This window comes from Aulonocara stuartgranti, assembly GCF_965226115.1.
Source record: "Aulonocara stuartgranti genome assembly, chromosome: 7".
In the NCBI taxonomy this organism is placed as follows: Eukaryota; Metazoa; Chordata; class Actinopteri; order Cichliformes; family Cichlidae; genus Aulonocara; species Aulonocara stuartgranti.
The window spans coordinates 31814744-31886832 of record NC_138945.1 but is presented as its reverse complement, the minus strand read 5'-3'; the positions used below and the strand labels follow the sequence as shown (position 1 = coordinate 31886832).

General features: G+C 37.5%; 1 long non-coding RNA gene across 3 annotated transcripts; it reads right to left on the bottom strand.

Moving 5' to 3' along the window:
* Nucleotides 1–34314: 34314 nt before the first annotated feature.
* On the bottom strand, nucleotides 34315–37071 carry LOC309709466. 3 transcript variants are annotated; one of them, XR_014277523.1, is made up of 5 exons: nucleotides 37033–37071; nucleotides 36302–36911; nucleotides 35791–35943; nucleotides 35336–35426; nucleotides 34315–34750 (listed from the first exon to the last, which is right to left on the bottom strand). It is a non-coding gene; the product is annotated as an uncharacterized lncRNA (long non-coding RNA). The 3 variants fall into 3 exon arrangements; XR_014277525.1 differs by lacking the exon at nucleotides 37033–37071 and having other exon boundaries at nucleotides 36302–36365; nucleotides 36780–36939; XR_014277524.1 differs by lacking the exon at nucleotides 37033–37071 and having other exon boundaries at nucleotides 36302–36939.
* Nucleotides 37072–72089: the final 35018 nt, after the last annotated feature.

Below are 72089 nucleotides of genomic sequence, written 5' to 3'. Positions count from 1 at the left end.
GCGAATTTCCCTCCAGTATTATATGTCACCCTGGGTTCCTCCCTTTGCTTGAAGTATGTATTCACCACAGCCATTTCCATCCTTTTTGCAAAATCCACTACCCTTTGCCCTTCTGCATATCTCTCCTTAACACTATACCTACACAACATCTCCTCACCATTTCTGGTCCTTTCAATTGTGTGTCCATTGTATCAAAATGTATCACACACTCCAGCTTCTCCTTCTCTCTTGCTGCCTCTGAACACACCTTCCCCGTTTCCTCTTCCTTCATCTTTGGTCAACAGTAGCACATCTTCCACTGGCGCCTTGTTTACCAACAGCACTAAAGGCAGTTCTTGTTAACCAAGGCCCTGACTGATCTGGTATGGAAGTCTCCTTCTTGGCATGCTGTATGCTTGATTTGACATCAGATGCCCTTCCTTACATAACCCTCCTCATTTACTAATTCTTGGGACTGACAGTAGGCATTCACTCGCTTCTTTATAACATAAAACGTTTGCTTGCCCAAATCTTTAGCAGTAAATAAATATTTTAAATTCTTTAAAATAACCTGCTTTTATTCATAACAGCTTTCTTAGAAGTGACCATCTTCTTGATGTAGTTAGCTGGAATAGTTTCAGCATCCTTGAAGAAGTTCCTGCATATTGTAAGTAGTTTTAGCTCTAGTTTTCTTTTATCTCATCTTAACTCACTGGCTGTCACACTGCTAATTGCCCTGCTAGGATAAAAAAAAAAAAAAAGAAGAAATCCCCACTAAAAAACAAACCATATCGATAGCATGACACTGGAAAGTGTTCAAGTCACACTAGTTAAGTGAATTCTGCAAAAATTCCCCAGAGCACTCCAACACAATTCTCACACCTACTCCTCCATGCTAAGATGAGTGAAAACCACACGTTGATTCCATTTGTTCACCCGCAGAGTCTCACAAAGAAACAACAGTTTGAAGTCAAAATTTTTAAGTTTCACCCAGCAATTCTCATCTCTTCTTTTCCTGCTCTCTCTCAGTAGTGATTTCTTTACAGCAATTCAACCACGAAGGCCTGATTTGCACAGTCCCCTTCAAACATTTAATGTTTAGACGTGTCTGTACTTGAACCATGGAAAGCACTTATGCGGGTTCTAATTTGAGCTGACATTCTTTGGTGAATTCTGAACTTATCATCTGCAGCAGAAGTAACTTTCAGTCATGGTCACAATACGCATGATAGTCAGTTTTGTGATAAAAGTTGATAGTTTTGAAACGATATATGAATACTTAATTTGAGTTGGAATCATATGCAAGGATATCTTAAAATCTTATATATATTTATTTTTTATTGACTGACTAAATTACAGCAGGATTATTACAGCTTTTAAGTAGGAATATTTGCCAAGACAACGTGACTTGCCACAAAAACTCACAAAAATCACAAAAACTTATCAAACATGCAAAAATGTGGGATAGAATGAGTGCATGAGTCCAGTGAGACCTCATGGGACTTAAAGGATCTGCTGCCAACAACTCAGAGTCACCACAATGTGTCTTTTTTTCCTTGTCAAGAGATAAATAAATAAAAAATAAATAAATAAAACTTTTAAAGTCACATTGATATTTGTGTATGATTGGATTGTTTTATTTTTAATTTATGTAAACACAGCAATTTCTTTATTTTTCACTGAATACTTTCCAATCAGTGCTGACGGATAAGCTGCTTTGACCCAGTATATCTACGTGTCCCTGTAGTCGATGGAGATGATGATCAATGTTTCAAGTGACATTTCTCAGCTAATAACCTCTTATCCTATTGATTCTCTACCCAGATATCCTGCTCTGCTCTCTTTCAACAAATGGATTTTATCCTCAGCTGTCCTTCTTCTCACTCTTCTTTTCTCATGTTTCTGTTTCAGAGAATATCTAAAACATAAATCCAAAAAAGTTTCCTCTTTATAACCTGTATAGTGCAACCCCTATCCTAATTTCTATGACAAATTATGACCAAATAGTACAGGTTTTAGAGAGCATGACACTTCAAAGTTGCCCTGTAGTTTGCCTGCCAGAGTAGTCACTGCAGTTATAGTATAGAGAAGACAGAAAAGAGAAGTTATTGAAAAAGAAACCCTGACAAAATCCAGTCAAGAGTTACCGAAGTCTTTGAGGTGCTTCTCAAAGGAAATGATGTTTCTGCACACCCATATCACAAAGGCAATCACTTCATATTCACTCAAATCTTAATTAAAAAGTGTGGGCCTAAAGAGACTGCTGCACGTGCTGCCTACTTTCATTTGGTTGTCATAAAAACTTGCAGCTTTTTAATAGTGTCTCATAGTGTCTTCTATTTACTTGACAATGTTCATTTTCTGTATCCATATATTTATACAAATAAATACATAAATATTATGCATCTCTGTAGTATATTTAAGCAAGAGTCGCTGGGAAAAATAAAAGGTACTTGTTTACTAATGAAAGAGACAACTACTCGAGTACTGTCTTGTTTTTTAAATGTCTTCATCAATCCAGTTTGCATCTGACATAAGACTAAACAAAGAGTAGTTTAATTATCTGTCCATTGGTCTCTGTGCAAATGTTGATTCCATCTATCCAGACAAAACACGTCTGAAGCCTGATAGACTATCGTTTAGTCATTCCAATTACTTCCGTGATTAATTATCCTTTGGACCCTTAATGCTGAACAAGAATATATATAAACCACCTATCCAAATGACCACTTCAGGCACTTGCATTTCACATGACAGTTCATACATGGCCATAAAGTGTAGATATACCTATATAGGTTATTGATATTTATGTTGTATTTATACATTATTTTGACAAATGTGATTACATATGCTCCTTTATATACAGAAATATTTAGAATATTTGAAGCATTGAGATTAAATAAACATAGATTTATATATGAATTAGTTTATAATAAATTAATAGGTACATCCAGTTATATTAAATAACACATTTTTAATCATGTTAAAAAGTAAGGATTTTCAGTTTTTGGTAAGCTTCACCAGCTCACTGAAGCAAAGCTGAGTCGCCTTTTAGCACTAATCAACTGAAATTATAAAGTCTCACACATAGCAAGAGCACTACAGTATACACACAACTGCATTAAAGATGTGAGACAGACACTTATTTAATTATATTATTCATTAGAAAGTAATGCCAATCATACAAATTTGGCTTTAATCGAGATGGGTGTAATTGAGGATTAAAATAAAATAATAACATATTGGCATTGCTCATGTCGAACATTTTTTGCTTCTGTGTTTGTCTCATGGGGGAGTGAAGGGTAGTTTATACCTTTTAGATGCATCTTTAGAATTTTTTCATAATCTTTATTTATTTAAATGTTTAATAGTTTTCATCCTTCAGAGATGAGCACCAGAAAGAAACCAGGACCCACTAGCAGCCGAGATGCGGTTGCCTAGTCTACAAAGGTCTGTGCGTCTCTCCATACATGTGGCTGACCAGACCATCCCACCAAACTGGTTACAGGCAGCATAAAATTCTTTATGTTTTTCTAGAACAATAGCAAATGCAAACAGAGCTTTGTGGCAGTGAGCATTGTGAAGCCCGATTGGAATTAAGCAGGCTGTCTTGATGTGGGGCCCTCTGGAGGACATCATGCCCTCAGGCCACCCTCATGAAGTCTGTGTCTGATTGTTTTATCACAGACATTCACACCAGTGGACTGCAGGAGGTCCCTTTTTAGGGCTCTGGCAGTGCTCATCAGATACCAGTCCTACTGACCTTCTATGGCCATGTCCAGTTCTCGTAGAATAGCTGCCTCTCTCCTGGAATCTCCTCCATGAGACTGTGCTGGGAGACACAGAAAGAAAGCCATCCACCCATCCATCCATCCATCCATGCTTTAAGGCAATAAAAAAATCAAAAATAACATGCACACATGCACACACACACACACACACACACACACACACACACACACACACACACACACACACACACACACACACACAGTTATTACCTTTAAGTCTGTGAAGATAAAAAGGTTTCATGTTTGTTCTGTCGTAATTGACCTCAGGTCTGCAGGTAGCTGACCATAGTGACTGAAAGTACCTTCAACCTTTATCTAAAGGTATATAAGCACTATATGTATGTGGTGGCTAAGTTATTATTATTATTATTATTATTGATCAGATGAATAGACTTGCATCATTGTAGTGTTCTTAAACATTTTTCAAAAAACAATTTTCAAGGATTTTCAGGATACAGGTACAACATAAAAAAGAAAACTTTTTTGAAGCACTGAATCTGCATATGTCATATAGGTACAATAAGCTTTTTGGATGATACAATTATCTCTTCTATTGTCTAATCCATTTTTTTGGTTCATCGAGTAGCATCTATTATGTGTTTATTATTTGTTTGTTATTCAAGCAAGTGCAAAATGAATGAATCATTTACTGTTTATCCTGCAAATAGCATTGATAGGATAAGACAAACAATTAAGTAGAGCTTACAGTAAAACCAAATTAAATAACTAACTAATAAATGTAATCTGAGGTTAACTCAAGAAAAATATTCAACAGCTTTGGAAATTGCTCTTTTGATAGTCTCTCACAAACGGTAAGAAAATAAAAACCAAAAACAAACTGAGTGACAGTCAGGAGTAGCACTCAGTGTTCTGTTTTTGTCTTTGCTGTTGAGCTGTGAATCTTCATTTAGTACATTTCCCAATCCAGAAAACTGGCAGACCATTTCCTTGCCACTGTCAATCAATAACATTGTGTACTGTTGAAAAAGAATGGTCACTTCACTTTCAGTGAAATCTTTGGGTTTTCCCCTGAAATTGATTAAAGACAGCACATATTTTCAGTTCTTTCATTCTATATATTTTTGAGAAAAAATAAATGTAGCTGCAAATGCATGATATGAAGTCTTTTGAGTGATTATATGCTGTGCTGTCATCCAAAGACCCAGCAAACCTGCTGCGTCCTACCTCTTTTGATGACATGTTATGCTACATGGGTTTAGACTGTACCATTTTTATCTCTCATGCATTTTCTGTTTTAATGTTGCTTGTGGATGCACTCACATGCTCTGCCTCCTGGCCCTGTTAAAGACAGTAATGGGCCATTTTCCCCATCAGCCCAACAGACAGATAGAGAAGACAAAGACAGACAAAAATTGAAAAAGTGACATTAAAAAGCTACACACAGAACTTGAGCTTAGACGTGAATAATTTTGTCAGCTGGAAATTTCAGGTTTCTGCTAATGTAAGTCCAGATTGGTAGTCTTTTTGAGGGACCTTTCTGATACTTGTGATTTGTGATAACTAACATGGAATATGCCTAAAAACTTCAGGTCAGACCAGGTATGTATGCTTTATTAGAATCCTTTTCTCGTATTTTAAGCTAACATTAGAATGCCAAATAGACAACAATAATCTTTTTTTTTTGTCATCTCATGGGGCTTCTGTTCAAAACCTGTGATTTGGCATGTCTGAAATGTGTAAACTTGTCATTATCCAGTAAGGGTCCTAAGGCTAGACCCCCTATGCTAAGCAAGCCTACCGCAGACATGAGCGAGACAGATAAATATGAAGGCATGCCAGCTCGGACGTCGCCCGGATCAACAAGGTCCGCGTCAGGTGTTGAGGAACCAGGGCACCCTGACGAAAAGTGGGCTACTGGAACAAGAAGGCATCGGTGGGCAAGAGACGAAAACAGGGCGTTGTTGGAATGCTACTACGCAAGTAACCCCGGCGGAAGGGGCTACATGAATAGGATGAGGGACCTATGGATTCTTCGATACCCAACATCCACAATGACGGCGAAACAACTAGTAGCTCAGTGTTCCAACATTCGAAAGAAGGGACTGCTCTCACAGCTACCAAGGAGATGCTCTGTCCCCACTGCTGTTCTGCATAGGCCTGAACCCCCTCAGTGAGATCATTAACAAGACTGGCTACCGATACCGACTACGGAACGGAGCAGTTGTCAGCCACCTCCTGTACATGGATGACATCAAGCTGTATGCCAAGAGTGAACGAGACATCGATTCACTGATCCACACTACCAGGCTATACAGCAATGACATTGGAATGTCGTTCGGACTGGAGAAGTGTAGTCGGATGGTAACAAAGAGAGGGAAGGTAGTCAGAACTGAGGGGATTGAACTACCAGAAGGCAACATTGCAGACATAGAGGACAGTTACAAGTACTTGGGGATCCCACAGGCGAATGGGAACCATGAAGAGGCCGCTAGAAAAGCTGCAACCACCAAGTACCTGCAGAGGGTCAGGCAAGTCCTGAGGAGTCAGCTGAATGGTAAGAACAAGATCCGGGCCATCAACACGTACGCCCTACCCGTGATCAGGTACCCTGCTGGGGTAATAGGCTGGCCAAAGGAGGAGATAGAAGCCACTGACATAAAGACAAGAAAGCTCCTTACCATGCATGGAGGGTTTCACCCCAAGTCCAGCACCCTGAGGCTGTACGCTAAGCGGAAGGAAGGGGGCCGGGGACTGGTGAGTGTCAGCACCACAGTCCAGGATGAGACAACGAACATCCAAGAATACATTGGGAAGATGGCCCCAACTGACCGAGTGCTCCGTGAATACCTCAGGCAGCAGAAACCCAAGAAAGAGGAGGGAGACGAGGAACCATCATGGAAGGACAGGCCCCTGCACGGTATGTACCACCGGCAGATAGAGGAGGTGGCTGATATCCAGAAATCCTACCAGTGGCTGGACAAAGCTGGACTGAAAGACAGCACAGAGGCACTAATCATGGCAGCACAAGAACAAGCTCTGAGCACAAGATCCATAGAGGCTGGGGTCTATCACACCAGGCAAGACCCCAGGTGCAGGCTGTGTAAAGATGCCCCAGAGACAATCCAGCACATAACAGCAGGGTGCAAGATGCTAGCAGGCAAGGCATACATGGAACGCCATAACCAAGTGGCCGGCATAGTGTACAGGAACATCTGTGCCGAGTATAACCTGGAAGTCCCGAGGTCAAAATGGGAGATGCCCCCAAGGGTGGTGGAGAATGACCGAGCTAAGATCCTGTGGGACTTCCAGATACAGACGGACAAAATGGTGGTGGCTAACCAACCAGACATAGTGGTGGTAGACAAACAGAAGAAGACGGCCGTAGTGATCGATGTAGCGGTTCCGAATGACAGCAATATCAGGAAGAAGGAACACGAGAAGCTGGAGAAATACCAAGGGCTCAGAGAAGAGCTCGAGAGGATGTGGAGAGTGAAGGTAACGGTGGTCCCCGTGGTAATCGGAGCACTAGGTGCGGTGACTCCCAAGCTAGGCGAGTGGCTCCAGCAGATCCCGGGAACAACATCGGAGATCTCTGTCCAGAAGAGCGCAGTCCTGGGAACAGCTAAGATACTGCGCAGGACCCTCAAGCTCCCAGGCCTCTGGTAGAGGACCCGAGCTTGAAGGATGAACCGCCCGCAGGGGCGTGCTGGGTGTTATTTATATACATATATATATATTAGGGGTGCAACGATACACAAAATTCACGGTTCGGTTCGATACTTTGGTGTCACGGTTCGATATTTTTTCGATACAAAATAAAATGTTCATGCCTTTTTAATTTGTCATTTATTAAAATTATAAATATATATTTTAACTCAAAAGTACAGTTTTTAAATTTAACCCTAACCCTTGTGCGTGTTTTTTATTTTGACAGCGAATGCGCACCTGCGGACCACTTATGTGCAGCCCTGGTTATTTAGCTCATCATATCGCAGCCACAGAAATTATTTTGTCCATGAAACCATAAAGCTGCACTTTCTTTTTGCCTTATAGTCTGATTTGTCATAACTTTTCTGTTTTGCGGTAAGCTTTTCTTTGGCTGTCACTTCTTCACCCTGACCTGTCTTATTTGGCTCAGCAGAACTAAAATATATATCCTGCTGCTTTTACACACGCACTCACATAAGCTCAGCAATTCTCTGCGCGATCAACCTCTCACATGTTTAAGCTTGCTGCAGGAGATTTCACTTGTCATGTTTGCGTAGTAAGCTAACGATTGATAAGACGATGTCAGAGGAATTGGTGCACAAATTATCATCACTCACAGATCAGTGCTGTCGCTCTCTATACACAGTTCGCACAATTGCAAAGTGAAAGCAAAAAACAAGCGCAAATTCAAACGCGATTTCAATATGTCACATATTGACAGTGGCTCACCGATGCCAATGACATAATTACCCAGCTACATTTCTGAAAGAATGCAAAAGCATTGACATATATTTTTCCTTTCTACAATAGCCCGACGGGCAGGGCAGAGATAGATTTTGGTAGCCCGACAGGCAAAATCTCTAGCCCCAGGACATTGGGCTAGCGATTTTGCGAGCCCTGTATCTGATTGAGGAATCACTCATCTTTGGAAAAGAGAGTTTATTACAGAGAAATGGCTCTTTCCAAAATAAAAGCTATACTATCCGCTTCTTCTGGGCTATATTCTCAGCAGCATATTAAACATATCAGGTCCCCATAAGGAGAATCATCTGCTAACGGCTGTCTAAATGACTCGGGTAAAGTTTGTAGCATGCATGCTTGTTGTTTTTGTCTTTGCACTAGGATGATGTCGGCGTAAATGTGCAGCCATATTCGTTGTGTTCCCACTAGTGCTTTCAGGTTAACCTCGTTAAAATGACCTTAACGCCACAACACGGCAAATCTCCGTTAACGAGCTACCCCTGATCGCCCGTGCATGGGGCTAGACAGCCAACACGTTAATGAGCTAACTGCGCTAACACGCTAGCTCCCACCCATGTAATTGAGCATTGCGTGGCACATCCAACATACTGTTTTACTTTAGTCCATGCGTGCTTACCTTCAGGGTCATACGTCACATGAAAACCAAAATAATTCCAAACGCCAGATCTGAATGAGGGTGGGGGAGGTTCAATTTGCCATGTTGCAAGGAGAGCTTAACTTCTGTCACGCTAGCTTGCCCTGCGCTCTTCCTTCTGACTATGCTGTCTGTGTGGAGCGCTCAGTGGATCTGCGCTCGACAGTGCAGCCCAGGCGGAGTAGTCGAACGCAGATTCACTGAGCGCTCAACACAGACAGCATCGTCAGAAGGAAAGTTGATAAAATAAATTACAAATGTTGTATTGTTCGATACATATGCGTACCGAACCGAAAGCACTGTATCGAACAGTTCAATATCGATACGAATATCGTTGCACCCCTAATGTATGTATATGTATGTGTGTATATATATATATATATATATATATATATATATATATATATATATATATATATATATATGTATGTGTATATAAAAGCAGCTGGATAGCGTAGTGGTTAGACTACAGGTGTTGAGGAACCAGGGCACCCTGACGAAAAGTGGGCTACTGGAACAAGAAGGCATCGGTGGGCAAGAGACGAAAACAGGGCGTTGTTGGAATGCTACTACGCAAGTAACCCCGGCGGAAGGGGCTACATGAATAGGATGAGGGACCTATGGATTCTTCGATACCCAACATCCACAATGACGGCGAAACAACTAGTAGCTCAGTGTTCCAACATTCGAAAGAAGGGACTGCTCTCACAGCTACCAAGGAGATGCTCTGTCCCCACTGCTGTTCTGCATAGGCCTGAACCCCCTCAGTGAGATCATTAACAAGACTGGCTACCGATACCGACTACGGAACGGAGCAGTTGTCAGCCACCTCCTGTACATGGATGACATCAAGCTGTATGCCAAGAGTGAACGAGACATCGATTCACTGATCCACACTACCAGGCTATACAGCAATGACATTGGAATGTCGTTCGGACTGGAGAAGTGTAGTCGGATGGTAACAAAGAGAGGGAAGGTAGTCAGAACTGAGGGGATTGAACTACCAGAAGGCAACATTGCAGACATAGAGGACAGTTACAAGTACTTGGGGATCCCACAGGCGAATGGGAACCATGAAGAGGCCGCTAGAAAAGCTGCAACCACCAAGTACCTGCAGAGGGTCAGGCAAGTCCTGAGGAGTCAGCTGAATGGTAAGAACAAGATCCGGGCCATCAACACGTACGCCCTACCCGTGATCAGGTACCCTGCTGGGGTAATAGGCTGGCCAAAGGAGGAGATAGAAGCCACTGACATAAAGACAAGAAAGCTCCTTACCATGCATGGAGGGTTTCACCCCAAGTCCAGCACCCTGAGGCTGTACGCTAAGCGGAAGGAAGGGGGCCGGGGACTGGTGAGTGTCAGCACCACAGTCCAGGATGAGACAACGAACATCCAAGAATACATTGGGAAGATGGCCCCAACTGACCGAGTGCTCAGTGAATACCTCAGGCAGCAGAAACCCAAGAAAGAGGAGGGAAACGAGGAACCATCATGGAAGGACAGGCCCCTGCACGGTATGTACCACCGGCAGATAGAGGAGGTGGCTGATATCCAGAAATCCTACCAGTGGCTGGACAAAGCTGGACTGAAAGACAGCACAGAGGCACTAATCATGGCAGCACAAGAACAAGCTCTGAGCACAAGATCCATAGAGGCTGGGGTCTATCACACCAGGCAAGACCCCAGGTGCAGGCTGTGTAAAGATGCCCCAGAGACAATCCAGCACATAACAGCAGGGTGCAAGATGCTAGCAGGCAAGGCATACATGGAACGCCATAACCAAGTGGCCGGCATAGTGTACAGGAACATCTGTGCCGAGTATAACCTGGAAGTCCCGAGGTCAAAATGGGAGATGCCCCCAAGGGTGGTGGAGAATGACCGAGCTAAGATCCTGTGGGACTTCCAGATACAGACGGACAAAATGGTGGTGGCTAACCAACCAGACATAGTGGTGGTAGACAAACAGAAGAAGACGGCCGTAGTGATCGATGTAGCGGTTCCGAATGACAGCAATATCAGGAAGAAGGAACACGAGAAGCTGGAGAAATACCAAGGGCTCAGAGAAGAGCTCGAGAGGATGTGGAGAGTGAAGGTAACGGTGGTCCCCGTGGTAATCGGAGCACTAGGTGCGGTGACTCCCAAGCTAGGCGAGTGGCTCCAGCAGATCCCGGGAACAACATCGGAGATCTCTGTCCAGAAGAGCGCAGTCCTGGGAACAGCTAAGATACTGCGCAGGACCCTCAAGCTCCCAGGCCTCTGGTAGAGGACCCGAGCTTGAAGGATAAACCGCCCGCAGGGGCGTGCTGGGTGTTTTTTTTATATATATATATACTAACATATAATAGAGAGAGAGAGAGAGAGAGAGAGAGAGAGAGAGATTGTAGGGTAAAGAGATAATCCAGAAATATGAGCAAACTAAATTATATTTGAAGCTGTCACACTTGAAGTGTTACATTCTATATGTTTTTCCTTAATTTAAGATTAACTTGTTGATTTGCAGAAACTAAAGAAGGTTAATTTTTAATTAATCTTTGCAAACTTCTCACTGCTGAGCGATAAAAAGCACTAAAAACATGCTTTCTCGGTTTGTGCATGTAAATTGAACTGATTGTGACATATTTCTCTATGGCATAATTTGTTTAAATAACTCTCACACATTTCACTTCAGAAACATTACAATTTCATATTCTACACTTTTGCACAGAACATCAAAGTAGCTCTTCCATCATTTATCTTGTGTTTAGAACAAAATACATTTCATTGTCCAATCAAAAATTCATTGTTTGCTCTGTTGTTGTTCTGTTAGCAGGAGAAAGACAAGAGAAAGGTAGAGGCATGAAAAAAATGTAAATCCAGGAGTCAGACAGGGAAAACTAAAAAGAGAAAACAAAGAAAATGGGCAGTGAAAAAGGGAGGCAGAGGAGATGACAGAGGAAAGGAGAGCTTGCACAAAGTGAAACCAAATATTTCGTCTTCTGTTTTCTCAAGCGGCTCATGCCTCTCCTTCCATTAACCTCCACGATGACAAGAAGAAAACAAACGGATACTTCCCCCCTCCCTCCATTGCACCCAGTGGTGCATGTGCTGCCGAGGTGGGGAACGGATCACAGGCGACACAGATTAGGAGTCAACAGGGTTCCCTTCATCTGGCTGGATGCAGCTGGAGGGCAGATTAGACAACCCAAGCATGGGTGAGGAAGGGGGCGCTCGATGGTATCGCAGCCTTTCAAACTTAACTTCCTCGCTGGGAACTCTGCAGACTACCGTGAAATTGATCAAACTCCCCTAAAAGATGTTGCAGTATGTGTGAGTGATATGTCAAAGGATAACTACTGTATGTAGCTGCCTGCAGGTCATGACAAACCTTTGAATGCCTGTCATCACTGCATTTTGTTAACAGGGTAAAATCAGTTAAGTTGGTCCTTTTAACCCCCATTATTCCATATGTATTTTTTGGCTCTACAACTTAGTTTTACTGCTAAAAACTTACAAATAGATTCACTTTTGTACATTCACATTTTTCAAAATACATAATTATTTAAAAATAGAACTTCATTTTTATGAATTGACGCAACTGATGATGGATTACATATATACTTTCAGGTTAAGCCACAAAAAAGTCATCTTATCAGAAGTCACCAGTTGATTACCACACCACATTAAACACTGCATGGTGTGATACTAACGGGATCTACTAGACCCATTAAAATTGCAACAGCTTTATAAGCAGCATAAACAAAAGTAAAAATGGAAGCAGTAAAACAAAAATCAACTTTAATCAAAGTAAATTTAGTGAAATGAAACTATAAAAACAACCTGCCTGATTCCAAAGGAAATTAACAAAAGCAACAGGATCAATAATGGGTAGTATTCGCTTCCATTACTGGACAGCCAAACCTGCCATGGTGATGAAATATAACTTGTTACCATTCAGCTGCAGCTTTGGCAAGCAAGGTCACTGTGACTATGTCTTTTCTATTGAAATATATCAAATCTCTGGCTAGGCGAGCATTAAGGCATAAACACTGGATGTGTGCATAATACATAAGTCTAGTATAGAAACCTACAAATGCAATTCACCACAAAACAATCTCTAAACAATCCTTTCAACTGAATAAAACAATGATCCAAAAAATTGTGCAGTAGGATCACATCCAATTGTTTAGATGTTTATAGTGCTAATACTTTCATAACTTTCTGTGCCTTCTCAAGCTTTATTACTGGCTTTGGGCAATTATTACTTTCTGGCTTTGGGCTACAAGTGTTGCTGTGATAAGATCGATTATAATTTTCATGATATAATTAGAATACCAATAAAATATAAAGAAAAAAATAAAAACACAAATTAAAGACCTCAATTAAACAGTAAATTAAAAAAGTGGAAGGTCATTCAGTGAACTGAAATCTAAATCTGACACAATATCAACCTTACATTTAAAATAAATGCCTGTATTGTTGCATGAGGGGGTAAAGTTTACTGTAAATATACTTCTCGCAGCGAAACTGAAAGAGATGTTAGACAACGTGTTCATATGCATGTACAGTAAGTGATGCAGCGTGTGGTCGGGATTACATTAATAATCCATGGCCATTCACCATTTGGATGGACTCATCAGCTGATGGAGGAATTCAAATAACACCAATGATGGATTCACTTGGCACCTAATATATACACACTACAGTAGCTACCAATTAGATATTCAGACCACAGAAATGTTGCATTGAAATGGCATGTCTTGAATTACAGCACTTTTCAATCACAACTAATGCAGTCGCTCCACATTTCTTCCTAGCTCTCAGAGTAATATTCTTGCGCACGAAAAAAATCCTAAAGCCAGCTACGGTCACACTGTGGTCAGGTAAGTATGAGCGTGTCAACATTGCCGCTATATGAGCTACACTTCCTGTGATCCCTCTAGGTTTAAGTAGCTTTCATATTATTGTCCAAACACATTGCATTCCCTATGATGACCCCTGGAACAGTTCCAGCACTGCAACTGTCATCACCACCCTAGCGCCTTCTGGATTACAGGCTTTGCTCTAAGCAGTAAAACTGTCAGGGTGATCAACTGGGGAAGATTCGCCATTGCCAAGACTGTAATGCAAAAAACCCCCAAAAAACACTAATAGACAAAACAAAAAAAAATGATCAATTTCCCTTTCATTATTCACAGTGATGGAGAAAAAAAACTTTATAAAGGTAAAAGAGTTAACAACTTGATAACAACAACAACTTGCCATCACCACCAGTCTGTTCCTGGAGTGGTATTACCCAGGCTGCAGACAAAATCAGTCTTTTTGAGAGGAGTAACATAATAAGTAATCATTTCCTCTGACTTTTTGTAAACATTATGTGGAACAGATAGCATTCCTCAAGATATTCTCATACAGAAATGCTCCAGTTAAAAGAAAAGTAGGTCATCACTATTCCAAAACAAAGTTATTTGGATTTGTGCTCATGTCTTGGTCTGGGATTGCTCCTTGATTGTTTTAATGGAGAAACAGGAGTTCCTGGTCTTTTGCTGTAGTTCTGCTCCAACTATTTTATTTTACTTGACTTTACTGACTGTGACCTCCACTTCTTCCAGTCACGCATCCACTATCTTTATCAGGCTGACTTTTTAATGAACACATATCTAAAGTGGCCTGACAAGCAAGAGCACGCTTTGTGTTGACTGGCACTTTGACTTTGAAATGTAAGATACAATTGCTTGCTGTAAATTTATGATTTACACCTTTTTTTAGCCATTTATCATTTTTAACTGCAAAAGGTATCATACTGAAATACTGCCCTTGCAGCTGAAAGATGCATCATTAATTCATTTCAGGCCCATTTGCAAAGAAAGACATGATCTGAGGCCTGCAAAAATAAATAAATAGATAGATAAATACATTTTGACCTTAACCTTAGCAGACATAAAACAGCTAAAAGGCAACAACAAGCACCCTTATTATTATTTTTTGAACTTGGCAAAAAAAAAGAAAAGAAAATACCCATATATATTAAACATATGTAAAACAAAAAATTTGTGCATTCAACAACCTCTAGAGAATACTGTATCTTTACAAAGGATTATAAGAAAAGGAGTTGTGTAGGTAAGGACTGAAATTAGTGTGTTAGCTGTACCACCTATTGTGCATTTGTTTCTAAAGCAAATGCATCTGTATATTGACACTACTGGTACTTGACACAATTAGGTTATTTTGTTTGAAATCACAGACACAAAGAAAGTATGGGATTCATAGTTAGAAAACGTTCATGAAATTGTTCTAACCTGTTTAAACCTAACACTCAAATACTGCTTGTTGTTGATATTTTCTTGGTTATGGCAATACTAGGTCATCACATTATAAACAACTGAAAAGGACATCTCAATGCCACATTCAAATTCACTGGGTAGCCTAATCTCAATTTTTAAACATGTCAGGAAGGGGCACATTTGAAACAAAAACATAATTTTTTTTCCTGGTTAATGGTTTCTAAACAGGCAAAAACAAATGTAAACAAAACTCATCAGTAAGTGAAAGCAAAGGAAACAAAGTCTGAAACACAATATCAACCACATCTTCTGGTTAGCAAAAGGGATTTGCCACATAATAATTTTTGTGTTCTATTGTTGTGCAGAAAAATATTCAAGTATGAGGGTGAGTCCTTTCAAATGATTGTGAACTTATTTGAACCTGGGTAAACTGACCTGTAGCTAAATTAAATCAAAGTGAAGGAGGTAGAGGCACAAACCCAGAATCATAATATATAATGAACTTCTGGAAACTTGTGTAATTTTGGCAGTTACTGTAAATATTGCTGCCGATGCGAGTAAAACCAGTTGCAGGTATAACAAAGACCAGTGAGCAGCTTATCGTACATTCAGTTTCAACTACAAGTACAACTGTATGAACTAATATTTGGAACTATGTTTTTTCTGGTTTTGTTCTTTTTTTTGTCTTTTATTTGCTTGGTTGGTTGTATTTTTTTTTTGTTCTGTTTTTTTGCGGGGGCAAGCTTTTGAAATAACTATTTGCAAGAAATAGTGTTTATGTTATAAAGATTGTTTTCTTTCTCAATTTAATCACAGTGCGTTATATCAAACTGATAAGGAAAATGTTTCCAGTTGTTTCATGGTGCTACTGTATGTTGTCTTACAGAAACAATGACAAAGAGTGGTGTCTTTTTGGCTTATTGTCACAGAAATGTAATGGCCTGTGCCCGAGGGCACTGATGATCAAGAATTTATTTTTGTGCCATTCTTGAATCAGATAATTTAACAGCATAACTGAAGCTAGAAGATTTTATTTTCTTTTTGTGATGACTTTAATATACACTAATCAGCCATGACATTAAAACCTAATTTTCCAAATCTTGTGTAGGTCGCTCAAAACAGCTATATCCTGTTGACTTATTGTGGTACAGGCATGGAACCTAGCACCAAGATATTGGCAGTGGATTTATTTGGGTTGTGGGGTGTGGGTACTGGAGGGCAGTTCAATGATATGATTTTGTTGTCAAGTTTCTAAAGTAGGTTTTTTGTGGTGTTGTACATTAGCTTGCTGGTGAGACTGGTGCCATCGGAGTGAAGTTGCATCCAGATCAGATGAATCTGCAGTAATGTCTAAATGAGTGGTATGTGTCAAAGTAACAGCCATGGGAATGCCAGAACCCAAGGCTTCCCAGCAAAACCTTCAGTTGTAGCAACATGATCAATGTTTATCACTTCACCTGTTAGAGATTTTAAAGTTGTGACTGCTTCTAACATTCTTTCTTCTCTTCAATAAACTTTATAGTTAATGAGGAAAAAAAACACATGAACTACGTGCAACTCATACACAAACACAGACATACACAGGATATCTGATATACATTAGTGACATGGTAGAATACACAAAAAAAGAAACATAAATTCAATTCAGATCAAGTAACTACATATTTCTGAAAATGTTGAACATTCACTATAGTTTCAATCAGACCAAGGGTGGAGGAACAAAAGCATAATAAAACTGATTAAAGAAGCATAAGCTTTCTTATGAATTCATCATTGAAACAAGATGTCTTCGCAGTCTTTTTTTATCTTTCAAAAGTTACATTTTCAATAGTCTATAATGTAACACACACACACACACACACACACACACACACACACACACACACAATAAGGGGATATCTTCAGTGTTAGTTAATATCCATGACTACCATGACAGTCAGTCATGGCAGTCATTAATATTTACCTTAAAATTAGGGGAAAATTCATTGTATTGTACAAGTTCAATTGAAACAAAACAAAACAAAAACCATTACATTGTTCAGATTTTATCTTTACCTTTTCAGTGTAAATGTCTGCTCAGAAATGTCAGGAAAACTGCCAAGCAAAGATAAATTAGCCAGAAGAAAAACCTTTTTAAGCTTCCGTACTGCTCTGGTTACTTTTTATGACCTCAAAGTGCCCACTGAAATGGAATGACAGCCTAAACCCCCCTCACATATTTAGAGGAAGATTTTATGCCATCACAAGAATATGGTTTTGCTTATTTATTTATTTATTTGTTTATTCATTCATTTATTTATCCAACTGATTTGGAAAGTTGCCAGAAACTTTGATTACCTCATACAGTGATTATGTAGACTGAACAGAACTGACAGACTGACACATTTTTTGTTTGTTTGTTTGTTTGTTTGTTTGTTTGTTTCCATGTCCTATAAGCACATAAGAGGTGTATTAAGACCAGTGCCATCATAATGTGTGTCTGATCAAAACTGCACTGCACGTCCTCCAGTCTGTTAAACTGATATTTGATACCCATATTTTCATATTAATTTCACATTATAAGATAGTTCATCATTTCGTAAAACTGTATAACAAATGAGTGATGGGACATGTGTTGGGTGACTTTGTCTCTTTCATGCTTTATGATTTTCCCTGTCAAAACAAAAGCACGTTATTAATCATTTGAATCCTAAATGTTAGTCTTAGTGTACGTAGGTGCATGAAGCTAGATAGAAGTCTCTGATCCAGCAGTGAGCAATGAGCCCGTCCTTACTTCTAGCTTGAATGTGCAAAACCTTATTACTCATGACTGTATTGGATTGTTTGTCTTTTTATTATTATTATTTATTCTTGATTTTTTTAGGTTTTCAACTGTCTTTTTTATGTCAGTGACCTTTATTTTATACCAGTTCTAACTATAGTTAAAAATATAATTCTTATTATTATTATTATTATTATTATTATTATTATTATTATTATTGTTGCTGTTGTTGTTGTTGTTGTTGTTGTTGTTGTTGTTGTTGTTGTTGTTATTACCAAAATAGTAATCTGAACATTACTTTCTTTTTTCCCTTTATGTTTTCCTTACAGAGGGGAACACTTTGCAGTGAAATGCCCAGTTATTCAGCATGAGGCCAGCGGGAGCAGAGCTGCTCGCTACAGCGTGTGTGGTGATTAATCATGCGGTGACTGTGCGTCTCTTGGGCCTGTCAACTACTCTGGCCGCATGAGGTCCAGTAACATCTGGGGATATCTGGGGACATCGCTGGGTGACCATGGCCCATTTGTCTCCCAGGGACAGCAACCAGACGTGCCGCCTCAATCTCACATCACCCCCCACCCACCCATTTCTTAGCCGTTGGAGTCCCTGCAGACCCAACTTAGACTAAAGGTGTACACTCTTATTACATGACACATAACACTCTGAGGAACTGTGAACAGAAGAAGGCAATGTCTTGGGGCTGTGCACCAATGACAATAACAACTGGGGTTGGTAATGTGCCTGTTGGTGAGCTATCAAGAAGAACAACAACCTGCTGGGTGTGGGAATAAGACTTGACACATTGCTTTACAGGGAACAGCTTAAGACAGGGGAACAACTTAAAAACATAGCAACAAACGCACAAAAGTGCCACAAGAGTACAATGATAAAATAGATAAATATCAAAGTTGTTCTTAAAGCAGCACATCAGAGTGAAAGTGCCAGCAATATGCACCAAGTGCATCTATAAAAGAGAGTAATCCGAAGCATTGACAGTGGTATATCTTCTTTTGCGGGGCTGTAGAGGCACAGATCAATGTCGCTTAAAATAGCTACATCTTTTAACAAAACAAACAAGGCCCTGTCCAAGCCTAAATCATCTTGGTGTCACAGATATACCAGGCTGTACTCTCACATGATACTGAGCTGCACAGACAATTGTACTTGGAAGTAGGTGTTATTATTTTTAAACAAGACCTGTAGATTCTATGAAACATCCTGCTTCAACTGCAGCAACTAAAATTTCAATGTAAACTATATCCTCCTACTCAGTTAATATCAGAAATTATGTGCTATTTAGATTGCTTTGTTTATATAACAATTCACTGCCATAACTGGCTTCATCAAAAATCCATATTTAAATGCGTTCAGCGGATGTGACCTAAATACCAGATTGTGAAATATGCAAAGCAAGATTTTAGAAACAAATGCTTCCAGTGGGCAGACAACCATTAAAACAATCTGCTGAATTACTCTTGCAATTACTCCACAGAATGTTTCCCTTCAGGCGCTGTGTCCTCTAGCTTATTTTGTAAACATGAACCTGATTATATCTGTGGTACAAACCTAGTGATTCACAGTAAATCAATTCAGCAGAGATAAGATGAATCAGCAGCGATGAAGTTAATGCAGATGAGGTATTTTAGGCATAAAAGAATCAGCTGATTATGCAGTGATCCCTGTGTCTGTTTCAGGAAGCTGCTGTACCCTGTGCTTTGCTCCCCTCTGTCCCTATCTGACGACATGATGAATGACTGCCAGAGGGAAAGCATAATAAATGCAGCCGGGGCAGGTCTGACATAAAGGAATCATGGGATATAAATTCAGTGGATTTGTTCACTGAGTGCGTTCCGGTTTTGTTCTTCTGTCCCCTTAGCTGGGAGTGCAAGTGGTGGGTCTATTGAGAGTTGGTGGTGGCAGATTTAAGGGCCTGCTTCCTGTGTGACATTTGACAGGTGGTGACTCACACGCATTGTTTTTCAGAGGCTAAGATTTGACGTTTTTAATCTTCCTTAAATCAGTGCCACTGGACTTTTCTAGGCACATGCACAGACACAAACAGCAGCATAAACCCACTCTCTTCTACTGAGACACATGGCTCTCAGTGACTTAGCTGAGTGTGATGGGATTAGCATGGCCCTGGTGAAACTTTAGTGGAGGCCACATGGCTATAGACACTAATCTGTAATGTGAAGGTCAGTATATTTCAGTAAATAAGTTATTCTCATACATTATACAGGAAAATACAAACCTTTAAAAAATAATGCACAAACTTATTTTCCAATGTATACAACTTATTATTTTATGTATAAATGCAGAATAATAATGAGCAAATAGAGGTTAAACTATGTCAAGGTAACTGGGTCAAGTGGGCTTGGGATAGATGGTTTTGTGTTTTCAGGCAGGGATTGAATCCCTGTTGAATGCTGCATTTATTTGTGTTTTCTCAACAATGTTTGGAGTGTTTAAGATGAAGATTTAACTCGGGCATTTCCCTGTTCAGACCAAACAACTTCAACTTTAACTCATCTAGCTTGTTAAATGAAAATTCATTTATAAGTGTGTGCATGCAAACCTTGCATAAATTCATCATACTGTTCCCAAAACAGCACTTAGGGACACATGCTCATGTTGGTCTGCTCATAGCTCTAATATTGCTATTGTCACTGGTGCTAAAGGGGACATGTTCATTGCACTTGAATTGCTTGATTTAAAGCATTTATAAGCACTTCATAAAATGATGCAGAATTAATTGATTTCAACTTATAAAGCTTAAATCTCACAGTTGGTAAGAATTCTGGAATAGTTGTCTTTTCATTGTCTTTTCACTAGGTTTCACTTGGTGGATGTGATCTGATTTTCATGGCTTTTTTAGGGCTACATATGGTACAGATCAACTGTCTCCTATAGATTAAATTTGACAGAAACTAAACAGAACCCACTGACTGTTTCTAGATTGAATTAGTGAAAGTTGATTTTTTTTCTTTCTTTACTTACAAATTTAACTTACAAACGTACACACAGAAGCTTCAACACACAGACGCTTTAGCACTGAGATTTGTGTTGTCTTTCTTGGCACATAACCTTCTTCCTTGCCTAGCTAAACTATCAAGGTATCCTGCACTAGGAAACTAAATATACCACTGGATGAAACTATGATATAAATGATATCCAAATGTGACATTTCCTGCACTTCACTGGTTCTTTAAAATTTAAGGCCCATATGTTAAAATCTTCTTTATGCCAATATCTTTGATGCTTCAGTTGGATGAATAATTAATATGCTATCCTATCAATACTAACAAAACTTCATTTTATTTATTGTATTTTTTAATCCACATTCCTACTGGAGTGAACTGAGCTGAGGGACTATACGTGATTGCTTGGTCAGCCATGTTCAGTTTGATAACAGTCTTAGTGAAGACACAAGGTCATATGGAAGATGTTCTTTCTGACTGAATTAGCACGGCAAACAAGAGCAAGAGGCTGTTTGGATTAAACAGCTCTTTTGTTATGGGGCCAATTTTACAGAGATAAAAAGGGATTTGCAAAAGTTTTAAAGATCTGTTAAGGTGATCTTTTTTTCAGTGTGTTTATTGAATAAAGCTCTGTGTTCATTCATCAGAGCAACAAACCTTGAGTACTAAACAAAGATTTGGATAGCCATATCCTAGCAAAATGTGGTAAGAAAAAACTGTGGCAAAATTTGAAATTGAATTGAGGACAATAAACGCAAACAGCATTAGTTGATTAGTTGTTAACAATAGTTATTTAATCCAAGTCTGCAAATGTTGAAATTTGAAAAATCAGTTTACAGACTTTGGTTAAAGTTATGAAGAATTGTAAATGCTTTGGGGTTGACTTGTGGAAAATTATATTGTATTTAAATAACTTCAGTAAATCATATCATCTTTCAGCAAATACCTCCAAATGCTATAATATCCCAGAAGAACAACCCAAAACGCGTCCGTTTGTATGTGTAAAAAGCATTAGCAGCGTCTGTATTACAGTGTGAGTATTAATATCATTTTGTAGTAAATAGTTCTGTGAAGAATAAACACATGAAATGGTTGACATTTTCACATGTTTGGACAAATGCTTGATACTCATTAAATTATACATATAGAAAATGACAATAAACAACAACAACAAAAACAACACACCTGACTGAAATAATAATTTAAAAAAAACTTTACAAATTTAACATCCCTGCGCCTTTGAAGAAACATTGAGCCTGTGAGGTCCGGCACCTACAGTTTATGTCCATATCCCTGTTGCTTTGCTGTCTAAGGGACTGGGCAGCTTGCAGTCATTGATTGAGCAATGAAATTTGCATTATGTCAAAGGCTGCCTCAAAATAATAATAGGACATATTTCCAAAAGTTGAAATTGAACCAGAAATTGACCTTTCAACACAATAATAAGATGAGTAACAAATCAACCAAGGCATGGCTCCAAGGAGTAAATTGATTGTTTTGAAAAGGCCATATCAAAATAAGCCCATATTTAAATCCCAGTTAAATGTTATTTCAGTGGTATAATCAAGAGAACCCTTAAATATCTTGCAGAAGAAATTGCATGCAATTGGGAATTTTCAAGGAAGAGACTTCAGTCAATTCTGGTGTTTCTAAACTGGCCATAGGTGTTTCTCTGTATTCCCCCTGTGATATTCCCAGCCTGCTAGGTTTACCCCTCCTTTCACCCTGTGATAGTTGGCGTGGGCTCCAAACTATCATGTTTAAATGATTTTGCTTGACACTGGATCAAACAATTGCTCACATGAACAAAAAAGCTGGTTTGCAATTGATGTACTTTCTTTTAAGATGACTGTATATGGTAATAGTGCTTAGTGTTTGCATAGCTCATAACCTCCATTTATAGCATTTATTATGGTATATGACAGTGTCCTATCTGTTAAGACACACTTGTATTCATTTATTATTATTTTTATCTTTTTTGTTCTTTTTAGTGCCATTGTTCAAGATACAGGCTAAGGTGAATGGCAATCAGATGTTGCTGTCCTTGGAGCTGAATTTGCAAGCAACTCAATGCACAGCTAAACAAAAACAAATTGTGTTGTGTCTTGTTCCAGTGCTGCTGACTGACAGAGGATGCAAACAATATAATGTACAAGTATACTGAAATGGGAGAATAGAGAATAACTTTTTTATGCTAAAATATGAATGTTGATATAGAGATTTATGTTATGGAAGGCACCAAGATTGCAGGGTGCGAAAGATCAATACAAAGAAAAGAAAAGTATGAAGGTTCTTATCTTATTCTGTTGTTAGTCATGCAGGTAAACAAACTGGCCTTTTTAAGCACTCTCTCCTAAATATAATGGACTGAATATTTATCTAGAGTGCTTAACACATAGACTGTATAGTAAATCTTGTCTTTTTATATTATGATACAAATATTACACACATGCACACATAGATACGATAAACAAATGCTGTCTCTTTCGCTCACACACACACACACACACACACACACACACACACACACACACACACACACACACACTTGATATGGCTCTGCTTAGTTTGGCAGGGCCTTCGTCACTGTGAAAGACCTGTTGTCTCTGGGCACCAGTAGAAATGACTGCCCTTTCATTAATCTCCCTGTCCACAGTCAAGACCTCCCCTAATTACAGCCATTGTTTACCTTTGCGCTGGCACACCCATTGAATTATTGATGGCTGCCCTGCCCCAGTCAGTTTAAAGGCCTCTCCAATAGGCACACAGCAGCCAATAGACTGCCAACACATACCTAGTGTGTCCTGTATGACAGCAAACTGAATTATTATGCTAATAGTAATTTTCTTTTTTATTTATATATTTACGCTGTAATCTCAGGCGTAGAAAGGCACGCCATCAGTGCATGATTTGCTATAGAGGTGCTTATGCTTGTGATACATCCTAATTTTGTGTTATTAGTGGATCTTCAGTTTTGTTATGTTATTTTTGCAGATTTGTTTTAAAACAAACATTGTTATCAAATCCAATTCTTCAAGGTTATATTTTTAAAAATGTACTGAATAAACAAATGACCCTTGTAATTATTCACATCAAATGGCTACCACTGGCGGTCATCCTTAGTGCTTATTACATGAATTGAACTGCTTCAGAAGTATAATACAAGTCACATCCAATTTGCGAAACCTGCCTTCAGTGGCCCATTATAACCCTCTAATGGCATGCATATATTAAATCCCTCTATCTCCACTGCAAATAAAAAAAGCAACTGAGACCAAACCAAATCCATGAATGATTACCCCCAACAATAAGTAAATCTGCAGAACTAAAATTCAATTTTCAGCAATCCCACAGTCCTAGTGCTAGACGCCATTCAAAGCTCATGAGGATTTGGACTTAAGGCGACTTAGAGGTGATTTATTCAGTAACCCAAATGGCTATGCTAGGAAGGGAATAAACGCTCAGGCCTTTACAGAGAGAACCTGTCTCTGTGTCATGACTTACTGTAGCTAGACTCTGCATGACAAGGTAGGGTGCCGACTTGTATCAGATTGCTTGGGATTTTGTTCCCCTGTGTATTTGCAGTGTTCACACCCCTTCATGTCACACAGTTCTCTCTCACTGCTGGCTGTAAAAGAACAAAACGACGAATCCTAAATGTCAGAGTCATTTCAGATATATCTGACGTGGCTGTTTAGTGCAATTATGCTTTTGTTCTGTTCTATAATAGAATCTAATTCTGTGAACTAACTCACTGGGCAATAACATCTTTTGGTCATTAATTTTGTTACTTACTTAATTATTATTATTTTCTGAACATCAAAATATTGTATCAAAACAAGAGTGATGAAATTGGATAAGACTGTCAATTGCATTTTAGGTCACTGTTTGCATGGGAGGGTTCGTGAGGATGTGCACTTTTTGAATGAGGAAACTTTGGCAGGTCACCAATGTTTTAATACAGTTTAAAAGTGCTGTTTGAAGGCTTGGCTGTAAAGGCAAGGTTAAAACTTGGTTTATGGTTACTGTAGGTTCAGGGAAGACTGTTTTATGAGAAAAAAGAACGTCCTCACTAATATAGTCTAGTGTGTGTGTGCTCAACATGATTTTTTTAGGACAATCTATATTTAACCACACACTGTACTGTAACAGTTAGATATTCACTGAGAGCACAGACCAGAATAACAATATAAAAAATCTGCAGTTGTAAAACAAATGAATGTATAAAAGCTCTTGGCTGCTAGAATTTATTCATTTATTTATTTATTTTCCCAGTCTTAAAATAAACATGTAAGACACATATCCACCCAATCTCCCAGTGAAGTAGGCTACATGTGTTTTTCTTTTTTCTGTTTTTTTAAAGAAAGAACGAAAATAAGTATAAGTTGCTGAACTATTGGAAGTGTTAAAAGCCTTGAAAATAAATGAAGTGAGTAGCATAATACCATTTTTCATAAAGGTTGATAGCTGCGACAGGTTCCCTTTCCTGGATTGTTTTCAGTCAAATGAGTTTGATCATTAATAAAATTTAAGGTTAAAATATGTAAAAATGGTGCACATAGACATATGGGATAGAAGCCGTGACCAGGATTTATTTTCATAAAGCTCATGTCTGTCAGGAAGAGTCATTTTACATTATATTTTTGTTGTCCAGCACATACAGTGGCAAACAGGGTGGGTATGCTGCATGTGCTGTATACATTTCAGCCAACAAGAATATTTATAATATTAAATTGACTCACTCAGAATTAGAGCTTAGGTTTAGGTGCATTTTTTAGAGTCTGTGTGGATGCAATATATCTGGTTGTCTATTTCTGTTCACATGCACACAATATTTCTGTTCCCAAAAAGACACATTTTCTCATTTCTTCTTCTTCATATTCACAAGAAGACGAAAAAATGGGTGGGTGCAGAATTGTTGTTATTACCAATCAGAATCACATTTAATCCTGTGTATTTAAAGGTTATTTTTTAATATATCTATATTTATTCATGAATCTAATCAAAAACTGTTTCAAATGTGAAATGTTTCCACACATATAAACTTTTTGCTCTTGTAAATCAGAATGCATAAATGTATAAACACTAAAAAACTGAAAAAAATGAGGTTCATAGAAGCAGCTTGTTACATTACACATTAAAAAATATTACTTTTTTCTCATTTCCTTGGCAAAACATGGAACAAAAGGGCGGAAATGTATTATTGGTACTTTCTTTATGATTTTAATTTAATTCAGAAGACAGAAGGAACAATGACATGGGAATTATATTGTGGTTTTATGATCTATGCATATCTCACTTTGAAATAAATGTGTTTGAAGTCAGCTGAAAGATCACTTTCTGCTGACTTTTATTATAAAATATATATAGTGTTTTTCAACATTTGTGGCTCCCATACATATTTATCTATCTTAGATATGCAAATTTCTAAGAGTAAATTCTGGTTATAGGGTCTTTTCTTGAATATCAGTAGTGAGATGCTAAGATGGGAGGTAGATCCTAAATAATAATAATAATGTACACTTTTATTGATCCCCGTGGGGAAATCCTTCTCTGCATTTAACCCATTCACTCAGTGAAGCAGTGGGCAGCCACCAGTGCAGCGCCCGGGGAGGGTACCGTGCTCAAGGGTACCTCAGGGTAGCCCTTCAGGGGATTCAAACCCCTGACCTTCCGATCATGGGCAACCGCTTTACCTACTGAGCTATCCCTGCCCCTCCTGTCATATTAGTTTTCGCAGGTGCTTTGCAACACTCTGTCACTCCAGTGAGAATGGTAAGCAAGCAACCACAGGCTCATGATGATGGTCATTTTAGCGTCAGCCATTTAGCGTCAGCCAATGGCTGAGGCAGAAGGGATGAAGAATAACAAGAACAATAAATGGAAAGGCTTGTCGAGTAGCATTAAAGTGTCACTTTCACAATGTGAATCACCACATCATTGAGAGGTCTAGAACCTGTTTCAGGAGAGACACAACATATATCTCTTTTATAGGTGAAACACCACAAGTACCATGTACACCTACAACTACTGCAATTTAAAAACAGAAGACCAGGGAAATGACAATTTCATACAGATTAAACTTTACTTTTTCTAACATCCTGCTTTTTATTTATTTAGGGGTTGTTTTTTTTGTTTGTTTGGGTTGTTTTGTTTTGTTTTTTTGCTTTGTTCAGGAGAGCAAAATTCTAAAATGTCAAAACAACCTGTGTTCAATGTCCAAATGCTTGACTGAAAACACATGTTTATGCCAGCCAGAGAGAAGTGAAGTGGAAAGATAATAATGCTAGCTTGATAAAATGTATTTCTTAAGTGTCACTCTTAGAATGTCAATCATCATCACACCAGGGCTTCAAGTGGCCGTTTCAGGATGGTTACATCACGGATGGTTTAACACTACAATTTTTATGATGAATTCTACACTCATTATGTCTTTTTTTTCCCTCTTCATCTCCTTTCTCATGTCCCTCAATTAGCCACCATTGAACAAAATGTTTACCTCGACTGTATGGCTTTGTACGCCATTCTCAAACACTGCATTAAAAATAATCAATAACAAATATCTAATTATTGTTATCATTTGTTTTTTGAAGATTATGACTTTTGTAAATATTACAATTTTGCATTCATAGCTAAATTACAATATAGAATCATTTCCATGATTCTAAAATCATGGAAATGTTTTATAATTATTTTGACAAAGGGGGTAGAAGAAAACATGGAGCTCAACTCAATTTCTGCTCTATTGTCATTGTTACCTGGCAACAACCAACTTGGACAAACCACATGCCCAATGAAGATGGATGATATACCTGCTTTTCACAAGTGAAAGCAAATTTTCTCTACTGCTATAGCCCTTTTTCCTCAAGTGGCTTCTGTCATCAAACAGTTCATTTTACACTGACAGGATAATTTAGTGTTTTATAAATCATTTGATGTTATTAAAACAAAAAGCAGCAAAGCTGAAGGGTTGTGCAGTCTGGCCCCATGACTCTATGGGAAAGAATCAGTTTTAAATTGCATTAACAGTCCAAACTGGCAGAACCCAAATTGATGATATATTTCACATCTGCATATAGTAAAAAGAACAATTGCATGTCATCACAGACTGTGTGTGCTAGTATGACAAGGGAGAGCAACAGAAAACAATTCAGTTGCCTGCCTAATCTAGTTTTTGTGGCTATTTGTTTTGTTTTGCAATGAAATGTGTTCAATCATTATACTGTTTGTTTGTTTATTTGTTTGTTTTTAAGTGCACATTTATGTAATTTAAAATTACTTAAAGATAGTATATGATTTTAAACTGGCGGGTTTGTTAATAGTGACTCATTAGTTTCTTGCTTTATTCATGTACTTGATGATTGATCTTTTAAAGATTGTGAGCCAAAGCTCAGATAACTCCAGGTTTATTTTCCCAGACTTGACAAAGCACCGTCCAAACCACAAAAGACAATATACACATTTCATTCTGTACATTTCCTTTGCTTTCAGGGTTTGTAACTAATGTCAACTTTAAAACTGCTACCACACACAAACACACACACAAAACTGTAAACTATATGTAAATAAAAGGAACTGTAATAGAATTCGATGTTGTTCTGCCACTACAGCATGTGCGACTTTTGTCTGAGCCAGAAGTAGGAGTTGTAGTCAAATAAGAGAGGAAATAAAAGCCTAATTGACCTTTTTCAGATTATTTTGGATGAGAAACACCATGTGAACATTTCCCAGTTAGAAGAAACTGCATGGAGCACCCTGAAACATCAAAGCCCAAATATCTGTCAAAAACTACACCTACATTAATTGCTACTCGCTTTGCTTTGGCAGATAGATATTTGTGCCAAATCAATCATATGGTGTTGGTGGATCTTCAAAAGGAACTTTTTTTTTAATTTGGTTTCATATAGTTGCCAAAAACTCATGACATCCATTACTTTTTTATCTAAAGAGCAGTTGCAGGGCTTGCACGAGCTTTGATGTTTTATAGGGATGCGTAGCTGTGTTGTTAGCATAATAATGAAAATTTATAATATGGTGGTGAAAGCCCAAGTTCAACCACTGAAACTGAGGTCTAAAACTGAACCATCGAGTATTCCTGGCAGACCTGGAAAGAAACTGCAAGTTAAGGAGTGAACTGCAATCTTGAAACAATCCAAATCAGAAAAAGGACTATGTAAATACATTTACATGTATGATTAGGTAAAGAAAGGGAGAAAAGGAAGTTTTGTTAAAGTATTTCTTCTGTATGGCAAAAGAAAAAAAATAGCAATATTTCACCTGGCTTCCTGTGGTTTGTCTCTCTCTCTCTCTTTCTTTTTTTTTGCAGTCCTTTGATAATAAGTTGTATTTAGCACAGACCTGTCTGAATTGTATTAATTAGAATTTTCTCCAAGGTTTTGTAGTTTGCCTGCATTCCTGTAAAAACAAACCAAACATCATTAACTAGCTTAAAAAGAAAGAAAAATAGATCTAGATACAGTTCGTTTAGTTTATGATGTATTCTCTTTTGTCAGAACAAATAAAAAACTGATGATGGCTGGCAAATGATGCACTAAAAAGAAAAATAAGCTACCACACTACAACAGACAACTACAACACTCTACAATTTAAATTATTATATGAAAACTCAAAGAACTAGGGAAAACAAAATTCAGGCAAGACCTCAGGTGCAGGCAATCCAGCACATAACAGCAGGGTCCAAGATGCTAGCATGCGGGGCATACATGAAACGTCATAACCAAGTGGCAAGCATAGTATACAGGAACATCTGTGCCGAATATGGCCTGGAAGTTCAAATTGGGACATGCCCCCATGGCCAACCATTTTTCTGCTAACTTTTTTGTGTTTTTTGTGAATTAATAATACTGAAAACTCCTTATTGTGAAATGTATTTTATTTTAAAGAGGAGGAGTAAAAAGCCAAGGGATTTCATGATCAGGAGTCAATAAAAAGTCAGTTTAGTAGCTATGGAGGTTTGGATTTTCATTAATGAACTGTTAATTCTTTGTTATTATTTTGTGGTCTGGAGAGTAGTTTATTATAATATTTTGACAGAATGTCATTTTTGTTTTTAATTCTCCTCCCTTGAATTTTCTGAATAAATACTTAATAATAATAATAATAATAATAATAATAATAATAATAATAATAATAATAATAATATTTCTTTAGCCTTTTGTACAGTCTTACTTATATCCCATAAATGGGAATTTTTTCCCAGTCTGTGACAAGACTAGACTTCAAGCATTTTTTTAAAGCTGACCATCCCTATCTTTCATCAAATTCCTGCATTCATCATTCAGCAAGGGCAGAGTATTTCCATTTCTTTTATACTGATTCCTCCTCCTAATGAATGACGCCACCAGTTCATTAATTTTTGCAAGAAATAAATCACACCCACTGTCTGTGTGCCCATTTGTAATCTCTTCACTCCAATCAGTCCTTCCTAGAGCTATTTCAAATTTTGCTGCTGGCTCTTTGGGACATGGTACATTATTCAATGTTATTCTATACATTGTTCTAGTAGGCTATTGTATCAATTAAAACAGTCAGTGATCTGTTTGAATTAATTCATTCTTTACATTCCAGTTAATATTAAAGTCACCCATAATGATTACTTTGTCATTTAAATCACAGTGGTTAAAAGTTTGTTTTTAGTAGTCAAAAAAAATCATGAAGGTTTATGATATATGCAATATAAAATAAAGTAAAATATTTCATTAGAAATATTTGACCAGATATTTAATATTTTACTAGAAAGGGTGATGATCATTGGGTGTTCTTGAAGGACACGTGATAGAGTTGCTGGCTTTCCCAGGCCAAGTAGACATTTAGTTATACAAAACTGACTTACTGACAGCAAGATTATCATAGCAATGAGTAATATTATAACACAGTTTCACAGGGTAAAGTGAGATATAGATTTAGGTGGCTGAGAAAGCCTAGATGATAAAGACAACACACAGACAGTACCTGCCAGACGTGTATGAGCAGGTAGCCCTCTTGCATCCTCTTATCTTGCACCAGATTCTTGCATCTGAAATTCCTGTGTCTTCTCCTGTGCTACCGTGATATATTTATTGTCAGTGTGCTAAATAGAGCTCCAGCCCATAAAAACAAAAGCAAATGGTTGATCTAGTCGAACCTTTATTCTTTCCAATTGAATACAATTAACCTAGCCCAGAAAAATAAGCTCTCACCTAAATCTTGTTTTCTTTCTTTTTCAGTTGGTAGGTGTGGTGAGAACTACAACCATCATCATGTAGAGAGTTCCCCAAAGTTTGATTCTGTCCGTCTGGACGTAGCTTCATCTGGACGTAGTTCCAGATGAACAGAAACAACCTTTGGGGATTTACTTAATTTGATGAATGAACATACATCAAGACATGTAGAGTTTTACTTTGTGAATGGTGATTCGCTGTTGTGTAACTAGTTTTCCAAGATAAGCAACATGGTGATCACTGGAGCACATTATGTCAAATAGTGGCACACGCTTGTATTGGCACTCAGCAGAGCTGTTGATTATGGCATGATTAAAGCCTATGGCTGTACTCTGAAACACTTCTTATGTTCAAGTTTAAAATATGACCCACTTCTGTAGAGATCATTTATCCTCATTTATCAGATAGTGGGGAAGCTGAACCAGTCTGCTCTGTGTTCTGACTCTTTTCCTTTACCTCACACTGCATTGATAGCATTTGTTCAGCAATTTTTGTAACCAAACTTGACACGTTAAAAGGATATTGGCAAGTCCTGTTGACCTCAGAGTTTCAGACACCTTTGTTTTTTTTCTTTGATTTTTATGCCAGAACGTTTTATACAATACACACTGATGTACTTTAGCTAAAAGAATGGTGTAACTACTTAATGCAGAAAGTGTGTCACAAACTGTTGGGTACCTTACTGATTTAAAGATGCACTCTAGTAAGTGGATAGACCAGGCTGCCAACTTGAAGGGAGTCTTCTGTTGGCCAAATGGCTCTCAGCCTTTCTAAATGTGAATTTCGCCAAAGTTTAAGTTATGTTGTCCTTTCAAGTCCTTACTACTCAATATGCCGTATTTTCCACACTATAAGGCGCACTTAAAATCCTTTCATTTTCTCAAAACTCAACAGTGCGCCTTATAATCCAGTGCACCTTATGTATGAATCCTGGTTGCGCATACTGACCTCGAATCGATTTTATGTGGTACACGGGACTCAAAAATCTGTCAAAAAATGTTTTAGTACAACTTTGGTAAGCTACAAAGCCGCAGCATTAGCATTAGCCGTAGCATTACAGCTACCATTGTCAGGAGCCTCGTGGAGTAATCTGGGTCCAAAACTCTGTTCTCTTAATGTCCCAAAGTCAAACGAACACTGCAGTATCACTGAGAGTTAAAAACTGTCTAAATTCTTTCATCTTTAATAAAATGATCAGCATTGCTGCTTTACCAGGTGTAACAATTAAGTTTAACATCCAGGCATCCATGAAAACAGAATTTATTAAATTTAACAGTTAGAAGTTAGCAGGAAGTTAGCTCACTAGTTTCCACCTAAACATGATATGCCATGTTCTGACTGAGAGATTTCAGAAAAGATGTAAACGTACAGCTCTGCTATCACTTCCAACATAAATGAAGACAGAAAACAAAATAGCAGTGACGTTTGTAGGGTTACTGAAGTTGGACTAGCTGGTATATAATGATGTGCTACTGATCGCTAGCGACACAGCCATGTTAGCATAACATAAACACATTGAAGCTGGAGGATGAACGCTAACTTTTTTCCACTCGATAAAAGTTAATGTGAGGTTCCCAATGGTTAGGGACTAATGCAATCTAAATTATCCACATATCTCACTTATCTTAACTGCACTACTGTATAGTTCTGTGTAAATAATCATTCTGTACATACGATAATTTTTAATCCCACAACTGTTTATAACTTGCATAGTTCACATTTCTGTATAACTGTATATCTCATATTTTTTTTATAGTTTTTTATTTCATATTTATATCCTGTTCATAGCCTGTACATAGCTTGTACTGACTACAGCCTGTACATACTTATAGTTATAGAATATTCATAACATACTTCATATCGTGTACATTATAACGTACTGTACCATAATAGACCCATTTCTGTAATATACTTACATATCTATATTATTGCTAATATATATTATAATATATCTATATCATGGCTAAAGCACTTCTGGATGGATGCAAACTGCATTTCGTTTCCCTGTACCTGTGACATGTGCAATGACAATAAAGTTGAATTCTATTCTATTCTATCCTAATCGCATGGCAGGATGCTGCAAACGGACCAAACTTCAGTCAGGAGAACAACTGAGATAATCCATCCACAATACGAGGTTAGTCATTAATATACTGCAGCAAGATGGGAATAGAGCAGCTGTGAGAAAATTCAACATTAATGAATCAATTGTATGGAAGTGGAGGAAGCAAGAAGAATGAGTTCAGTAAAGTCTGAATTATCTGACTGTTTTGTTTTGCTTAATGCACCTTATAATCCGGTGTGCCTTATGGTTTGAAAATACGGTAAATGTTTGCCATAACTATGGCCATCTTGATAATAATTACCCAGTTTACCACACTGAAAAAAATATGTTGTTGGATTTACTTAATTCAATGGTGGACATTTGTTGCACACAGATGTTTTGCTTTGGCAGCAACTTAAACAATTGAGTTAAATTAACACAATTTATTCATGTTCAATAAACCTGTGCAATTTGTGTTGATAAAATGTGACTTAAACATGTTTTGATGAAGTAATTTGAGCTCTTGGAATATTTTAATCCTTCACAATTTTCTCACGTTATCCCAACACGATTCAATAACTTTTACCCAATACTACTTGGTCACTTAAATACTACATGTTATCTTCAAATTACATTTTGCTATTATATTCTAGTATCAAATACACAATTTTCAAATGGAGGCCTTATAACAGATTGTATTGTTCTCTTCCAAGATGGTTGCTGGCATCCACCAGTAACCTTTCAAAACAACATGTCTAATTTCACTGCAGTAGGTAAAGAATTAAACTGACATTACTCCACTACTGAATCTATATAAATCAACAGTTAAATAATGTCAGTTCTTCCGTGTTCTCTGGAATCAATCGCAGCAAAGAAATTAGACTGTTTCTTTTGAAAAATGTTGGGAAAGAACAATACAAAACATTCTATTTAAGGCCTCTGACATCAAGATTCAGTTAAACAACAATTATAACTAAACAATTTGAGGTAATGTTAGTTTCCATTAACATTAAATTAGGTTACTGAATTGGCAAACACCTTCCTATTAACACTACCCATTTTACCCCAATAACTAAAGAAATTAGCACTTGCAGGTCAAAAACTTTATTCAAGAGACGCAAAAATAACATTGATACAGTGACTGTCAAAAATTACAGCACTGATCATACTGTGACATCTTGGTTCAAAACAGCACACTTAGAAATACAAACAACAACAAAAAACAGCTCGTCCTCATGGCAGTTGCAGAGTATATAAAAATGAACCCTGCGATCCGTTCCTGGAATTGAGCTTCAAAAATGCAGCAGAACAAGTGTGAGATTTAAATGTCCTCTCACCTAGAGCTGATCACCTCACATGCATAACAGTGAGCTTCGTTGCAGGAGCAGTTTTGTCTTAGTTGTGAGCTTTTCTTGAGAGCTGAGTTGCATCCAACTCCATTACCACCCATTGAATCACCTCAAAAGTGTAGCAGAGTTGTGATGGGTAACTCATGTTGAAGGAATAAAAAAGGTCCAAACAGCATGGCTACTGCAAAGGTCACGTTATCCAGATCTTGAAGAACAACATCAGAAAAGTCATTGCCTGGCGCATCTCTGGAGACAGATGTTCATTGTGGTTTTCTCAATCTGTGCAGTGGCCTCAGTCAAGTCCTGGTTAAACACAAAACATTTCTTTAAGATTCCTTTTTAAACTCATCTCTTTTGAATCTACCAGTTCTAATGTTATAGTAATTTAAACCAATGCAAGCAACATAGTAAATAGCTATAGCCAAAGAGTGGCCTGCCATGCTGCCATTCATGGTCTAACAGAGTTTCTAAGAGAGGGTGAAAAACATAATAATTTCAAATGCTTTACATTAGTTTTTGTTAGAAAGACACCGGCCCATCAGAAATCCAGGCTATGTCACTCAGAAGATGTTAGAATTTAGACTTTCAGCCCCACAATTTGGTTAGCTGTTTTTTTCTTTTCAAACAAAAGCTAATGTAAATACTGGTGGGATTTTCCTTTGGTCATTAGAATGACAAATTTAAAGTTTTTTCACACTGATGTGAACCCTAATACAGGGGTGGGGGTGGGGCCTCAAGGGCCGGCGGCCGAGTTCACTACCAGGCCTCATGTGAACTTCAAATTATTAAAGAGGACTACTGGTCCTAACCAGTCCAATGAGGATCAAGTGGATAACTAAATGCATTTTTAAAGGTTGCAAATCCACAATCTACTCATAAAACACTCACCATGAACTCCTGCACCAAGATGTTGCAATTGTCTTTCACACAGATGCGGAGCACTTTGATGAGGGACTCCGAGCATTAATGTCATCCTTGACTATTATAACAAAGAAAACAGAGATTTGTGAACTTTTCAGTAGCACAGAAGAAAATGATCCCAGACAAAAACTCTTGACTTTTTAAACCAGTCAACATGCAACACCAGCATCTACAAAGCAATATCAAAAGTTCCTGTTTGACATCAACTTTATGGATATATAGTTTCCAGAACATTTATTTTTAAAAAAAGATACATTTTTCTCAGTGGGCCAGTAAATGCATGACGAAAATTATGGCATCCTTTTAGTGGAATCATTACTCACAGGTAATAGTTGACTGTTTCAATGGATGTAGCATAAAAATTTTACTGACCTAATGCAATACATATACACTTTGTAGTTAAAGAATTTTAAAGTTCTTACTGTCATAATGGCAGCTACATCCTTTAGCTTTGTGCCCTGTTCCCCCGATCACTTTGCAAACACTTTCAGCAGACTGTCAGAGAGAAACTCAGCTCCGTCAGAAACCTTGACTGTAAAGGCATGGTTGGGATGCACTGGAATGCTGCATTTTATCTGAAATGACATAAAATTATTTTGAAATAACAGCAGGCACTGTGCTTGGTTAATCAGTAATGTTTTGTTGAATAAAAACTGTGTTTCCAGATCTTATGGGATTAAAAAAAATCCAAAGATGTTTGTTTCTGATTTGCAACCCAACAACCCACAAGTTACAACCTCATTTCAGTTCAAGTGTGCATTAATGCGAGTCCAGTAATCACCTTTCTGGCAATACATACAGGTATAAGTTAAACTTATGGCAGATTTTGGATTTCTCAGTTGTATTAATAGGGTGAGTATGCATGCACCTAATAATTATAAAAAACCCATTATAATTAAGTTACAGAAACGAAAATAGAATATACTTTCTTACCATAACACCTTGAACCCACAATCCATCAGCTGACTCCTGGTGAAATGCAGAATAGAGGTCGTCTCTCAATGTGCAGCAAAAAAAACAAAAACAAAAGGACAGCAGGTGAGGGCAGGAGGGGTAGGGATGTAAGCTAGCATAATGCCGCTGATGATATTAGCTAAAGCTGTTCAATGTCCAAAATCTCACTAACACCACGGTGCAGTAAATACACAATGTAACTGAAGAGTCAGTTGGCAAATCTATTCACACAGAAAACCAAATTATGTTATGAGTGCCTCGTAATTAGGTTTAATGTGATATTACGGCTCTTGTGCCAAAGACAAATTCAAATGAAAAAGCGCCAATTCTTTGACAACAGATAAAACAGCAAATAAGCTAACGGCTCTTTTTTAGCATGTTACATGGCGACACTCTAGACGTTTAACTACATTTGGCTGAAATATGGTAAATATTAATTCAAAAAATCAAGACATACCAAAAACGTAGAGTTGGCTGCTCGACTTGACTGAGATGGATGCCTTTTTTAAACCACGATCCAAAGCCCGCGAGATGAAATCACGCGTGGTTTCACGAGATTTAACGTTGCTATCTTATTGACTTACTTCACCTGAACATGATATGAACAATTTAATACACCCTTTCTGCATATCATGTACTTTTTACACTATATAGTTACATTTAACTTTAAAACATGAGGCAATTGTGTTAAATACATGCAAGATGCTTACATAAATCCAAGAGATGGCCAGTCCCTTTTTTTCAGTGCACCCTCTGTAACCTAAATGTCACTTTTGTGTATGGTTATGAAGTTGCTAAACCTCTTTTGTTTAGTGATCTTGTCCTAGCCACCCCTGACTTTCTCATCTCTTTGTATTAAGATAACACAAGTGTCTGAGCAGCTACACAGTAATGGGATGGTGGGCCGCATTCACTGTGCTTTTTCTCCACAAAGTCCAAGCTTAGATGTTGGTGGTGGACCAGATGGCAGGTGAGGCTTGAATGAGGCTCTCTGAGCAACCAGCATAAGTAATAAGATATGGAGGAGCCTGCATGAATGAGAGTCTGAAAGGAAGATTGACAGAATAGCTCTAAAATTTTAAGCGCAGGCGACAAAGACTGATTGACTTTTAGAAAACAGGCAAGAAGATTATTGGATCAGAGTGATGATGATAGAATTGAGTTTGACAGTATGGGACAGCAGAGGTGATGAAAATAATAGAACAGCAGCCCAAACACCCAAAAATGAAGGCAAACAAACAAGTATCAATCTTCCTTGTGAACTTGTACAAAAGCATCATTGACCTTGCACATTAAAAAGTGACATTTACAATTATCTTTATGTGCTGTTTTTTCTTCTTTCTTTTTATTTTCACAAAATTGTGTAGTTACATTGAAAGCTAGTTATAAAGATATAGCCATTTACCTCTTAAAAACAATCGACATTATGGCTGGTTCAGTATATCATAAATATGTCAGCAATGCATATCCTATTTGCACAGTAAGAAATTAAACTAAAATTAAAATAATTTTAAAACAAAACGTAAGTAATAAAGTAAGTAACAACACATAAAAAACAACATTAACTTCTTGTTGTTAGGGGGACTTTGAATGCACTTCTCCAACTATCAACTATTTTTTCCCAAGAATCATGGCCTCATTGTTGCACTTGTTTTAAAGATATGAAGATATTTTGAGAGAAACAATCTTCCTTTAAAATCCAAAATGCATTTAGTGCTTAAATAGGCCTCTTTCTGACATTTTGGCAATAACTAAGTCATAACACTGGATGAACTTGGAGTTTATCAGCCTTACTCTTATCTTTGTAACATTCTGTCTTAACACCACGAATGTTATCATCTGACAGCTGGAAGGGTGTGCATTTCTTGATTTATTATTACTGGTTTCAAATTGGAGCATTAACATTAATCTTTAAATGAATAATAAACTCAGGGGTATTGAAAAGAGCATTTGAAGATTGCTGTGCAGAAAATGCATTAGCAGACAGAAAGATTGAGAAACGCAATACTAAATCAGGGATTTAAGTTCAAAGTATTTTTTGCTTAATCAAAGCTGTTAGTTTAGAAAAATTACGAACTATTCTATATCATAGTGACAGGTGTTTATCTAGCATGACACAATGTAAAGTAAAACCTTTTGCTGACTTTTAACAGGCATAATGAAGATGTAAGTAAAAAGGCACCAAAAGTGCAGCATGAAGACTACAATGCTTCAATAACCAAAACATTTAAATGCTAAGGCACCTGTAATAAGACAAGTCATATTCAGTTGTTCGATTATTTGTGGCATTGATTCCAGAAGATACATTTTAAATATTCCTTTTAGACATAGAACCTGTCAGCATTGACACAGAATTTTCTGGTCTATGTTGACATGCCTGCATCACAGCCCATGCCGTCTGCAGCTTCAGATTTCTGATTTTGGCAGACAGGAGTGGAACCCGACGTGTTCTGCCGTTTTATCCCATCTATCTGAAAGTATGACAGGCTGTGCATTTTGAGTTGCTTTTCCGTTCACCACAGTTGTAAAAGTGAATGTTTGGGTTAAATCAGGCTTTCAGTTGGCTTGAACCAGTCAGGCCACTTTTCTGTGATGGCTCTCATTGACAAGGCACATTCATCACTCATTGTGTTTCCTCACCATTATGAATTGCAGTTATATAATGTTCCAAGGTCTTTACCTGGCTTTAAGTGCATGAGATGATGTTTTCAATTCATACTTTGGTAAACATGAGGGATTAAATTATAGATAGTGTAGTGCATTAATATATTTTAGGATTTGAACAGTTTAAGACAGCCTTTATTAACCTCTTTATGTAGTGACAATAATTTTTGTCATTTCTTTTGTATATATAATTTACTTTTACTTATTTAAATGCTTTATGGTGTAGCAACATGGCTAGCTAATTGGATAACTGCAAGACAAGGTAGGTATGCAGCTATTAATAACAAACAGTGTATGTAGAAAGTGCCCATATATTTTCTCCTCAGTTATATATTTGCATTGGCAACTTGCCTGTACTACACATCTTAAGATCAAAGTCTCCAGGCTGTAGAGACCGGTTCGAGCTGTGCCCCTCTGCCTCCAATCAATCCCTTGGCACAGGCACACAGAAGTCTGTGGCAATTTAATGCTTGCTGCCCCGGCCCTATGATCCTGCGGGAGTGCCTGTGCCCCTGTAAGTGAGGCTGAACGCTTTATCCCGTGGCATTAGTCGTCCATGTTTGAGTTAATACCCTAGAGTAGAGCTTCTATCCAGAGGCATTAGTGTCTGACACTACAGCTCAGTAAGGGGGAGGCTCCCACTTCCTCCACTTGTATCAACACTCCCCGAGCCCTTGCTCGTTGTCTCTTTTTCATCCTTGCACTTCAGATTTTGATCCGGGAAGGAAAACTTAGTTCACACGGGTACTTCCTGAGATGAAAGATACATGGCAAAATTGCTTGTATCCAGATGTGCTGCTGCTTACCTTTAAGTTTAGGAAGCAAGTCTGTCATTTATGATGTCAGATTTATTTTTGGTCAAAGATTTATGTAACATAGAGAGGAAAGTTGTATATACTGTATGTATTGTGTTAAAAATAACCTGTTCTCAATTACCATTTGTATTTAAGCTTGTTAATTGAACATTTTTTAAGTAACATCAAAAAAAATTGTGACAAGCTTTGTGGGTTTGCTCGTCTTTGACATAAAATGTCATGCAAAATAAACCAAAATCCTAATATTTTGAAAGGAGATGGCCCTGGAAGTTTTTAACAGTTTTTAACAACATGTCACTAATGTTAGTGTGTCAGTGATTTAAGATCCTAAAGCATTAGGATTTTCATAATCTCCGGCATTTCATGTAAATACAGCAGATGTCTGTTTAACTACTTTCACTGATGCTGTTTTACACACAACACACTTACCCACGAGTACACACACATGCAAGCTTTGAAGTCACTACCACATGTGCACACAGATTTGAATGCTATGTTCAAAGATTAAAAGTGTTTGTGTCATTGTGGTAATGAAAGACAAACAATGTCTCCTGTCATTTAAAGCAATTAGAGTAGAAAATCCCTCTACTTTAATCAATTTTGTGTTTCTGTGGCGCATTCCTGGACGAATTGATTATTATTTTTTTAATTCATTCTAGTCTTCTAGATTATGAGCTGTTTTTTCTATGCACGATTGCAGCTAAGGATGATTTCTTAATTTAATTTTTATTTTACAAAAATGCATTAGCACAAACAAAACCATGGAATCAAAAAAATAATAATTATGCCTTTCATAAAGGATATTCAAAACAGTTGAAATATGAAGGACGGTGCTTTTTTACTCTCTGCTACTTACATGAATAAAAAAATTAACTTGTGTAGATAAACTCTGTGACCTGTTATGTTATGTTGTCACATTCATGCTCTCTACAAAGCTTTCAAAACCTTTTTTCCTTATTTTGGTGATAACACTAAGTGACAAAGCTACTGCAGTTTGGTATTTCACCTCAAGGACGGTGACCTTCCACACAGAGGGAGAAAAACGTGATTACAGCTGAGCTGAATAAATTAATGGCGATCTATTTTACAGCATAAAATTAGAATTCAAGCACCAGTATAATTATTCTGAGAGACAGAAACACACACACACACACACACACACACACACACACACACAGCATTGCAGAAAACAATGTGTTTCCTTTGTAATTTTTGTTTTTTTATTGGTGTATATGTCACATAGGATAACTTCAACTAAGCCAAAAAATACATTTTGTCTTGAAATGCTGTACCACAGATACAAAATTACTGTTTTATCAGTGTATAAACAAAACACACTAGATGGTTCAACAATATCATATTTACCCAGCTCTCATCTGGAAGTCCTTTCTGACTGTTGCAGCAAGAGGCAGAAATAAAATAAGGGCCACAAGAAGAAATTATGCTCACAACACTTATGGATGTAATAAAGTTTAAGGGGCATCATACTTGATGTAAGAACAAAATGAAAGGACTTGTTTCTACGCAATGTCCCCTTTAAAAGTGATAACAACTGAACAACATTTTATAATCAATCTTCAGCTGGCAACTGAATTTGATTTGCTTTTGTCAGAGTCCAAACCATTTTGGGTTTTTTTTTTTCATATAACACTATTAATCATTTTATGGTTTTTCAAAAATGGCAATGTCAAGTTAATCATTGTCAGTCACATTAGTTCATGCTGTATTCCTACTGATTGATTAGCATTAGAGATGGACCGATCCGATATTACGTATCGGTCCGATACTGACCTAAATGACTGGATCGGATATCGGAGAAAAATAAAAAATGTAATCCGATCCATTAAATATCACGAAAGCACCTCACAAAACTTGCAACACGCCATAACTCGCCTCAGAACGTCGGAGCAGTATGCATCACCTGATAGAGCAGCTGTGGCATGCGGGGCCTGTAGGTGGTCTGGATAGCATTTGGAGCTTCGCTAGCAACCTGGCATTTCATCTCCGACAAAGTTATCCCCGAGAGAAGTAAAGCAAGTGTGTAAGTCCATCTCTGAATGTTTGTAAAGCATTCCCACGTTAAGCTTAACGAGCGACTGCCTCTCGCTCTCCGGCTGCTACTTCAATCGTGAAACTGCTAATGATCAGCTGATCGGCTTTTCTGTCGTGAGTCTCTCTTGTTTGTTTTTGGTCCACTTTGCGCCAGAAAGAGGAAACCAGCGGCTGAACAACAGCAGCACGTTTAAGCTTGATAAGCTGTTGTTACAATTTATTTAATATTACTTTCTACACCAGGATCTTTTTCTAGTAGCTGACGGCTGGTAACTGTGCAGGGGCGGATCTAGCAAAGTTTAGCCAGGGGGGCCGATAGGGCATTAACTGGGAAAAGGGGGCACAAAGACATACTTTTCTTTCTTATTCTCATTTAAAATGTCTAGCTTTTAATAAATAATTATCTGACACCCAAAGTTTTAATTTGATGTAAAATGAATAGAAGTCAATTACTGTATATAGTGACTATTAAGTCTAATATATATACCCTAGTAAGCTATAGTACATTTTCCTTTGGGAAGGTACCATCTGTGCAGTCTGCAATTTTGTTGAAGAAAGATGTTGAATCTATTTAATATTTCTTGAAAAATAATTGATTTCTGTGCATTTTTTTTCACACTGCATCAAATTAAGGTTGATTACGTTGATTAAGCATCATGAGGTGGAGCGTGAGGGGTGGTTCCCTATTTTTTTATTTTTTTATTTTTGTTGTTGCTGGGAGTTGGAACCCTATTAGTTAGGTTGCTTAATATTTACGCTAAGTACTCTTTAAAATACCAGAATAGGGAGGATGGTGTAGGTCTAAGTTTATTAGATTGATCAGTATTGCTGAACTATGAAATATTTTTTTTGTATACAGGTATAACAGAATAGCTTTAGTGTAGTTGTTGTTTTAAACTTGAGTATGAACTTGCAGACTTGCAAAATGCAGCAAGATATTTTAAAAAACAGTTTTGTTGATTAAAAAACACTATATCGGATTCATATCGGTATCGGCAGATATCCAAATTTATGATATCGGTATCGGTATCGGACATAAAAAAGTGGTATCGTGCCATCTCTAATTAGCATATGGAGCAGCAGTCAAACTCTTAGACAAGTTTGACAAGTTTGGTCCTAGTGTTAGTATTTGGTAGATGCCAATGTTTTAGTCAGAGTAACACTATAGTAAATAACCCTCTAAAGTCAATGGACACACACATCCAAATAACACAACCTATTTAAGATTATGTAGCAGCAAGGTGCACCATTGAATTTCTGTTTCATCTTGTGTCAAAAGTGTGGACATACCAGTTTTTGAATTCCGTTGATAGGCCAAGTAAAAGCAGAGACATGCCAGAGACATGCCCTTTTATGAATACTGTCATCATATAATGCAGGAAGAAATGGTAAAAACAGGATTTTCTAAAGATAGAATATTATTTCTTCTCCCAAGCTTGGGAATCAGGCAACAGAATATTATTACTACTACTAATAATAATAATATAATAATAATAATAATAATAATAATAATAACAATAATAATGATAATAATAATAATAATAAAAATAACAATAATACTTCCAAGCAGCTGTACACACAATTTAGCATATTCTTTAGCAATTTGTCCTATCTTTTTGCATTTGTCGCATAATCAATTAGTATCGCTGCTGTCGTATTTTTTTTCCACACAATGTAAAAAGGTCTGGATTATGTACACTACGAATGTTTGTATGAATGGGATTTGTAGGTACCCAGCCATGATTGCTGGGCTATAAAAATATACAATAAAAATTCAAATGTGTAAGTAGGCTTACTTGCAAATTTTATAGAAGATCATCAAACACAAGGTTTGAGAGTCCTGTTTCAAAACTCTAAATCAGTGGTAAGGCTTATAAAAATAAAACTGCCTTAAAAGTGCTTGCAGCCAGACGGAAAAGAAAGGAAGAAAAAAAAAGCAATAATGTTAATAAGTATCTATATTTCTTATTTCTTATTTATGCTCGCTTCGACGCCGCAGCAATTAAAACAACAAACGGCTGCGCGCGCTCGGAGTGCACCAGTGAAGAAAATGCATTCGTCATCACAGAGCATGCCGTGAGGAACACCTTCAGGAGGGTGAACACCAGGAAGGCAGCAGGACCAGATGCAATCCCTGGCCGGGTCCTTAGAGCCTGCGCTGATCAACTAGCACCGGTGTTCACGGAGATCTTCAACCTCTCCCTGGCCCAAGCTGTGGTTCCCACGTGCTTCAAACGGTCCATTATTGTCCCTGTTCCAAAGAAACAACAGCCCGCTTGCCACAATGACTACCGTCCAGTAGCACTGACTTCAATTGTGATGAAGTGTTTTGAAAGACTGATGAGAGATCACATCACTTCTTCACTTCCTCCCACCATCGACTCACTTCAGTTTGCTTACCGGACTAATCGTTCCACAGACGATGCCATATCTCACCTGCTCCACACATCCCTGAGTCACCTGGACACTGGCAGAGGGAATTATGTTAGGATGCTGTTCGTGGACTACTGTTCAGCATTCAACACAATAATTCCCTCTAAGCTTTTCACCAAGTTGACGGATCTAGGACTCAGCTCATCACTGTGTCAGTGGATCCTCAACTTCCTCACAGACAGACCCCAATCAGTGAGGGTGGGAAAACAAGTCTCCCCCTCCATCTCACTCAGCACTGGAGTGCCTCAGGGCTGTGTTTTAAGCCCCCTGCTGTACTCACTGTACACTTATGACTGTGTAGCCACATCCGACACCACCTCCATTGTCAAGTTTGCTGACGACACTGCTGTTGTGGGCCTGATCTCCGACAACATCGAGACGGCCTACCTGGAGGAGATTAGGAACCTGGAGACCTGGTGCCAGGAGAATAATCTCCTCCTAAACATCAGCAAGACTAAGGAGCTGATCGTGGACTTCACTACAAAGCAGGCGAGGAATTACAAACCCCTCATCATCAGTGGCACGCCAGTGGAGAGAGTGGACAGTTTCCGATATCTGGGTGTCCACATCACTCAGGACCTGTCATGGTCCTGTCACATCAACACCCTGGTTAAGAAAGCCCGTCAGCGTCTCTTCTTCCTCAGAAGACTTAGAGACTTCCATCTGCCACTGAAGGTGCTCAAGAACTTCTACTCCTGCACCATCGAGAGCGTCCTGACGTCAAACATCTGCACCTGGTTTGGGAACAGCACCAAGCAGGACAGACGAGATCTGCAAAGGGTGGTGCGCTCGGCAGAACGCATCATTCAATCAGAGCTCCCTGACCTGCTGTCCATCTACACCAAGCGGTGCAAGTCCAAAGCTAGGAAGATTATGATGGACCTCTCCCATCCCAACAATGGACTCTTCTCACTGTTGAGGTCTGGGAAGCGCTTCCGCTCCCTTATGGCCAAAACAGAGAGAATGAAGAGGAGCTTCTTCCCCCAGGCTATTCGGGGCCTGAACCAGGTGTAGGACTGGACTCTCCCAAACACGTCACTATAAGACTGGACTCTCACACACGTCACCACACGCACCACCACACATTTCCTATAATCCTATAATTCCTATAATTTATAATCCTTATCTTTATAATCTCTTCTGCTATTTGCACATTCTTTACTGTAAATTCCTAAGTTAATTTGTAAATTTTTGTAGTAAATTGTAAATATTGTAAAACTTTTCTTCTGTCATTTAATGGTCGGGCATTGTACAGCTACAAGCATTTCACCCCCATGTCATACTGTGTATGGTTGTGTGTGTGTGACAAATAAAATTTGAATTTGAATTTGAATTTGAATTTATTGATCATCATAGAAATATATTTTAAAAACTTTAGACTTTACTGACATCAGCATAGTAAAGCCTGAGGGATTTTCAGGGTATGGTGAAGTAATTTTAGCCAGGGTTAAACCTGAAGAAGCCCTAAACCCTGCTTGTTACTGTATGTGAGGCATCTGATTAGAGGATTCAGCCACACCTGTTTCCATCTTTGCCATATGCTTTCCTTGTTAGTCTAAATTAGTTTGTAGAGACAGACTGTTGTTTATTTTTGATTGGTTTTCCTGTTCCTGTTTGTGTTATAAGTGATTACATTTTTATGAGTTTCTTCTGATTAGGTTATCTTGGTTATACTTCAATAGAAAGGGTCAGTTAATTAGCCCTCTTTGTGCACTTAGGCTACGTTCACACTGCAGGTCTTAATGCTCAATTCCGATTTTTTGATGAAATCTGATTTTTTTGTCTGCTCGTTCACACTACAAATAAAATGCGACAGCAAACGCGCTCTAGTGTGAACGCTCAAAGCGGAAAAGAAGATGTCACACACAAAGCGCTCTGTTTAGACCCAGAGCAACAGTATTGTTTGACTGATGGCCCTTAATATAAAGACTTCGGACTTCACGTTTCCCAATTTTTGCTCTAAGTTATTTTTTGTTATTTACATAATAATGTAAATAACCTAATAATGATCCTTATTGCTGTGCTTGCTGTGCTTCAAAGGATAGCTGCAGATTTCTGTCAGAATCTGCAGATTATACAGAACAAATAAAATGTTTACGTTGTCTTCCAAACAGTTTCACTGACATCTACACTGGATGGCCAGGAAGCGTTCGCGATGTCTTCTCGGGCGCTTCTCTGGCGCTGATAATTGGCTTCAGTCTTGTGTCGGTGACGTAAAAGGCGGATTTAATGCGACGTGACCGTTCAAACAGCAGTCGCTTTCTAAAACATCGGATATGTATCGGATTCAGTACCACATACGAAAGTGACCCAGATCGGATTTGAAAATATCGGATTTGCGCCGTTCACACTGTCATAGTATGATCGGATATGGGTCGCATAGGGTCAAAAAAATCGGATTTGATGCGCTTTCGCCTGCAGTGTGAACGTAACCTTAGAGGCATAAGGCATTGGCAACCTGCCTCCATCTGGCCCTCTGCTGTGCTACATTTTGGGCCTCCTTGATCCCTGTTTTCTGCCTCATCCAACACAACTCACTGATATGTTGCTTTTCCCAGGTGATGTCCATTTTAGAGCTGCCTTTGGTATGCAGTTCTGGTATATTCTGATCACATGCCCAAGTCAATTTACCCACTGGCATTTGATCTTTTACTATGCTCAAGCAAAAAAAGAGAATAGGCTTGACATTGCTGTTGAACAGTTAGACCTTTGTTCGCATGTTGTATTGCTTTGATTGGGTTGGAGTCTTGCAAATGTAACACTTTTACAACCCTTCTCCTTTTTCCTTGTCTTTGCTCACAGTGCTGCTAAGCTAGGTAAAGACCTTTTAAGTTGATGAACCTAAAAGTTGGAGCTTATCAGAAATCCAATATTTTGTATTACATTTGACATGAAACTTTTAACTAAAATAAAAGTAAAAGCTTTAATAATTAAATTAAAAGCTATTTAGTAACTAGTAGTTAAAGTTTTTTTTATTTTACTTTTGGCTCCCATGTGAATAAACTGAGATAAATTAAAACGAATGAGTATAACAGAGTCTTTTTCAGTCTAGCAAAACTCAATATTTAGTGTTTAATTTTTCAATCTTTTTTAATTAAAAAATAATCAAATTTCAATGTTGAAAACTCAAAAAAATGTCACACAAAACATGAAAAAATTAAGGCAACCTATTCCCTCAAATGTATTGAGTAGTGTTAAATTGAAAAGCTTAAGTGCATTTCTTCAGTTAAACAGTATTTTCTTTTCCTCCACTAATATCACACTGTGCTGTTAATATATAAGAAATATTAAAATGAATCATCTTAAAAAGAATATCAAATGCTAATAGCAGATTAGATTAATTAGAATGTAAACTGCTGATCTAGTTGTTTTATGAACAAACTGCATATTGGTAAAAACAGATGATCCGTGTTCTAGACAGTAATCAGTTCTGAGGTCAACGAACCCAAGTGAGAAATAGAGAGGCAAGGCTGAGATGGTCTGAATATGTGTAGTGGATAGAGTGGACGAAAGATGTTGAAGACTGAGTTGTAAGGCAGGAGGAAAAAAAGATGAAAGAAAAAAAACTAAAACTAGGTGGTTAATTCAAAATCTCAGTTTGAGGTTCGTGTTAAATTACTTTCCATTGTGGAAATTTAAATTTCAGCCAAAAGTTTTTGCTGGCTTACCTGTATTGGGAAAGCCTTTAAGAAAGCCGTTTAGTTTGGTGTGGAACATGTTGGGTATGTACTGTTTGAACCCTTTTGAAGGTTGGATCCCTGAGTACACCTACATTGGAAAAGCAAAAGTACTTAGTCAGTTCAAATTTAATTGAACTATGATGAAGTGATAGTTATGGCTCCTCTGAAAAACAATTTGTTCCTCTATACACGTGTAAGGGATACTCCAAGTTTTGACCAACCAGCAGCGTAGTTATGGTGAGAATAGAATGACTGAAGTGGTTGGCACATCTGATATTGTTGCAAGAGACCGAAACTAGAATTCTGACTTTCAAAAGTCTAATGTGAAGTTACATGGTCACATGACTAAAGGTAAACTTCTCTTTTGGTTTACCAGTTCATGTCAATTACTCTGGCCTTTTAGGTCAGTTCTGAAATCTTCATTAACTTCATCTCCTTAAATTTGACACAGTCCATGTACAATAGAGAGCATTGTATCAAAAGAAGGAAAAGAAATCAAATACCTCAGAATAATACATTAGTTTAAAAACTAAGAAACAAAGTATGTCTCAGCTACCATGGTGAACCCAGTCAGTTAGCCTTGTGAAGTGGCTGTATTAGTTTATTAGTTGTTGGCCTATTAACAAATGGTGTCCCTTATTGAGTATTGCTTAATTTCACTAAAATTGATTTGAAAAATAAAGAGAAAATTAGAATACTTACTGTGATATAAACAGTGTCAACAGTGATGAATGCACAGCCACATTATGGGTGGTAAAATTAAAAATCTAAATAGAGTTGCCAATTGACTGTTAATAACCTTACACAACCTTACAGTTGATGCAAATGTTTAAACTACCCCAGTAAATGTATTCATTATTTAAAGTCATTTTTTTAAATGTTCAATATGTTTAAAGAAGGAATAAAATGAAACCAAAAAACAAAGCAAAAAGACAAAAAATAATAAATCATTGATAAATCATTCAGAAATGTGCCTGGTTAAAATTGGAACTTCTCTTTGCATTTACCAGTTCATGTCACTTACCCAAAAATTACTCCTGGCTTTTTACAACTGATAGAAGACAAAGTCATTTAACTTTTACCCCATTGTCTTTTCTCACAATCTAAATCAGCCCAGCTGTTATATCAGGCTAAAGACTAATCTTTTATGTTTGGGGTTAAATTGACCCTGAGAATGAAAACCTCCTGTCCACCATATAATGTAAATAAATTAGCAAAATTAAATGATATTTTTAACGTAGCAAGTCCTTAATATCCAAAATAATAGAAGGTGATCAGAAATAATTAGTTGAACTAACTAAAAGACAAGAAAATGTTAGATGAATTTAAGCTATTAGAGTTAATAGGACTTTTTGAAAACATTAAGTTCACATTACTTAAGATTTTTAAGTACTTTGAGCGTTTGGGTTTACAGTGCATAGCAATGCCCTGTTTCTTAAAAGATTTGTGAATAGCCACATTTTCCCATCATAGAATGAAGATGAATAAAGAAGAAACAATGTTCAGACGTCTAGTTATACTTTTATAGAGGTTTCACTAAAGAATATCAAAAATATCAGAATATTCAATCTTAACAAGCTCTGAAAATGTTCTTAGACTAGTAGGATAAAGTTTTAGAAAAATGCTTCAGAACATGAAGCAGAAAAAGTAGCCCTTCAGGCCCCAGTTATAGCTGCCTTTTTCAAAAATGATTAAAAGCCTGCATGAAACTCCAGTGTAATTTGTTCTGTGCCTTTGTTGTGCAAGGACAGAAATTTAAATTGCAATCAGGAGTATCTAAAAATACAAACCCAAAAGAAGCAATTCACTCATAAATCTTAGGTTAGTAACTGACTTACTGCACAAAAAAGGTGGGAACAAACAACACTCCTGACATTTGGTCGAGCAGAGCAAAATGCAAAGATCAAGAGATTGTGAACAGCTTGTCATACATAGCAGCTTGCTGTATAATAACATGAATAGAATTTCATCTCCTGTAATTTTTTTCAATTCATGGAAAAAAGAAATATAATCTTTCAAGCTCACAACTTTGCACACCTATAGGAAAGACCGTGACAAGGAAATACAGGATCTGCGTTTCACCATTTGCTTTGTAATAGATTTTAGGAGGAGCCAGTGAGAGACTGACTGATAATCAAGTGACATTAATTAATGCTAATGCAAAACATGTTTTAACTCTTGGATGTTGAGGGATTTCAAGGGCCTTTTGAAGTGGATATGAGGTGGCTGGTAAAGTGGCCTATGATGAGTGACACTTAGCCAACCACACACTCACCCTTTCAATTAAAGAAGACAAAACATTTTTTTTAAATATACTTAGTGGACTTAGTGTGAATGGCACAGAGAAGGTATTATGTAAAGAGTAACTGCAATTACTGATAACTCAAGACAAGACAGTGGATGGTTTGGACTTTGAATTTTGTATTATATAACAACACAAGACACTTTAACAATACAAAGGCAATAAATAAAAATTAATAAAATTTTTAATGATTTTCTCACTTGGTGTGACCTTGTACCAAGTTTCAAAATTGAAAAAAAGAAATAAATAAACCGGTTATTGGTATTTATCATCATATAAAATGTGAAAATGATGTAGTGAAAACGGTGGATGCTATACAATCAGACAAAAATGAAACCGATCACATACTCCCTCTCTTTGGGAGAGACCAAAACAAAAAACACAAGACAAAAAAAAAATTGAGAGGAAGGACTAATCTATTTCAAATACCTTGTAATTATTGCAATGTATAGTGCCTCCTAATTAGGATATTCTCTTATAAGCGTAATTCATTTAATGTCTGTTTTGTGTATCCGATTAAGAGCTTAATGACTAAATCACAACACTGAATGCAGTTTCTAAGGGTTGTACTTTGCATTGGTTCCATTAGCCTTCTGAAGTTTTGATATTAATTTGCTAGCACTGAAATGTCCTATAATAAATCACATGACTCATTAGAAATTCCATTTAGTCCTAAAAAAAACTAAATGTTTAATGCATTATTCAAAAGTGACTAATTATGCTTCTATTTCTTATAAGAAAAAAAAGCATAACCAGCTCAGTTCCCTCTCGTATTGTTTAATTTACAACTTGATTATGCCCATTTTTGTCCCCCCCCACCCACCTCCCCACCCCCCTCCCAAAGATTAGTCAAGTATGTACAGTCTGACCCAACTGTAATTATTATATAGTTAATACAAAATAATTAAAGTCTTGTTATACCAGGATGCAGCAATAGCAACCATCAGTTTCCATGTGGAAGTGACATTTAAAATGCTGTTTAATTGACGTAACAATCAAGCGAAAGAGAAAACTTACATTTGTTTATGCAGAAAGGGGGAAATTGGAAAACAGATACTTATCTGATATAAGTAATACATCATTTCTTGAAGTTCACTTAAGTTTTGGTTTGAAAACATATTCAGCTCGAAAAGTAAATGTGGTTTGCTTTATCTACATGTTTAACTACAAGGGAAACTGCAAATTAATGATAGCAGAGGACTTTTAATTCAGATGCAAAAAAAGAAGAAGCATACCTTGAAGACAATTTGTCACAGTTAGGCTGAGTAAATGGACACCAGAGCTCTGATAAATTGATTTAATTTATACCACTTTAGTCATGATCTGTTTTTGTCCACTCAGGACCTACCTGTTACTTGCAGAGATTATGCCACAGGGTATAATTCCACACTTGTCTCCATTCTAGAGCAGCTGAAAGATAATTCACTAGATGAAACTGACTAATTAACTCTTGGAAAAGCTGAATGGTTAAAAACAAGTGAAAAAACCAAAAAGTTCTGACAGAAAAAAAAAAACAGGCTTTCTCACAGCTAGTCAAAGTGCAAATCCATACAAGGATGCTTTTCTGCAGATCTGACTCGGTGCAAGTAATTTCAACCCAGTGATCTAAGCAGCAGGCAAGGCATTTCTATGAGTGTCTGTGCTGAATGATTTCTGAATGATTTATCAAGTAGCGTGTGGCAGTTCAGCAGGGGGTTCGTTCCTGAGTGGAATATATAAAGGTGCTAATCCAGGTTTCTAAAACACTGCGGATGCAGCTCTCTCTTGAATATCTGGAGTGTCACCTGACTGTTTGAAAGGAAACAATGTGGCACTGCTGGTGAAGGTTCCTCACAACATGAAAGAACAGGGTTACAGGGTTGTGAGCTACAAGGATATACATCTCATAGTTTTGTTATTTTTGCCTCTGTCAATTTAACCTCTCCTACAGTTTGGGTAAACAAAATTTCCTGAATCACAGAGTCAGACCTGGAGGCTATACTTTTGAAGAAATTTCATAAGAAGCTGCACTTTAGTCAAATGTTTGTCTATAAGATTTTATATATTCAAACAACTAAGCATTTTATACAAAACACCAACTAATACTCCCACATATCTTGCGTTCGGCATATAAATCAGAGCATGTTAAATGTCAGACACCCGTTTAATATCAAGGATATCAGGAATAGATGTTAATTAAAAGTTACTTGTCACAGTACTTATAAAACTATTCGACAAATGCCATCAAACTCAAATTCAAACATTGTTAATGTTGATACTTTATTCACAATGAGGTAAGACATCTGCCATTATGAACTCCATCATTTCTTTTGCTAATGTTTTAACTCCCCATGTTGATACGTTATATGTTCAAAGTGTGTTAATATCAAGTGTGGGTGTTCACGGAGAAGGAAAAACCCAGAGGGCTTATCATGTGGCTCTCCTCATTAAAAAATACACTTCATCTTGCTTATGCAATAGCTGTTAACTTGGCAAGGCAACATGAAGCAACTCAAACAACTCCCAGTCATCAGACAATTATGCACATTTTCATTCACTTAAAATGTGTCGGTGAGTGCATTAAAAATAAGAAGGAGGTTTCAAAGAATTCAAAAACCTTTCATCTTGAAACACAGGACCGATTTAATTATCCCTCTCAAATGCAGTGTGGCCTGTGAATGTATTCAAAAGTGTTTAAAAGGGTGGTCTTACTAGATCATTTAAATTTTGCTTCCACTGGGTTCAGCTAATAAAACATCAGGGAGAAAAAAGCAGGAAACAAGACAAAAAAAGACAGAACAGTAAGTCCAGGTGAACTCTGGAATTATCAGGTTTTTTAGCAGCTAAAAGAAAAATACAGTATTTCCATCTGGTCACAGAGGTAGTACTAATAGTACTAAAATTGCACATGTCGAGGAGCGTGTCAGGCTACATTTCATTGTGTGTTATACTTGTATAACTATGTATGTGACAAATAAAGAACCCTGAACCTTGAATACATTGCATATTGTGCACACACTGAATCCTCAGTTGGAGTGAGAGTTTTAATTTTATTTTTAATAATTTTTTTTAGCTACACTGAAAATAATAACATATATTAAAATGTATATAGGTCTTACTGAATAGATTGTTTTAATGGAATTGGGGTACACTGACTGTTTTAGCACCATGGGGAGAAAAATACAGACAGATAATTTTAATGTTTCAGTACCACAGAAAGGAATTAGGACGCAGGTCAGTATCTGGATTCTGCAATCCACATTACTTTAGCTTCTGTGCAGCTTAATGCCCAGGACAGCATTCATTACAGGATCAAGCCCTTGAAATGGAACGCTTTGTAACAATAACATGGCTGCTCCCAATACATAGCATCCATATTCTACTTTTTCCATAGGTTCAGAAGTCAGATTTTATGCCATCTTCCTATCATACCTATTCATGAACATCAAAAATGGAACAAGTGACAAGATACTTGCTACTTTAAAGTAACAACTTGAGTGCTCTGAGCTTATAACTATGGGTGCCATAACTCTGCAAGCTCCAGAGTTAATAAGAACTGCAACGTAAAACAGAAGTTGAACCCTCCAGAAATTCAAGACTCTAGGGAAAGCACTCCAGGGCAGCCTGCTTCCCTCTGCAGTACCAGCTCTAGGGAGTTTCAAGTTCAGACTGTTCTGAACATACACAGATTACCTGCTGTGAATGAAAAAGCTGTAGCCACCTCAAAAACTCGGTGTGCAGAAACAGAATATTTCACACCAAAATTATTCTCCAACTGTTCCATAAAAAATGGGGAGTCAAAGTCATGGTGCAAATAATGCCAAAGAGGAGACATTTATGAATTAATAAGTAAAGGTATCCATGTTGTGTATATATAAACAACATGGATGTCACAGTATTACATCTAATGAAATCTTTTAAACTGTGAGGACCACCTAACTATATGAAATACTGGAAAAATTGTGAGCAATGTCAAGTAATACACATGTTCAACTTGTGTGGCTTAATAAATTGTATTCCATTAAAATTACAAATCAGTACAATGAATTGTGACAGTTCAACCATATGCTATTGTCTGAATTGCAATAGGTTATACTAGATCTCTTAACAAGGTAATTTATCTGAGTTAGAATAATTTACAAAGCAGCTGCAATATAAATCAGGTATTGTTAGCTCATTCCTAAAAAGTTAGCTCATGCAAACAGATTAATTTGAATGCTATAACACTAAATATTTGATTTCCAAAATAAATCTGTTGTGTTTTTATCCTTGTTATGTTTGTTTTGTTACTACTTTTATGTGTTAGGGTATAGATGTTTATTTCATTTCCAGCATGCTTCCATGTTGGAAGTCTGCGATGGTTGAGTAGCTATAACATGCACGTAACAATTACTCAATTCTTATTATGTTTGCGACTTGCTTTTGCCATAGATGCTTGATTTCACGAGTCACTTGTGTGCACATGCTGTCTGCCATTTCATGCTGGGCAGGTAATGTGAGGCACTGTCAGTTTGTCTGAGTTTATTTGTATCTTGGAAACAGCTGTCTACAGTTTTATGTGAGGGGGCTGGTGTGATCCTTTGGGAAGCAGCCATGTATTGAATACAAACCCGTGATGAAAAAGAATGAGCAAAAGCAGCTTAAACTCTTAAAAGAGCTGCATAGTTGAGTGCTAACTCTAAGTGGGTTTAGCATGATGAGTTAGGCTTAACACATACACATTCATGAATTAAAGTTATAGCCGAATTATGCAAAATAAACCTCATGTAGGCATAACTAGACTGTAACTGATATTATCCTAGAAAAATTGAAAATAAGCTTGAGTAACATTATTCCTCTCACCATTCTGACCCATATTTTCATGTTACTTACCTTGCTATTAGTCCTGTTAGAATCACACAGTAGAGCTGCCAAAAGCGATATAATATACAGCCACCCCTGGGATTTACAAAGAAATTTTCACAGTAATAATAAACATTGCCCTAATTCCAGCCTTCATCATTTTACTTTGGAAGAGAAATGATGAAGACATTAGTGACTACACAAATCTTGTTCATGCAATATTTCAGCAAAGCTGACCCTTATCTGCACACCCCACACCACCCAGGTATGGAGGAGAGCCACGCACAGGCAGAGCATAAGTGCCACCACTGCACCACTAAGAAAGTGAGAAATGAAAAATAGAAGGAAAAGTCGAATCATAACAGTCATTAGTTCTAAAAAAAATCTATGAACTATTTTTCCAAGGATGAGAAGGTGTAGCTTCCGTGCGGTCCCCAGAGGATCTCTAAGCACACACAAGCGCTGCAAACAAACATCAATAAACCTGATCATGAAAAATAATATTGCTACCATGTAGCATTTATAGACTAGGAAAAACAAGAATAATTTAAAGCAGCCAGTAAAACAAGGTCAGCAATAACAAATGCACCTGAGACAAGTAAACCTGGCACACTTGGAAACATACAATGTCGTTTCGAGTGCTCATATTCAAGGTGTCTCTAACATATAAACCATATTATGTGCACTAGTTGTACTGCAAGCTCTTTCGATTAACGTCCCAATCAATATTTATCTCTGTTTAAATTAAACATATTTTCATTCTTTGTAGATATTCCACATACAAATCCTGACTGGTTATTCATAAGATGTACCACAGTAACCTACCAGTGTGTGTCCTTTGTTCTGAGAGAGCAATGTCTAACCTGAATTGGACCTGACAGGGTTATTTCATTTGGGTTCTGTGGGTGGACCAATAAAGAGGGAGCAGGATGAAATTAATAGAGGAGCTTCTTTCCCCTGGATATGTCCAGATGAATTTTCATTAGCAAAAGAGGAGATGAGAAAAACTCAGAAGGTGTTTTACAATAACGTCACTGCCTTTTTTTCTATGTCACAATTTATTCTTTTTCACAAAGTTCTTTTAAATTTAAACTATTTCTAAGTGATTCATTATACATGCATGACTCTAGCAAAAGTGAACCAAATGTTCCATTTGGTGTTGTGAAAAACTCAAAAATGTCCAAAATATGACAACTATAATCATAATTCCAACCTTCATTTGGTGTTTTTATTTAACTAACTGAAACAACATTTTCACTGAAACATTTTTTTTCAACTGTGATTTTTAAAAAGCTTTTGCAAATAACCTTTTTATTTCTTACAACACTGTGAAAAAGTCTCAAGCCAACCTTTCTTTCTGTATGTGAGGAAAATGGAAAATAGGTGTGGCAATTTACAATTTACAGCAAAATGAAACTACTCCTAATGAGATTTTTCTCAGATGGTACTGTTAGATCCTGTGATCTTTAGGCCAGTTTCTTTAAAAAAAAATTAGGACACTTTTCATCTTTGGCTAATAGTTCTTTGGTAATTACCTTGTTGGTAGCAAAATTACTATGTTTTGTCAAACGGTGTTATCTTAAAATTTTTATAGATTCGACAAAAAAATGAGAACTGATGACGTGTTTTTGTGACAGCGTGCTAGTAACAAAGTGCATAAAGATACATTTCAAAATTGGTTATTTGCTGAGTTATCTATTGACAGAACACCGGTTCATCCCTTGAGTTAGGTGCCTTTTTATGTGACTCTAATGACTCTTAGGTCAGTGTTAAATGGTTTAACAAATTAACAAACAATTAACCAAAATATTCCCCTTAAAATAGTCAGGTTGAAGGACTCAACTGACAATGAACCAAACCCCAAACAAAACTTTGATATAGCTTCAGAAATCCTGGAGGACTACTCAGATTACTGAGGACTGCTCAGATCATTAAAAAAAAAATTACAAGAACTCTGCCTGCTTGGAAGTAAAATATAAGTATAATAATGAGGGGTGTCTCAAGACTTTCAAGCACAGTACTGACGGGTTTCAAAAAGCAGGGATAAATATTATAGCAAACAACTCAATTTTTTGTGGAACTAGCATGAAATAGAATCTGACGAATGTGTTTTACAACCCAGCTTAAAAAGTTATAAATTAGTTCGTTTTTCAGTTGTGAGTTAATAATTGCAATCAGATTCAGATTAAATGTGTTTTAAATTACTTTCTGAGCAGGGGTAAAGTGTAGTATGCAAGAGCAACAAAAGCATTCCTTTGTAAAAGGTTATTTAATCACTGTATCTATGATGGGAAGTTTACAAACATTATTCAGTTATAACTCATAAATGCATGAATTAGTAACAATTTGCTGAAGGGTAAATGTTAAAGCTGTTGATAATGTTATATGTGTTGCATTTCCACAAACAAAAATGTTGTTTGGTAAAACCTGGATCATGATGTTGCCCTGGGGCAGCGGTGTCTGTCAGATTATGCCCAGGGCAAAAAACATGTGTAAAATAAGTCCTGTTGCATATTATATTATGTGCATACCTTTTAACAAAAATCTATTGCACTGTCATTTTAACTAAAATTTTTAGTAAAAGTGCCAAAAACCACACATCCTAGAGTCATCGATTGATGCTTTCTCCAAAAATAAGTCCTCATAGCTTCCCATGTTAAAATACTTATCTTGTTTACAGCCTGGTAGAACAATGACTTTGGTCTCTACAGCTAAATCACCCCTTTATACGAGCTGTTTAAAATTTATTGAGGCTTTAGGTTAAAAGCATGACTACTTTAACTGGCAGGCAGGAGCTGTGGCAGGCTTAACAACGTGTGCAAGGAATCTCCACTCTTTATAACTTATTCAGTAATTAGCATTTGAATAACATGCCAACAATGTGGCAGTGCTGTGGAAGCATTATAAAGTGCAGTTTGAAAACTTAAAGTCAATTAATTTCCCCAATACATGTGTATATGTTTTTTTTTTTAAACTTGTAAAGACAATCTGTACTTCTAAAACAAATGATTCATTGAACAAATCTAGAATTTAGAGATGCAATACACTCTAAATCATAGCATAGATTGCCTTTAAAGGTAAGTAACAATTAGCAATGGGAAAACATTATATTACAGCAATAAAAGAAAAAACAAACAGTCAAACATATCGTGACTGATCAAAAAGACTCCCATCATGGCAAGTTAAGGTCTGACACTGGTCTGATGGGATGTAGATGGGACATCTGGAGAACAGTAACTTGTTGATCTGGGTACCTTCCACTTGCATGTGCGTAAAAATTGTTCAGTCATGTTGAGGAAAGGAAATTATTGGGGCAAATACCCTGTGATGAACTTTGTATGTGCCTGAAAGTATGCCTGCACCAGCTGAGCCTAGAGGAACCTAACATTGTTCCACTAAACAACATAACAGCTGTGCTGAACAGAGATAGCTCATCAAGGAATGCTACAAGCAGTGTATTGTATGCGTCTATACAAGGTCTGGGTCCTGCTTGACCACCTGCCTTCAACATGTCACACTCTATTATCAGAAGTTGATTCAATCATCAAAAAATAATTGGTGTTAGAATATCGTGTTATCCTGACATGTTCACGATATGACCATGGGCTATTGCCTGAGCCTCCAAAAATGTATGCTATATAGGAAATCAAGTTTATGCATTTGACACATTTGTGATACTTGAGTATGTGAGTTTGAGGTCTAGAGTTCTGAACATCCGTCCAGCTTCTAAAACTAGTGCCAACGGGAATGTGAAAAAATGTGTTATTTTATTTTTATGATTTACCCTAGCTACTTTAAATGAGCATTAATGTGGCTTCCAACATTATGCTGTGACTGCTTTGCTTCACTATATGGTCATATTTTTACCTTTGAACCTTTCAACTGTTAACTTTCCAGCGTTGCTCAAAAGCAGAAGGTTTTGTGTGCATATTACTCAATGCATCAATGCAACTCAATGCAGTTCATCACTTGGTCACTCTTGAAAGATCAATATGACAGATCAATACGATGTTTGTTGGCTCTCTTAGATTTATGCTTATGCTTTTGTGATGATTGGATCTTCTTGAGTGTAAATACTATACATGAATTATAACATGGTAGGTTATTGGTTTCACTACTGAAAAAAGGTAAAAGTGCTCAATAAAATTTAACCCTTACCATAATTTAACTTTGTCAGGGTCCTGGGTCTGAGCAACCCAGGGTCCCTGAGCAGTTATGGACTTGAGGGAGGTCTGAGGTCTTTACACTGGCTGCCTGTCCGTCAGAGGATACACTTAAAAGTTGTGATGCTGGTCTATAAAGCTCTGAATGGTTTAGGACCAAAATACATCAGTGACCTCCTGACCCAGTATGAACCTTCCAGATCCCTCAGGTCATCTGGATCCGGTCTTTTATCAGTTCCCAGAGTCAGAACCAGACACGGAGAAGCTGCATTCAGCTTTTATGCTCCTTATATCTGGAACAAACTCCTAGAAAGCCTCAGATCAGCTGAAACACTCAGTTTATTTAAATCCAGGTTGAAGACTCACCTATTCTCAGCTGCATTTGAATAAAGCACCAAATCCACACTTTTAAGCTTAAATTTCAAAACTAACATTTTAACTACTGATTATATCTACTGTTCTGATTTTATCTGTTTTGATTTTATATACTGTTTTGTTTGTTTGTTAATTAGTTTGTTTGTTTGTTTGTTTGCTTGTTTTAATCAATTTTAAATCATGCTTTTTATTTGTTTTTGTTTCTAATGTCTCTGTAAAGCACTTTGAATCTCCTTGTTGTTGAATTGTGCTATACAAATAAACTTGCCTTGCCTTGCCTTGTATCATATTATATGTATTTTTGTTATTGCTGTCCCTCTTCTTCCTGCTTGCAGATGTGTGTGTGTGTGAGTATGCAGGTGTATTTGGAGAACACCTTCAGGCCTCGTGGGTGTGGCCCTGGCAGGTGATTGGCCACACCTAAAGACCATGACACACCTGCAGCTGATCTAGCCTCATCGGAGGAGCTACTTGAGAGTGTGGTGGAGCTTTCTCCGACGCTGGATCATTGCGTGGCTTCACGTTAGTCTCTTGACCAGTTACCAAGTTTAGTCTGCTGCATTGTGGTGTGTCTGACAGCTGCCTCTCTGTTATTTTCCCAGGAGAAGCGTGGAGATGAGAGGGCAGCGAGCACGGGGTGCTCAGACACTGAGGAGCAGAGACAGGAACACTAGCGCTGGGAAGAGGACACGTTACGGGAGTTGGGAGTGCACTGAGGATTTATTGTTATGTTTTTCCATTTCACTGTAAATAAACGCACTACTTATACACAGAGCTCCGAGCCTGGGTCCTCCTTCCTCACCTCCCCATGGTTGGCCATCGTCAACTGTGACAAACTTAATCAAAGCTTCACTGCCTGAAGGTCTGTGCTGTGTATAATTGCAATTCCAGTAATTTTTTCGATATAGTATGCAAAAAGGGCATCTTGTTCTTACATTATAATCATTGTTAGGTAGCAATTATGTGTAATACAAATTATTTATACAAAATCATACTTTCTATGAATCACGTTGAAGTAAGAGGACTCTCTATAGGTTAAACACACTGTACAGTAATTATAATGCCCTTTACCCAAGTTAATTGACATTTCTTACTGTGTTTACTCTAAGTTATACAACTAGTGATGTATAATTTGCTATGTGTTTGCCAACAAAGCTTTGTTTTCAGTGTGCTTAATATGTTTAGGACACTACAAAGTAATTACTGTTCACAGGAATAAAAATAAGGTTCAACTTACAAAAGGGGGAGGGAGGCGATATCCTTGACTGACAATAATTAATGTCTCTTTTAATCTAAGTCAAATATATCCGGACTAAGTAGTGATTTCCTCTTTGCAACTACATAAAACAAAATTACCCATTCAATGAATTACAAGCATTTCGAGTGTCTGTTGTGTCCTGCATTAATCTGCCTTCCAATATTATGAGTGGCTGATGCAATTTACACCAGGTAAAGAAATTTTAATCAAATGTTTTACTTACTATGGAAGCGGTAGAAGTGAAAGCTAATTTGTATGTTCCTGTGTGTTTATGTTTCTATATGTCAGAGTTAGCATCAAAAACCGCTTCACAGAGGTTTACCCTGTTTTCTAATGTTTACCTACAGAAGACTGAATTAGCTGTCACTGACATTTGGTTTCAGACGAAAAGGGACAGTATTGACCAGGACATTCTTTTTGCACAAAGCGTGCAGTCTGGATTCTGCTGCTGTACACATTTTCCATTTCATCTCCTCTCTGAGAGCAGACCATGTCATCACTTATTTAGCTTGTTTCTGGTTCAGCATCTGTCCATCTCCCCCTGCCTCTTTATTTCTCTCCCCGGGTGTGCTTGCAAGTTTGAGTGTGTGCGTTGGAGTGGCTGTTATTCACTAAAAGTTGTCTTTCATTTAGTGTTCTTTTTATTTATTTTATGGCTTTCTTTGTTGTTCAGATACTTGTGTCTCCCTGGTGAGACATCTCCTTTTTGACTGCAAACTTAAAAGGAAATTTTACATCCTAACTTGGAAATCGGATTGAACTTCTGTCACAACAAATACATTTTTGAGCTTTCACCTAGACCATGATCAAGTCCCATTATTACGCTTTGGTAGCTTTTAAACTAGGAACAGTGACAACTTGCAGAAAACAAAGTAGGACATTTATTACAGACATGTTTTTTATAAGACCTCTAATTAACACAAGCAAAGCTATAATTTCATTGAATCCTTAACTTGTCACAGTCAAATGTTTAGAGCCTACAACAGCGAGGGGAAAAAAAGTGAATCTAGGTCAGTGACATGGACTCATGAACTATGTAAGAAGGAGAGTTGTTGCTAGTTTTGGAAGCTTTATAACGTTAGTCTACTTAGTGTGAATTGAAAGGAATCAAGACATGTTATCATAGTACCTCACTGATGGTACTCTAATAGATAAGTATTACAGTATACAAAATTAAAATAAATATTAAAGCACTAGTGGGATGTTGAATGTTTTCCACCTATAAAGTCTATAAAACCTATAACCCTATAAAAACTACTGATAAGTTTTCACCTTTTGCATAAAAGTATGTATTAACTGAATGTATTTAATTTTATTCTAAAAAGCAAGCTAACTAGTTTCAATTATTATCATTCTTTCTAAAAAAAGAGCAAAAACAGCTAATCTGACAAATACAGGCTTTTTATACAGTGTACCCTGAACTTTACTAAATATCAGAGGCTTAATGGACAATGAGAATGCGAATTACCCTGTCTTGAATCTGCAATAGAAAGGAGTACAACGTCTGTTACATCAGATATGCTGATCTGCAAATAGCATAGGTAATAGTCTGTTGAATTCACTGCTAGCGAATGAGCTTAATGTGTGCTGCCTCCTGCATTTTATGTCTGCAGCTATCATGCCTAAACCCCAAGGACTCCCCCCTGTAGTGCAAACATGTCAGAAATGGACTATTTTCCTGCTGTATGACACACATGAGAACAGACAACCATGTAAAATGTTCATGTGTTAAAATAGCCTTTCATCTACATTTTATTCATCTAAATAGTCAATTATTTATTTGAAATTAGTTTAAAAAGTTAAATAAACATAATTTAAGATGAGAAATGAAACATACAGGTCAGAGGGTGCCCTGGCAGAGGGTGCCTTAACACAAACATGAAACTTGCACCAGTAAGCAAAGGAACCTGAAATTAACTAACTGAGACCTAAATAATATTACTGGTTTGGGGGCCATCATAAGATCAAATTTACCTGAGCTACCATTGTAGTGAGTGTTAGAAACACATGTAAGTCCCACACACATAAGGTTTCCTGTTAAATATAAAGACTAGTTTATAATAAGCAGGTTTTGTGTTCTTAGTGTTAATTACTGTTTAATATTTACAATTATAGATGATTAGGTGATTTTTTTCGTGATATAGCAGTGAGACGTGTTCAACGGTCACGATGGTTATACAGGGTTTTATAAAAATCCCAGATATAGAAATTTTTCACTAGAATTCACAAAATAAATAGAAACAAATAAAACTTTTTTTAGGTTTTAAAAATTATACTTCTGCTTTCATGAAGTAGTGACTAGTGAAGCAGTTTGCCAACAGATTTAAAGAAGAGCATATGACAATTAGCACCTTCAACTCTGAGGTGATGGTTCACATCTGGAAAAGGGTGGAGTTGCCACTGCTGGAGCGACTTAAGTATGTCAGGCTCCTGTTCACAAGTGAGGGTAGAGTGGAGGGGGAAACTGACACACAAACTAGTGCAGTTTCTGTAGTGATATGGGTGCTGTAATGTTTTGTTGTTCTATAGTGAGAGGTGAGCATGAAGACAAAATTAAAGCCGAATGTACTGTAAACAAAGCTAAAGGAATCATCTACAGTCCTACCCTCACTTATGGCCTCAAACTTTGGGTTGCATAAGATTGTGGAACTGTGGCATAATGAGCTTTATCCTAAGGGTGTCATTAGAAATAGGGTGAGAAGCCCAGTCATGCAGGAGCGAGTTGCCAGTTGAGGTTCAGATGGACCATCTGGATGCCTCCTAGGTGAGGTATTTTGGGCATATCCTAATGGGAAGAGACCCTGGGTCAGAACGAGGATATGCTGGAGAGACCGTATCTCTCCATTAGCTTGGGAGAACCTTTGAATCTACGGTAGAAGAGATGAGGGGATGGCCAAGGAGATTTTGGCATCTCTAATTAGACTGGTGGCTTTATGACCCTGGCATAAACAGAAAATATGGTGGGGAATTATATTTTAAACTGTAGGCTTCTATATCTATCTCTATAGCTGCATAAATAGTTATTTAATAATCTATCTAGATAAATAGATTAAACACTATGTATTTCTTAAAAAGGTCAAGACAATTAGTATTTTCACATTTTAATTTGCAATAACTACATATTATCCATGTATTAAGTACATTGTTAGAATTGTTAGACTGGTTAGAATGTCAAGAGTATCAGCAGAACCTAAGTACATTAATCATGAGTGTACCCAGTGCTATATAAAGTAGGGTATTCTTACATTAAGCACCAGTTAGCATATTTAGGCTCTTCAATCACTGAAACTAATTATCAACAACAACAACAACAACAATTTTTATTTATAGAGCACATTTAAAAACCAACGGCATGCCAAAGTGCTTAACGTAAAACAAATTAAGACAAGTATAATCAAAGTCATAAAAACAAAAAATAAAAGTGTAAAATTATGTTCACAGGAAAAAGCCACCAATAGAAAAAAGTATAACTATAGCACATAACTATAGCACAATATAACTATGCCATCAAAACACAATGGCGATATGACATGCACAGCGCAAATAAAAGCATGATAGGAAAATTAATAGAATAAATCACTGCAAACAAGGCCAGCATTTAACCGGTAGAAAAAGCAAGATTAAACAAATACGCTTTAAGCAGTGATTTAAAAGATTGAATAGAGTCAGACGCCCGGATGCCAATCGGAAGGTTGTTCCACAACTCTGGTGCAGCCAGAGCAATATCAAAGCAATTCACTTGGTGTTGCTGATGTTTAAGGTGAAGGTAGCCAGATAGTCCCATTCTACTTCTTTCTGGTTGAATGCCAAGTATGTGATGCCATTAAAGTTTCAGCATCCAACCATAGAAGTGTGATGAGAATCCTTAATTGCAGGTAATTTTACCGGAGAAACAGAAAGCAATGGTTTACACCTGTTAATGGCCAACATGAATTTAAGATTTGAACATCCTATATTTCTCTGTTTGACAAAAATGTGATATAAGTAATAATAAACTTTGACTCAGGTGAGGAGCTTTTTGGTTTGTTTATTCTGTTTTGTTATTATGTTGCAGAACACCTACAGTGCATAGATTTACTTATATTTTCACTGTTTCACGGGGGTAAAATTTTCATCTGACCTGTGTTCTCTGTTTGCACTGTCTTATAATGGCAGAGTCATAGAAGCAGTTTGTCAGATAGAAACATTTACTCATTCTTAAGTGATTATTCCAATAAAATGAATTTCCACTATCTGTAATGTTGCACAGCCAGTGAGGCATACACACAAAGTATGCACACAAAAAGGCAGCCACAGTCACACAGAAAATAAGCCTTGGGACATGGCTCCAGGAGGAAGGGACTTCTCTCCTCTCATCGGGTTCAAGCTTTTCTTCAACCTGTCTCCTGTCACAACACTTATTTACCAGGGGAGAAATTGCACCTGAAAGATCTTCCAAACCGAAACCATAGAACAGCTTGCGGGTGGCCAGGGATAATAAAAAAGGAAGAAAAAATGAAACAGATACAGACAGAGAGGCAGTGGGTAGGAGAAACCGAGCTGAAATGGCACAGTAAGACAAAAAACAGCTTGGAAGGCATTGCACCAGAGATGCTTTAGGACCCCTGGGGATGGGCAAATTCAGCACAATCCTAATTTTCATTTCTCGGTGTGCAACCCCAAATGATTGGGGGTCTAATGATGGTTATTTTAATTGGCCTTTCATTTCTCCACTTTCACACGATCACATAAAATGCAGCTGTGCATACATAATTGTCATACAAACATTACTCTGGCTCTAACACCCTTGAGGTCAAAATGTCACCCATAGTTTTGTGTTAAGAAACATTTATTCTTAGAGGAATTTGGTTGCGCTAAAGAGCAATATCTGATTTTTATCTTCAAGATTATTTTTATAAAATTTATAACTAGCTAAAGCTAGTGATTCACTGTGTAAGCCATTCAAATGAAGACACGGTGTAACCTTTTTCAGCTTTCTAAAAGCAAGAAATAGTTTTAGAGAAGCTCTGGCAAAGTGTTGTGTAGTTACTTTTCCCTATGAACACTTTCACGCGATCAGAGCAATCATTTTGGTGATTTTCTTTCCATTTACCTGGGTAAAAAACACTATCTACAATTGCCATCTGACTGATCTAAAGCACATGAGGCCCAAGGCATTTTTGTTGATGATTTCAGTCTTTTTCTGGTGAACACTGTGAATTTAAAATCCAGATTTTCTTTGTGACGTAAATTGATATGCATTCAAAAGTATTACTGTTTTTTTAATCTTGTGCTGAATATATTGCTTTTGTTATCCTATCTGTTGGACTCCATTTAGCCTTCCCATCAAACATAGCATGTTGATATTCTTCTGAGCCTAAAGCTACTCAATTGCCCATTGATTTTGTCTCCGGCAAAATCAACTGTCTTGCTCAAGTCACCTATTCTGAAATCTGGAAAGAGATGAACAACTATATTTGTTAAACAATTAAAAAAAACAAAACCCTCAAACATTGCAAGTAACGCCAAACAGACATCTATTCATCCATGGGCTTTCTGTTGGTGATGTTTTTTGAGCCCCCCTTCCTGTCTAATTAAATTGTGGTGCACTCAGGTAGGTTATGCATATTCAGAATTCTCTCAAGGACTAAGTCAGTGCAGCTGCAAGCCAGCAGGAGGACTGGTTGTCGGAGAGCTGCCGGCTAAGCAGAGTTAATCCCACACGTTGCAATCATAAGGGCACAATGTCATATGAAAGTATGTACTAAACCTAATGGATACTAGAGTTACCATGCGCACTCACACACTGTCTCTTGGGAGGTTGTTATACCAAAAGCTTAAAAGAGAGTTGTGCACATATGCAGGGACTGGCTGTTTGAGATATGAGGTTGATTTTTAAGCAGGTCTTTTTTCCCTGTATTTTTTTCCCCAGAAGAGGATCCGGCATTGTTTTCAGGAGCAGCTGTTTTTTTAGGTTCAGTGCTTTTCAATGATGTAGCCCAAAACACATCACCCATGAAACTGGGAGCTAGAGCTGGCATTGCTAAAGGGTGCTGTGTAGGCGCTGGGCTCTGGCGCCGACAGTCATCTCTGTGATGTTTTGGAGGCCTCCCAGTACTTTATAATGCACAAGGGACAAAACCCGGCAGACTGATGGGAAAGGAAGGCTATCATCAGAGGATGCATTTAATTTCCATAAAGATGACTTTGTTTCCTAATTAATCTCCTGGCTCCGTCTCCTCGCTTTGCTCCTGTCACTTCCTCAGAATGAAACATGGCCGGCAATTTGTTAAATCAATTATTCCGGGGAAGAAGCAAGGCTTTCGGCGAGCCCATCCACACAAGCATACATATCTCACACACAGACGCACACATGAGGTGGCGGAGGACACTGATTATAGAGATTGCAGAGTGGCCTTGAAGTAAAAAGGTGGACAATGAAGCTGGAATTTGGGATCTGGGAAGTAAGAGAGAAAAAGTGCTTGTCCTTGTTGACATGGCAGACAGCTTTGTAAACACTTGGCTGACGAGGAGTCTCCTTGGCCTCATGCCCTGAACTCCTGCAGAAAAACAGGACTAGTGAACCCTGAGGGACACGCTACACATGGAGAAAGAGAGGCAGGAGAAGAGGACAAAGTGGCAGAGAGGGACACGAGGAGGCAACAGGGAAAAGATAGATGCCACGAGGGAGATAAAATGGGAGACAAGAAAAACCAGAGGGAACTACTTTCTGTTTTTATATCTAAAAAAAAAAAAGCCCACAGACTGGTATTTCATTTTGTGCTCTCAGTTCATTAAAATATTGATTTAGATTAAACCACTTTAGCCCTCAAAGATGCTCAAGGTGCAAAGGAGCAGAAGATGAAACTCACGCTTCAAACAAAAACAACAAAGCACAATTTTGATCAAGTTTGACTTATCAATGATCTACAGGTGCACAGAACAGAGCCATGATTCATTGCAGGGTGAGACGAGAGACAGCGGATTGGTTCCAAATGAAAAAGCTGACTTTCAAATAGGAAGACAAACAGACAGCGGGGACTGATGGTGGCGTCGGCTCTTTCTGCCTGCATTAGGGAGAAGAGGAATAGCATGGCAGGATGTGTTTAAATCAGGGCGCTCTATCTTGTAGTGAGACACATTTCATTAAGCCCAGCAGCTGGGGCCATGGCTTCATGCGTCCACACATCTATCATACAAATCCATCAGACCCATCTCTTTCCTTCACTGACAGCATGTGTGTGATAGAAGCCCATCCTCCTGATCAGGACACTCACTGACTGCCCTCACTTATTCATTTCTACTTCCATCTTCCCATTTCTATGTTAAGATTTCTTATTTGCACCCCTCCTTCCTTTCTCTGTCTTTCTGTGGCGCTCTCCATTTCCTCTCCCAACTACCATGTCCTTCACTTCTCTCTTACCTCAGATTTTTTTAAGGAGGGCAGATGCTTCCAAGCTGTAAATAGATTCTAAGCCCCAGGATTCCTTTTTGCTTTTTTACTCTTTTCATAGGTCACCAACTATCTCTCTAGGGTGTGCAGTCTTGTCCACGTGTATAACAGTACGTGAAAGGATAACTTTTTCTATGCATTTTGGACTCTGGTCACTGAAAATAAAGCTTTTAAAAGACTCCTTCCAGTGTGAAGATTGTCAGAAACTCAGCTTATGCATTTGCATGTGGTCAAGGAAAACGAAGATTTGCCTTCATCTCCTGTTTTTGACATCAGATGCCATGCAATTATTTCTAGGGTCCTACTTGGCCAATATTTCTATACAGTTAGGATTATACTGCCATTTGTTTCTTTGGAAACCACTTACCACAGCTTGGTTTCTTGGCAGTTTTTGAAATAGTCACAGAAAATTTATCTTTTTTTTTCATGTTCATGGACAAGTTTTTTTTGCATCAGTGAACACAAATTTGTAAGTAATGCAGTTCAATAAAGCAATATATTTGTGTCAGGAGCAACCAAGTTCCATGGCAACCAGGAAAATAAAGTCTTTAAAGATGTGACAACCATTGCAATATAACCGATGCCATGACATTTTTCTAACCCTACCAAGTAGTTTTTAATGCATTCACCAAACCAAGCAACATATGCATAATTAGTTCTGGATTTAAAAAGCATATAAATGATGTGTGAATGTATATGTTTCAAGTTTAAACGTCTTGCACTAATGTTAAGACAATTTACTCCTTCACCACTCTTTCAACATCCAAATGTGGACTGTTTTGCATTTTAAACAGCACATATGAGAGCAGTGTGTCAGGGAAAGAAAAAGTGTTGAGAAATTTGTGTCCAGCAACACGAGTCAGTAGATTAAAGGTCATGACTATAGCACAAAATTGTCATGAAGTTAGCCTTGACATCGTCTTTGCATTTTGATGTAGACTGATATAGATATTTTTGTGCATGTAGCACATGCTGATGAAGAAGCCAAGCCATCAGCCCTTCCCTTAAAACAAACTGTGTGTATCTTTGCTCCGTCTCTAAAATAAAGATAAAATAACAGGTAACACATGAGGCAAGACATGCATGCCACTGCCTTCTCTGCAAAAACAAGGCCCTTTGCCAGCTGTGGTTCAGTTCACAGATGTTTTTGTCAAAGAGAGACAGAGAAAAAATTGCACCAGTCTAAAAGGCTTACCAAGTCTGCTTTAGAGGGCTTTAGGGGTAGGGTGAGTCATAAGACTTCCCTCATACTGTTTAACTTTTAGCAAGCTTTCGGCACCATTCTGGTGTCACACCCCTATAATACACCTTCACCTCCACCCTCACCCACAAACAACTATAGTTTGGTTTAAAAATAATATATTTGCACTGTAGACCAAAGTGATATAGCTCATAGCATATTTTGCTATGAGCCTGGTCTTAACCTTTAAGCCTGAATTTCTAAGCAGTTATGCAGAAAAAAAATTCAGTTTTTACCAAGACAAAACCTCAGATAGAACTGAACTTATGTGGGCGGGTGTATGTCTGGACCAGTTTGAGAGAGTGCAGTTGAAGAGACTTGAAAACAACAAAATAAAACAAAAAAAACATTTTTTTCTCACAACCCAGGTATAATTTGGTAATAGTGGTGTAATAAAATAGAAAGAAGAAGATAATAAAAGCAAGTTATTGGCTCTTAATTACCAAAGTAATGCTAGAGTAATATCCAAATTATAAATTAATATTAACAAGATAATAATTAATAGCAGAGAAATATTAGTAATATTAAAAAGTTATATCAATTAATAATATCACGTAATCTGTTGTTACCTTCAAACAAAGAAGAATGCTGGATACATAATGTAGGATTATTCCAGGATTATATAAGGGAATAGTATCCTGATATGTTAAAGGATCAACCAATATCGCCATGAGGCTACTACCACAAGACAGTAACTAAAAATTAGGTAATCATGTTTTTACTAGTAAACAATATGATTACTAATTGGTCCTACTAACAAATAGGTCACATGGGCCCAAATTTTTCGTAGACTTTACTCGTTTTTTTAGACAGATTGCGTAAAATAGCAAAACACATCTGTCTAGCCTAACATGCGGTTAGCATTGTGTGGTTGAGTAAATCTTGTGGGCTAGAAAAAAGGCAATATTGTTGAAGTGTGGAAATGCATATGGAACATTAAGCATGCATAAATGGTGGCTACCCCTCCCTAAGCCTGGTTTTGTCATAGGTGTCTTCCTGTTAAAGATCATCTTCTGTGATCTATGATTTAAAGTTAGACCTTCATTCAACCTGTACAGATATATATCTGTTGTTTACTTCCCAGTGGTTCAATAAAAATAATGATCATAACATTGAAATTTAGCAAATACAGGCAGACTTTTCTGGTGCTGATGTTAGTTGTAAGAAATATTGCAATGCAACTTACTAGAAATGCGTAGTTTGCAGTTTGCAGCCCTGATGCCTGGTTACTAAATGGAAGAATACTTTACGTTGATGTTAACACATCAAGCAATCTTATCTAATTATTATAAGGTTACAAAAACAAGTCAGTGCATAAAAATTGTAATACACTAATATTAATATTTTATTGCTTGTCGGTTAGCAGAATGTTATTAGTGTATTACTATATTATTACTAACTACATTTGCGTCAAAGGCATTTGTTTAATTCCACATTATTACACCCAGTTTTCTGACGGATTATTACCCAGTTACCCACGTTTCAACATGACACTATTCAGCTATGTCTTGTTAATTAAGTGGTAAAAACTTATCATTATCCTTGTTTTTTTTTTAATCATATAATGCCACTACCATTTTTAACCAAGTAATAATGTAATAGAACTTGCTACGAAACAACAACAACAAAAAGCAATAAACAATAAATCCAAGTTGGTGAGGTCAGTAACCGCAAATCAAACATAGAGTGGACAGTGAAGGAAATCAAATCAAATCAAATCAAATCACTTTTATTGTCACATCACATGTGCAGGTACATTGGTACAGCACATGTGAGTGAAATTCTTGTGTGCGAGCTTCACAAGCAACAGAGTTGTGCAAAATACAATAATGTAAACAAGCAAAATACAAGAATGGCTACATCTGAAACTAATAAATATATGTACAATATATAATAGTATATGCATTTCTGGATGTGTATACTAAATATTTTTCTACGTGTGTGTGTGTGTGTGTGTACACATATTTTACAAATTAAATAGAGTAAACAATAAATAAAATATATAAAATAAATAAAATAAAATATACAGAGTGAGACATGTGCAAAACAGTGGCATTACTGTACAGTATGGAGTGCATAATGTTGAAGTTCCAGTAGTGAAGGTGAGGTGTCTATGACGTGTTCAGCAGTCTGATGGCCTGGTGGAAGAAGCTGTCTCTCAGTCTGCTGGTACGGGACCGGATGCTGCAGAACCTCCTTCCTGATGGAAGTAGTCTGAACAGTTTATGGCTGGGGTGACTGGAGTCCTTGATGATCCTCCCCGCTTTCCTCAGGCACCGCTTCCTGTAGATGTCTTGGAGGGAGGGAAGCTCACCTCCAATTATCCGTTCAGAGCACCGCACTACTCGCTGGAGAGCTTTGCAGTTGTAGGCGGTGCTGTTGCCATACCAGGTGGTGATGCATCCAGTGAGGATGCTCTCAATGGCACAGTGATAGAAGGTCCTGAGGATGCGGGGGCTCATGCCGAATCTTTTCAGTCTCCTGAGAAAGAAGAGGCGCTGCTGCGCCTTCTTCACTGTTTTGTTTGTGTGT